Source organism: Erythrolamprus reginae, chromosome 7 (genome assembly GCF_031021105.1).
Source record: "Erythrolamprus reginae isolate rEryReg1 chromosome 7, rEryReg1.hap1, whole genome shotgun sequence".
NCBI classification, from domain to species: domain Eukaryota; kingdom Metazoa; phylum Chordata; class Lepidosauria; order Squamata; family Dipsadidae; genus Erythrolamprus; species Erythrolamprus reginae.
This window is the reverse complement of record NC_091956.1, coordinates 54,940,767-55,012,855: the sequence shown is the minus strand read 5'-3', so window position 1 is coordinate 55,012,855 and position 72,089 is coordinate 54,940,767.

Below are 72,089 nucleotides of genomic sequence, written 5' to 3'. Positions count from 1 at the left end.
TCAACCCGGATAAGACGGAGTGGCTGTGGGTTCTGCCTCCCAAGGACAATGCCATCTGTCCGTCCATAACCCTGGGGGGGAATTGCTGACCCCCTCAGAGAGGATCCGCAACTTGGGCGTCTTCCTCGATCCACACCTCACATTAGAGAAACACCTTTCAGCTGTGGCGAGGGGGGCATTTGCCCAGGTTTGCCTGGTGCACCAGTTGCGGCCCTATCTGGACCGGGACTCACTGCTCACAGTCACTCATGCCCTCATCACCTCGAGGCTCGACTACTGTAATGCTCTCTACATGGGGCTACCTTTGAAAAGGGTTCAGAAACTTCAGATCGTGCAGAATGCAGCTGCGAGAGCAATCATGGTCTTCCCAAGGTATGCCCATGTTACACAAACACTCCACAGTCTGCATTGGTTGCCGATCAATTTTCGGTCACAATTCAAAGTGTTGGTTATGACCTATAAAGCTCTTCATAGCATTGGACCAGAATATCTCCGGGACCGCCTTCTGCCGCACGAATCCCAGCGACCGGTTAGGTCCCACAGAGTTGGCCTTCTCCGGGTCCCGTCGACTAAACAATGTCATTTGGTGGGACCCAGGAGAAAAGCCTTCTCTGTGGCAGCCCTGACCCTCTGGAACCAGCTCCCCCCAGATATCAGAGTTGCCCCCACCCTCCTTGCCTTTCGCAAGCTCCTTAAAACCCACCTCTGTCGTCAGGCATGGGGGAATTGAAAAAAAAAATTCTCCCTTCCCCCTAGGCTTATAGAATTTATACATGTTATGCTTGTTGGTATGATTGGTCTCTTAAATTGGGGTTTTTTAGATTACTTTTTAATATTAGATTTGTTATATTGTTTTCTTCATTGTTGTTAGCCGCCCTGAGTCTTCGGAGAGGGGCGGCATACAAATCTAACTAAACTAACTAAACTAAACTGGTGTCAAGACCATGGCAGGCAACTTGTTGCCTACGCTGCCTAACCCAGCCCTTTCCACCCAGTCACCTGATCTGACAGTAGACAAATGGTCCTACCATCAGCAAAGAGAGGGGGGAATCCCTTAGAGCTCAACCTCTTAGATGAGCTTGAGGAAGGACAATTGGAAGAAGAACATAGGGAGAAGGGGCGAACTGACATTACATTGTCTGATGATGATGGCCTGGCCCCAGAACCATCCACGGAATGCATATATTCAGCAACCTGGAAGGTTTTCTGTAACTGGTGTTTTCAAATGGGATGCTTTCTCCTAGATCTGTCAAAAGTGGACATCCTCCAGTTCATATGGCAGGATCTGACCAAAGGTCTTTCACCCAGAACACTTCATTGCCAGGTGGCAGCATTATCAACAATGCTGTCCTGTGAGTCCTTGGATTACCTTTTGACATACCCATTGATTCATAGGTTTCTCAAAGGGGCAGCCAATTTATGCCCCCCCCCCCCTTTGTACATAGGTATCCGACTTTGGAGTTGCCCAAAGTGTTAGACAGTCCTTGGTGCCCTTACAGTTGGTCTCCCTATGTGACATGACGTATAAGGTTGTGTTCCTCATTGCTTTCACATCTGCACGTAGAATTTTTGAATTGGCTGCTCTCTCAGTGAGATCAATCTTTGTATCTTTCACCACAATAAGGGGGTACTGAGACTAGACCCTACCTTTCTGCCAAAGGTTAACTCTCTTTTCCATAGGACACAAGAGATAATTTTACCCATTTTTTATCCTTGTCCCACTAATTGAATAGCGGTGGCATCTTCTAGATGTGAGACGTACTCTGGATAGTTACCTACAATGGACATCGACCTTCCATAGAACAGAGGGGCTCTTTGTCTCATTCCAGCCAGCCTCTATGGGCCAAAAGGTATCCTCCTTCGTGGTGTGACATTGTATCCAGGTGGTTATTTCCAGAACCTATCATCAACTATCATTACCTTGACCCAGCAGAATAATTGCCCACTTGATGCATAATGCTGCTACCAGGTCTGTGGGGCAGCCACTTGGTTATCCCCGACATCATTTATCCGCCATTACAAACTGGACATTTTCACCTCAGAAGAGGCAGCATTTGAACAAAGGGTATTACAGCAGGTAGTACAGGATGGTGGGAGTGCCAGCCAACTTTAGGTAGCCCACCCAAGGGACTGATTGCTTTGGTATGTGTCATTCTCGGTGGCTAGCTCCACCTACTATGGAGAAGGAATATTGTACTTACCTGATACTCCCTTTCTCATAGGGTGAAGCTAGCCTCCAAGTCCCTCCCTCCAGGGACAAGGACTGCTGCATAATGTCTATTTAAGATATATCCCCAAGTATGTTGTGGATTAACTAAGTTCATAGTGACTAAGTAGTGCATATGTCTGATAAGAGTTTTTTTTCCTTTGTACACTAATAAGTTTCTATTCTTGTCAAGGAGTGCTCATAGAGTCTGATCTTAATTCCTTGTCTTGAAGGGATGGGGGTTGTAGCCTAGGGGGCGCTATTTTTACCTTTTCCAGACTCAGTCCCGATTGGCTAAAGGCGGTGTTTTCCCCATCCTTGGAGGTTAGCTCCAATCTATGAGAAAAGGAGTATCAGGTAAGTACAATGCCCCTTTTCTTCTTTTAAAAGGAAATATTCAAGGCTTATTTAACAGGATATAAAATAGTTTCCAACTGCAGCTTAGTGAGGAATCCACACTAAAAGGCAGCCACTTTGATTAATTTACAAATGAAAAGAGACATGTTTATTAATATATTATGCTATTGTGAAAACTTTAAAAGAAAAATTGTTGAATCAAACTTAGTACTTAGCACCTTCCATTTGCAAAAAGATGAAGGGGAAAAAAAACATTGACTTTGTCCTGAAGTGAGGAAAGCTGGATGTACTTCTTTATGAAGCTTTAATGCACACCATAAAGATTACATCATTTATTATATATGAAGTTCCCTTTCACTTTTGACTTTACAATGAGATAAAATGAAAACTCTGCTTAAATTCCTTTGTCAAAATGAGAAGTATTACATTAAAAAAAAGAAGAAGGAGGGCATAAAATTTGATTAAAAACTGGAATAGAACACTTTTATACTCCTTGGTTGTTTTAATATTGTACACGTTAAGAAACTAGTCTTATAGATTATCCAGTAGGAATATGCTATGAGGAGGAGATGTGAACAATTGTGGAGTTTCAAAGCTATATCTCAATCCTATTGAGCATAATGATTAGCTTTTCAACATCGTTTTCTATGGAAGAGACACTTATCTGTATTTAGACAGTGTGACAAATGTGCCTTCACCTGCTCATGCTATGATAACTTTAGCCCCATAAAGCTAAGACAAAAAATCCCCCAATAATTCTGCAGGAAGAATAGAATTATATTTTATTGAAATGGGGTATAATAACAGAATCTTAAAAATCTTCCCTTCCCTGCCCCTTATATCACAGAGAATAGCTGGGGAGTAGTGGGGAACAAATGCTATTCAGAATCTCTTTATAACATCGTACAACACTTCTGGACTTCACACATGTTTCTACTTCACCTGGAGTTTGTCTAATGGCCAATGGGTTCTTTATTCCAGGTCATCTCCCTAGCTGTCTGCAATGACTCACAGTTATGTGCTCATAAACATCCGATATAGGCAACCCATTGAGCCAACTTAAAGATATCTCATTAGTATGTCACAAGTGCCTGCCATAGAGGATATAATTATTTCCCAGAAAGCAAATGATGATATTATCTCCTTCATATTTTGAAGTTCCTCAGAATAGTCCTTTATGTTTTTGATAGTTTTTGAATAGTTTTTGATGTAAAAACTCATTGTGAGCAATCCTATAATGCAACCAAAGTATTGGATTTCAGAAAAACAAATTTTAATGCAATGGGGGAATATTTAGATAATGAATTAAAGGGGAGGGATAAAATGGCAGGAGCGAGCACCCAGTGGACTGTATTTAAAAAGGCCATCTTAAAAGCCACTGGACTGTATGTAAGACAAATAACTAAAGGTAAAAGGAAGAAGAAACCGCTATGGTTTAGCAATGATGTAAGGACTATAGTCAATGAAAAAAAGGCTGCCTATAGGAGGTATAAAGAGTCTGGAAGTATAGCTGATAGGGAGGTGTATAAAATGAGACAGAAGGAGGCGAAACAGATAATATATGCTGCTAAAGCCTCAAAAGAGGAAGAAATTGCCAAATCTCTAAAGAAGGGGGATAAAACCTTCTTCAGATATATTAGTGATAAGAAGAAGAAAAACTGCGGCATCACGAAGCTTAGTACCGGGAAAAATACATGCATTAATGGGACTAAGGAGATCGCTGACCATTTCAATAGCTACTTCTGTTCAGTTTTCTCAAAAGACACCTTACAAAATAATACTATAGAGGGATATAGCATTGCCTCCAACTGTACGGATTCAGCTCCAGTGATCTTAGAAGCCGATGTCTTAGAAGAACTTGAACGATTAAAGATAAATAAGGCAATGGGTCCAGATGGCATCCACCCCAGAGTTCTTAAAGAACTCAGATCTGTCATTGCTACCCCCCTGACTGATTTGTTTAACCAATCCTTGTTAACAGGAGATGTTCCTGAGGATTGGAGAATGGCAAGTGTTGTGCCTATCCACAAGAAGGGCAGTAGAGAAGAAGCTGGTAACTACAGGCCAGTTAGCTTGACATCAGTTGTCGTTAAAATGATGGAGACTCTACTGAAAAAGAGGATAAATCAGCACCTAAAAAACAATAAATTATTGGACCCAAATCAGCATGGCTTTACTGAAGGCAAATCATGTCAGATTCATTGATTTCTTTGACTATGTCACAAAGGTGTTGGATCAAGGTGGTGCCGTGGATATTGCCTACCTGGACTTCAGCAAAGCCTTTGATACGGTTCCACATAAAGAGCTGATAGATAAATTAGTGAAGATTGGACTTAATCCCTGGATAGTTCAATGGATTTGCAGCTGGCTGAAGCATAGACACCAGAGGGTTGTTGTGAATGGCGAGTATTCTGAGCAGAGTCAGGTTACAAGCGGTGTGCCACAAGGGTCTGTTCTGGGTCCTATTCTTTTTAATATGTTTGTGAGTGACATAGGGGAAGGTCTGGTAGGGAAGGTTTGCCTATTTGCCGATGACTCTAAAGTGTGCAATAGGGTTGATATTCCTGGAGGCGTCGGCAATATGGTAAATGATTTAGCTTTACTAGATAAATGGTCAAAGCAATGGAAACTGCAGTTTAATGTTTCCAAATGTAAAATAATGCACTTGGGGAAAAGGAATCCTCAATCTGACTATTGTATTGGCAGTTCTGTGTTAGCAAATACTTCAAAAGAAAAGGATTTAGGCGTAGTGATTTCTGACAGTCTCAAAATGGGTGAACAGTGCAGTCAGGCAGTAGGGAAAGCAAGTAGGATGCTTGGCTGCATAGCTAGAGGTATAACAAGCAGGAAGAGGGAGATTATGATCCCGCTATATAGAATGCTGGTGAGACCACATTTGGAATACTGTGTTCAGTTCTGGAGACCTCACCTACAAAAAGATATTGACAAAATTGAACGGGTCCAAAGACGGGCTACAAGAATGGTGGAAGGTCTTAAGTATAAAACGTATCAGGAAAGACTTAATGAACTCAATCTGTATAGTCTGGAGGACAGAAGGAAAATGGGGGACATGATCGAAACATTTAAATATATTAAAGGGTTAAATAAGGTCCAGGAGGGAAGTGTTTTTAATAGGAAAGTGAACACAAGAACAAGGGGACACAATCTGAGGTTAGTTGGGGGAAAGATCAAAAGCAACATGAGAAAATATTATTTTACTGAAAGAGTAGTAGATCCTTGGAACAAACTTCCAGCAGACGTGGTAGATAAATCCATAGTAACTGAATTTAAACATGCCTGGGATAAACATATATCCATCCTAAGATAAAATACAGAAAATAGTATAAGGGCAGACTAGATGGACCATGGGGTCTTTTTCTGCCGTCAGACTTCTATGTTTCTATGTTATAACTCAGCCTTACTGTTCTGCAATGGAAAAGCAACAATCTCCAAAACATAGCAATAAATGACAGCTGTCACTATTTTATTTTGATACTGAAGCATTTTTATAAAGAAAAGGTAAGATGATATGTGGAATTCTTTCTTAGTTATATTAAATAATTTATTATCTTAATGATATTAAAATAAATTAATAATTAAATGAATATGTAAATGTTAGAGGTAGGTAAAGAACCCAATAGATACTTTGTGAATATATGGGACCCTGAGCATTATGTTCCTTATCTGGATGCAGTTAACTACACAGTATATACAGAATCCTCTCTATGGTAACCAAATTTTCTAAGACTTTAGTAATAGAGTTGTCGAAGCATGCAACTCATTACCGGACTCTGTAGTATCATCCACTAACCCCCAACATTTTATCCTTAGACTACCCATGGTTGATTTCTCCAGATTCCTAAGAGGTCAGTAAGGGGCATACATAAGTGCACTAGAGTGCCTTCTGTCCCCTGTCCTATAGTCTCTCCTATATCTCATATTTCTTCTCTACTATATCCTCTATAACCTTCATTGTGTATTATTGTGTATTGGAGTAAATAAATGAATGAATGAATGAATGAATGAATGAATGAATGAATGAATGAATGAATGAATGAATGTCTTTCTTTTATAGACTACAATGTATAGAAACCTGGCTGAGGTATATCTAGAGACTAGAGACCTTACTAGATTCCTTCATCTTTTCATCATTGTTTGACATATGGGACAGTTTCAGATCAATCTACTTACTGACACTACACAAATAGCTGCTAAGGATAGCCCAGTAAACTACTTTAATTAATAAACAAGACAAATGTCCAGCTATATTACGCAGCAAATAGCTCAAAAACATTTGCATTGTTTCAAATACAAATGAACAGTATTTTAGAGTTCAATTAATGCTATCTTCATAAAACAATGCAGAATTTAAATGGTGTCAAGTTATAAAAACAGCATTAAAATTAATTTACTGCAATGGTTCTTTTAGCAACTTCACAATTTTAGAAAAAGAAACTTAAAATTTTGTAATGACACCTGTTCCTATAATAATATTTATTCCATTTTGTTTCTGCTGTAAATAATTACTCACACGCCTGTGTTAGAAGGGTAATTTTGAATGAGGTAATTTTTCCACAATGTAGTAGTCTCTTGATTAAATGAGCCAAAAAAATGTCAAGGCATATATTATTTTTATAATATTGGATTTAGAATATTCTTTTATACAAGTTATCTTTCAACAACTGGAATTTTGATAATAATCTAGAATGAGCAGATTATATCTTTGAAAATATTTCTCAAGGGGAACCAGTTTAGTAGCTCAATTTTTCCACACGGTCAAGTCTAAATAATTTTTTAAAGAAAGCATCCTAATTTAAATTAACAACAGTAAAGACACTTATATCAATTTTCTTAGATAAATGTATTATTAAAGTAGGCAGACATTGTTCTCAAAATTATTTGCTAATAGCTACTAATTAAACATGAAGATTCAGCTATAGAGACAAGTAGAAATTAATGAGTGTTCTCTTTGAAATAAATTTATCATGGCACACAATTGCTTGACTTAACATTGCCCTAGGTCTCACATATTAATTAATTTTCTGGACATCTTATTTGACTGACAGGAAAAACATAATTGCTCAGGTTCTCCAACAACTGCAAAGAAAAAAAAATACACACTTATATACTCAATATGTACTAATAAGTAATTTTGGACATTATTAATGCAAATGTCATGCCTATTATGAGAATCACAGTTGAGAATCATGATGGATTCAGCAGGAAGTAACATTTAGGTTAAGCAAAACCTGTAGATATATCTGTTGACTGTTTATTTATTTTATTTTTATTTATTTGTTTTGTCATGTACGTATTGGTGGTATACAAAGGTATAATATTTATATACATGATACTAGTACAAGAGAAACATTAGGATAGGGGACGGTACTGACCTCTTAGGAATTAGGAGAGGTCAACAGTGGATAATCTAAGGGTTTGGGGAGTTAGGTGATGATACTACAGAGTCTGGTAGTGAGTTCCATGCATCAACTATTTGGTTATTTCCTGCAGTCAAGTTTAGACCCGTTTACTTTAAGTTTGCATCTGTTGTGTGCTCATGTGTTACTTCTATTACCTCTCAGGAAGCTTTCAATATAATGTAAGATCTATCTGAACACAATGTCTACATTGATAGAGGGAAAACATCATATGAAGAAATTTTACCCAAAGGGAAACTTTGACATTCTTCCATCTGTCTCATTGTTCACTGATATTGCAACAATATATGCATATCACTGATCTGACCACTACATTTTAAGTTATTCAGTGCATTATGCAATGCAGAAAATAAAGCAATTAAAAAACTAAGACCAAAACAAATCATCCAATTAAATATAGGGCATTCTTAACCAGAATAAATATTTAGCAAGCCATATAGAGCTGTGGGTCATAGTGTCTTGAAATTATTCAGTATATTTATATTTGGAGAAGACAGTTTCATTGCATTTCTTCAGAAAGAGAAAACTGCCAGTTTTTTTTAAGTACTGGCATCACACTCTGTTCTCTCATTCTTCCCACTTTTCAGGTTAATTTTATTGCTGAAACTTTATTCATTTATCTTTCTGGTGTGTGTGCCCTTTTTCCTCTGAGATCAAGATGGTTTACGTTAGGATATGCCAGATATAACAAATTGTGAGTTAAGTTAGGCTGAATGGAAATGATTAGCTCAAAGTCACCAAGTGAATTTCCAGTAGATCTGGGAACTAGCAACTATGTTGATCTTTTGCATCTTTCATAATGTCCTAGATCTACCATCATTAAAAAATACCTTAGAAATGGCGCCTATGGCAAAACAGTGATAGAGAATGTGTATGTCACAAGTTAAATGTTTTTATTTTTGTTGCAAGAAGATAGAAGAAAAGCAAAGTTAAAACTCAGACATTTTCTTATAAAATTATATTCTAAGAAATTCAATGGCCCTTCAATGACTTTTGCCAAATCAAAACTACTAAAAATTGAGCCTTAGAAAATTAGAACTGGAGCTTGAATTTAAGATTTGCCTCTTGTGAATCAGAAGTTTAAAAATGTTTGGGCAAGTTGCCTACTAAAAATGTCATACACAAAGATAGCGGCATTAAACAGTATGTATTAATTAAATTTCAACACATTTTGAGGGCGCCAGTTTCTGAATTAATGAGCTTCACTCCCCCCAAAGCCGAAAAGGTGGCAGTCAGCAGGCGGCAGCCTTTCTCAGCTGGAAATCCCAGGCTACACTGAATGTTGCATGGCATGGGGGGAGTTGGGTGGCGGTTAGCAGCGGCAGTGGCAGCCTTTCTTGGCTGGAGGCCAGCAGCTCGCTGCTGACTGCCGCCCAAATCCCCCCATCCAATGCAACATTTGGTGTAGCCTGGGATTTCTAGCTGAGAAAGGCTGCTGCTTTTGGCTTCGCAGGGATGGGAGTTCATGAATTCTGAAGCTGAGCCTGTTCACCGCTGCCCAACTTCCCCCACCCCATGCAACGTTCGGTGTATAAGACGCACCCAGTTTTTGACACACTTTTTTGCATCGAAAAAGTGCGTCTTATACACTGAAAAATATGCTAATGCTAAAATTAATTCCCAATTAAAAGCTTCTCAAAGAGATGTATCTTCATAGATATTTCTGTACGCTGAAATGAGAGGAGGAACTTCTAAGGTATACTGCTCAAAAAAATAAAGGGAACACACAAATAACACATCCTAGATCTGAATGAATGAAATATTCTCATTGAACACTGTACAAAACAAAGTTGAATGTGCACAACAGCAGAAGTTTGATTTACTTGGAGTTATATTGTGTTGTTTAAGTGTTCCCTTTATTTTTTTGAGCAGTATATATTCCATAAATGGGCCTCTGGTAGCAGCAACTACTTCAAAATGTTCACTCCTACAGATTTATAACATATATGAAAGATTTGAAGGTGGAAATTAAGAAGAACAAATGCTTCATTTATCTCCAGGAAGGAGGGGAAAAATCAAAGTCTCTAGTTTGCTTTTTAAAGACTGAGGCCATTCACTGCAAAAGCTATAATAGAGTTGAAAGGAGGAAATTAAAAACAAATTCAAAAGATGTGGGGTCACAGGAAAGTGGGAGCTGTCACTAGCTGAATGCCAGGTTTATAGCTCTTTATGGCAGGTATTCAAGAAGATTCTTTTGAGAGAAATCTCAGCTTGCAAGCAGAGTTTATGTAAAGCAATTCATTAGATAGCTTGGTACCAATAGTAGCCACTACTGTATATGGAATGACTAACATAAGTGGCAGAACATTTCCTTGGCCTAATGCTTTGCAAATTATAGCTTCTAAGTATAAATCAGCTTTCAGAGAATTGAATGCACCTTCATTGAAACGATATCTGCTAAAGTAGCACCAGGGAGTTATATACAAATATATATTGTTTGATGTAACTTTGCTCAGTGTAAATGTAAGCTTTTTCATTTAAAATGTATTATATCAAGCGAATAAGTATGTTTTAAAAAATTAAAAGATCACCACTACTCTAAGAGTGCTCATGGGTATAAATTAAATGCAAATTAAGAAATTTTGTACAGAAAATATTCATTAAGATGGCACATGTCTATAATCATTTCACAGCTTCATGTCATTATGGAATATACTCTATTACAGTAGATATAATGATCATTATTTTTATGGCAATTGATAGTCCCTTTTTAAATGAATATTATGGAATAATGTTAATGTTAGCAGCAGTCCTAAAATACAAACAAACAAGACCTAGCCCTTTTCCAAGATTCCCTCTGCTGTTAACAGAGTTGTTCCAAGCCATCATTTACCAAATTGATCACAATTGTATCTAACAATTTCATCAACCTTACAATTGTTTGGCTTTGTTTTTGGAAATGATGTCAAGGAGGAAAAGTCTTGTGGTTCCTTCTCCTTCCTGTCTTTGTTTAGATGAAATGAACAACTAAGCCACAGTATTTGTTGTTTGGGAGGGGGGGGGGAGAGAGATTCAGCAGGCCTGTTGAAGATTCATCCATCACTAACATAATCCACCTTTTGGAAAAAAACAAAATTGAACTTTTCTCCAGGGCGGAAAAACTGGAAATTCAAAAATAAGAAAATACTATTGTATCATGTCTTGATCACATAGTAGATAACTTCAATCTGTGGCATAAGGAATTCATTTTTAGTTAAATTGAGTTCTCATGTTAGATTTAATCAGGGGCATTTGCAGGTACAGACCCTGGCTTCAAAATGGCAGCTAGGACCAAAAACTTAAAGCCTTCTGTCTCTGAAAATGTTTTACAAATTGTTTTTAAAGTTTTAGTTGTACTTTTAAAAACATTTTGAAAACATTCTCTAAGCTCCAAAGCAGAACATTTGCATTTTTTTATTTATGAAATTTGTGTGGCACCACAAATATGGGATATCCAGAAGAGCACAAGAAAAGAACTATAATACAACAAACAGCATAAAAATAAGAAAAATAAAGCTCAAATGCAATAGATTGCATCAACTAGAAACATTCAATTATTCCTCCCTGGGGAAAAGCTCAATTTTGCTTTTCCAAAAGGTGGATTATGTTGGTGATGGATGAATCTTCAACAGGCCTGCCAAATCTCTCTCTCCTTTTATCCCCTTCTCTCCCTCTCATTCTTTATAATACTTGCCTGAGGAAAAGTTCTTTATGTCTATGGAGTTTCTCAATCATCCATGTTAGGGTTGTCTCAAAGATTCTTTTTCTTTATTTTTTAAAAACATTTTGCTTCTTCAGAAGCTTCTTGGATGATAAAGTTTTGTTTTTTTTAAAAGAAGAATATGCCTCCCCCTCAAAAAAAGCCCATTTGTCTTTTGGAATAATGACCTTTAGGACAACCATGACTCTATGTTTGACAAGGGAAATAGTTTACTTTTGCTTTCACTATGATTCATATGCAATATACATTTGTGTTTCAACATCCATGCAGTAAATTACAAGTTATGGCGAGGGACAATTTGAGGTATCAGATGAGATAAAACACATTCTTATAGGGTATTTGTTGAAGACATCAGTAGGCAGGTCTGCAACAAACACAGGCAATTTATAATATTCAAATATTGCTGAATTACGATTCTCAATAGCTCAATAAAGAATGCTTAATAGTATTGAATGTTGGGAGCTGTCATTCAGTAACATGAATCATTGAAATCTAGCACGTCCAGTGATTTTTCTTGTCTGACTTCTTATTCTTTTAATTTCACGCCCTCCCACTCCACCTGTAGCCTGGCCCTTTGAATGAATCATTCAATCCAGCTACTTCTTAGATATTCCAAATGCTTTCATCGAAAAACATCACTAGATGGCACCAGGTCCAGTCCAAAGACTGGAATTAAATTGCTGTCCATGTACAGGAAGCCATCTGTCTGCTCAGACTTGAAGATGCTTTTGCATGAGTTATGGATTATATGTATATATGGCTGAACATACTTTACATTCAGGTCTAGTCTGCTTTTTATGCCTGCTCTGAGATTGGACCTGGAGCATTATTTATTAACTGTGAAGCTCCTAGCCCATGAAACAAACAAACAGAAGATGTGGCAAAAATACAGTCTCCATGACAGATGAAACGCCTCCATTTTGGGGCAAAAAGGAATTGATGGATCTGATCTAAGCACATCCATTAAGTTCAAAGAGGGAGATGCATACTGGATGCATGCTCATTACTCTTGTTCTTGCCAGATTGAGCAGTTAATATAGTTTTCAGCTGTGTTAAGTTGATTTTCCATGTGATTGGATGTCTGGATAAAAAATGATTCTCAATAATTCATACTAAGTGTGATGCATGCCTAAGGAAATATGTATAAATCCCACTTCTTCATATCTTACTAGTTAAACTGGCAAGGATAGAGAAAGTGGAGCCCAGTCAATGCACATAGATATATTGGGGGATAGATATAATTGGTATCTCTTTGACTTCAGTTGTCTTAACATTTAAACTAGCTTAGCATTAGTTTATCAGTGGAGTGGAGCAAAGTTTTGGGGATCTTGAAACTCCATTTTTAAATATTTAGGTGTCCTATGACATGGCTTCAAAGGATTCATTCTTTGAAACCTCCTTTATAATGTTTTATTCTTAACTGTGCTTACTATATCTAGATTGATGCGGATTAATGGTTATTCCTTTTTATAGAATCATAGAATCTCATAGGGCTAGAAGAGACTTTGGAGGTTTTCTAGTTCAACCTTCATGCCATTCTGGTCAAATGTTTTTCTAGTCCTCATGCCATCCAGGACAAATGGTTTTCCAATCTTCTCTTGAAAATATCCAGTGATGGAGCATCCAAAAATTTGAGAGATAGATTGTTCCACTGATTAATTATTCTCAGGAAAAATTTCCTTAGTTCAAAGTTGGATCTCTCTTTAATGAGCTTCCACCCATTGCTTCTTGTACTGCTGTCAAATGCTTTGGAGAATGTTTCAACCACTGGTGGATTTCTGCCAGTTCACCTTGGTTCTAGCGTACCAGTAGCAGTGGCAGTGGAAGGCTCCACCCACCCATTTGGACATCATCATGGACATTCTACACATGTGCAGAAGTGGCGCACACATGCGCATCTCTGAACCAGTAACAAAGATAAGTGAAACCCATTACTGAGTTATAGTGACAACCCTTTCTTCTCCGCGACAGCCTGTTAAGTACTGGAAGTCAGCTCTCATGTCATCGCTAATCCTTTTCTCCATTAAGCTAGATAGACCTAGTTCCCTTCATCATATGTGTTAGATACTAGGACTGAAGCACATAGGTTTCAGCCAGGTCCTTCATTTAGGTGGGACCCAGTGATGGGCCACCATACCAGTGCCACTGGAACAAGGACACATGATTTCCAGCTTTTTGTTTCTGCGAAGGTGCAGAAACAAAAAGCCAAAAATAGTGAAAAGCAGGTAAGTAATCCCCCGCCGCCTGCCCTGCCTGTTTGCCCACCGACTGCCTGCCCTGCCATGAGAAAGCGGCTCTGCCTCTTGCGGCCCGAGCGCTTCCCTGCCCGCTGCCTGCCTTACTTTTCTCTCTGGTGCTTGCATGCAGCATGGGGAGGAAGATGGCATGGAGCACAGGGAGGAAACTGTGCGGCTCTGAGCTCCAGCCATGTGGCTTGTTCTTTTCTCTCCACACCAGAGGCATCTGCCTGTGGCCTGGGAGAGCAAAAAGCAAGGCACGCGGCTGGAGCTCGGGCAGACGACTATTGTTGATGGCCCCAGCTGCTGCTTTAGGTACTGCAGCGAGATTTGGCTGCTGCACATGTGCGGCAGCTGAAATCTCTAGTGGACGTCCTATCGGCAATGAGATTTGGGGGAAAAAATCCCATTTTTTTTTCTTCTGCACATGCACAGAAGCAAAAAAAACCCTGGTAATTTTTACTGGAATCAATTTTTACTGAAAAACAATTATTTGACCAACTAAGAACAGTACTTAATCAGAGGCAAGGTTTTGAAATTAAAAAGAAAAAAGAAAAGTGCCAAATTGGGGTGCCCAAGATTGAATTCTTAGGGTACATGGTTGAAGGCTCTGGGATCCCCCCCACAAATTCAAAAATCAAGGCAATTCAAGACAGCACCACTTCCCTGGAACAAGATTGAACTGCAGGCATTCCTCAGACTCCTTAATTTCTACAGTATTTTTCTTAAGCAGAAAGCAACTGTAGCTGAGCCTCTACTTTAACTCCCCAGTTTGATTAATGGCAATTAATGTCGTTTTGAAGCCACTTCTGTCTGCCTTGTCTTTTTATGGTTTAACCCCAAGACCTTTTATTAGTTTTGTTGCTCTTCTTAGCACTCTTTTTAAGGTTTCAGTATCTTTTTGGTATTGTGGCAACTAGAACTGGATGCAATATTCCAAGTATGGCTTCACTAGAGCATTATAAAGCAGAACAGATAGTCCTTGACCTATAACCATAATTGAGTCCAAAGTTTCTATTGCTAAGTGAGATATTTGCTAAATTAGAATTTGCCCATTTTACAACCTATATTGCCACAGTTGCTAAGTGAATCACTGAAATTGTTAAGTTAGTAACACAGTTGTTAAGTGAATACGGCTTCCCCATTGACTTTGAAGGTTGCAAAAGATGATCACGTGACCCTGGGACAGTGAAACCATCATAAATAGGAGTCAGTTGCTAAGCATCTAAATTTTAATCAAATGACCACAGGGAAGCTACAACTGTCGTAAGCATGGAAAAATGGATATCTTTTTCAGTGCTGTTGTCACTTTGAACAGTCACTAAATGAACTCTTATAAATTAAGGACTATCTGTACTATCACTTCTTAGCATTGAAGAATATTGGATGCAAAAGCAATGCTTGAAATATATGGGGTGGCAATAGTTATTCATTACTATCAGAGAGCTTCCTAAATCAGGTTGTATAAAATGCAGATTTCACATGGTCAACCAGGCTCAATTTTAAGGTCCTCACAATTCCTCAGTGACAATATATGTTGTTGTTCCTGTTGTTTTGCTCACAATGGTTTGAATTTTTTTCTGAGGTGCATCTCTACCCCTGTGAAACAAAAAAGAAAAAAAAACTGACTTATTTGCAATATAGCAAAGCCTGTTCCAGCTCTCAAGCTAATAGAGGTTTTGCATTTCAGTGCAATCATTTGTAGTTCAGAACTGATTTCACACACTGTGGACGGCCAAATATTGCTGAACAACAACTCTTATAGTGGAACCTGAATGGCTAGTGGTGATTAAGGCTAAGAACAAGTAAATATAGAGGAGCACAGATTGACTCAATAATGTCAGCACATTTATTTGATCAGTTAACTGGTGAATAAGTTTTACAAAAGGAGGAAGAATTTCCTATACTGTACTTTACAGTTTCATGGCATCTAATATCCTTGGAAAATCTAATATTAGAGTTATGAAAGGAAAAATCATGTAGAACTGTCTTGTTTGGCTATTGGCAGTGCTTTCTGAAAGAAACCAAAGATAATTGATTTATCTTTCAGCCAACCACACAATATTAAAATGCAGCAATGCTGACTATGCTAAATTTAATGTAATATACACTACACAATGTTTTTTTCAAGTGGGCAAACAAATAGAATTGTGGATGCCATATCTTTATGACATGAACTCATGCAAAGTTTGAAATCTGTTTTAGAAAACCTTTTAAGGCAGTCTTGAACTGATATATTGATATTTTTCTCATTCCCAGAGTGGGTAAAAGAGGGCAAAGTAGAGACGGTTTAGACTTATTCACAGGGAATTTTTTATTTTTGTCAAGGATGCTAAAATATAATCAGTCCAGTATCAATAATCTTCTTAGCAAAGACCTACTGATCTGAAATGGTTTATAATTGGTTAATTACCAAGATTTGTGGAGCTAAAACTGCATAGTTCAAGAAAAAGGGAGAGATTGGGAAGTACAAAATATGTTATAACAATTGTTCTTATATTAATATTGCAACTAGAAGATTTATAAAGATTATATCCCCATGGTTCTTAATAAGCATTTATCCAGTCGCCAAGTATATTTGAGTAATGAGCAACTATCTTTAATATTGTTCAATATGCCTGAGAGTCAAGAGCAAGAGGGAAAACTGTCTGTTTTTCATCTGTGTTACTTCGTGTTTTGATCCATAGATTTGTTCTCCATTCATTTTTGATTTTAAAAATCTGTGTATCACAGATTTTATTAAGACACAAATAGAAACTCCAATGAAAAATTATTTTGAATAATGAAGACAGGTGAATTTCTATAATTATGTGCAAATATCTGACTATGCAAACATACTTGAGGTGGTTCATAACATCAGTAGCTGTATATTGTCATAAGGCATAAGACACCAAGTAATAAAACCAGTTATCACTATAAATAGCAAGCATGTATATGCTATGTGTTGCTATGTATTGCTGCTGATTTTATCCTTCCCTTCCCTTCCCCATTTCCTTTCCTTCCCCATTTCCTTTCCTTCTTTCTTTTCCTCCCCTCCCCATCCCCACTTCTTCTCCCCTCCTCACCTTTCCCTGTAGATTTGGTTCCATAGAAGTAACTGAGGACCTGTAAAATATACACTTCTCAAAAAAATTAAAGGGAACACTTAAACAACACAATATAACTCCAAGTAAATCAAACTTCTGTGAAATCAAACTGTCCACTTAGAAAGCAACACTGATTGGCAATCAATTTAACATGCTGTTGTGCACATTCAACTTTGTACAGAACAAAGCATTCAATGAGAATATTTCATTCATTCAGATCTAGGATGTGTTATTTGAGTGTCCCCCCCCTTTTTTTTTTTGCAGTATACGTAACATTTCTCCATAATATGCTATATACTTTTCAAATTTTCCCAATTGAGTACTGCTGAACAAGTTAGAAGGAGGAGGGGCTTGAGGACCACGTTTTGGTGGCTTTGACGGCTTATGTTTTGTTCCAGTATTTATGCACATCCCAAAACAACTAGCTGCCCACATTCAACACAAATATACCCACTATTTGTTAATGTTCATAACAGACCTGATCTTTTGATTACTGCATTTAGGAAATATATCAGTAGATGGGAAGCTGAAACACTTCAATCTTCCCTTAATTATTTTCTATTGCCAATAATCAAGCATTTGTTAAGAGCATCATTCCACTCTTCTTAAATGGACAGGTGTTGTCTTCCTGTCTGAATAATGTTATTTAGAAGAGTGCAAAATTACTCCTTTCAGAATTATAAAGTGTTTCTCCTCCTTTCACATCCACCCACTAAATTTACATAATACAAGATAAACATATTGCAAATTAGCAAACGTGCTTCCTGGTGCTTGTTTGAAGTGTTGTCTTAAAGTGTTGCTACAAATGTTACTGAAACAGTTACAGCACAACACTCTTTCCCCTGGACCAAAGTAGTTTATTTTCACCTGGCAAGTGTGAATGTGACAATGTCACTTACTGATGGCAATGCAATAAATTATGTTTGTCCCTTTTATAATGTTAGTGCCAAGAGCTTAATTATTTATTTTTGCTTTAAACATCCTAATTCTTTTATGTTTAATTTCTGCAGTGGGAGAATTGGTCTTTCCTTCCTTCCCTTTTGCCAAAGCATGACTTTCTATTTTTGACTATCATTCTATAATTTTCTCTATATTCTTTTATGCTGTGCAATATGTTTTTGCAGCAAAGTGGGATAATTTTTGTTGCTGTTAAATAGAAAGAAAAATTAGTTATTAAAATTTTTTGCCTTTTAATTTTGTTGTATTGGAAAGTTAGAATTGGAAAATTTTCTATTAAAAATTAACAGGCTATAAGCTTACGTAGCTCCAGGGCAAGGCTTTCAAAAATAGTGCTATCATGTAGTCCAGAGGTCTTCAAACTTGGCAACTTTAAGACTTGTGGAATCCTGGGAGTTGAAGTTCACAAATCTTGAAGTTGCCAGGTGTGTGGATCCCTGATGTAGGTCTTGTTTTACTTCATGCAGAAAAGATTCTCAGCAGACCCTCCCTAAATAATTAGATGAAATATTGATTCTTGCAAATTTTTCTATGAGTTGTGTCATAAATAGCATCTTGGTGCAGGTAATATTGTAATTAGCATACTGTTGAAGCTGGCCAAGACTCTGTTCTTCTTGGCTTCCATGGTCTGAGCAGCACCTATGGCTTCAGCAGAAGAACTCATAAGGGACAAACCCAAGGATAGGTTCCACTTACCTTCGTCACTGGTTCACAATGCAATATTTCCCATGTGCATGCCAGTTCTGCTCATGTGCATGTACCCGCATCCCCTCATTTAATTTTGTTTCCATGCATTCTCAGTAGCAGGATTCAGCCTGAAACACACCTGAGGAGTTGATCAGCTGTGCTTCAGGCAAAGAAATAAGAGTCAGTATTAACTGGGGGCGGGCAGCGGAAGAGGAGATGCCATCCAAACAGGGAAAAAATTGCTAAAAAATTCAAAAAAAGAGATAGTAGTGCCCATGAAATGGCATCACCAGTGGGTCGCTATCATTTTGGGTGATCCGATTCGAACTGGGAGGAACCCACCCCAGGACAAACCCCTTCAGAGTCGCTACAATACATAGCAGGGATTGTGTTATTAGATTGCCAGATATAATTCCAATTCTGATATCAAACATTGGAGACATGTAAAATGTTTATCATGTAAAATGTTTCATGATAAGCCTGGTTTATTTAACACAGCCCTCAAATAAAAAACAATGGGCTGCCTTCACATGTTATGTTGTTTTGACTCTAGCAGCTTATACATTAAGCATATAAAAACAAAATAAAATCTAGACACCATTGTCAGACTCAATGGTCAACATGAAAAGCCCCTAGGATATCACATACCCATGGTCTGTTACAATGGAGGATATTCTATGGAAAAACAGCTTTCTTTTATGAGATATCTGTATGAAGTTGGGTCATTACTAATTTCAGCATGGGAGTTGCTGACTACCAATCCTAACGTATGTTCAGGAAATGTAATAGGTTTTAAAGAAATGAAAACTTTTAAAACTTAACAAAAAGAATAAAAATTAATGTAAAATATTGTGATAGCCCAAAGAGACTTTAATGTCACTTTTGTATGTGCATGGAGTCAATTTTGAATCTGGCAGGTCCATGGTCAATTCCCCTATAGTTTTCTTGGCAACATTCTTAGAAGAGAATTTCTATTGGCTTTTTCCTAAGGCTGAGCAAAATGACTGGTCCAAGGCCACTTTGTGTGAGCCACTGAGCCATGGTGGCACAGTGATTAGAGTGCAGAACTGCAGGCTACGTCTGCTGAGTGCCAGCTGACTGCAATTTGCAGTTCAAATCTCACAGGCTCAAGGTTGACTCAGCCTTCCGTCCTTCCAAGGTGGGTAAAATGAGGACCAAGATTGTTGGGGGCGATATGCTGACTCTGTAAACCATTTAGAGAATGCTGTAAAGCGGTATATAAGTCTAAGTGCTATTGCTATTTGGTGTTGAGCCATGACTCCTAATTTCCTGCCTGGTGCCTTAAAGTTTTAAATGTAATGTCACCTGTACATCTCATACCAATAAATAGTACATGTAGGTCCAAATGAATACAGCTAAGGAGCTTTAGAGGAAACAACGGTTACAATTTGCACATGCCTCTTTCTGGATTGTTCTGGATTAAAATGTGTGATTAGGATGTTTGCAGAGATTGACAGAGTAAGACACTGATGGCAAACCTATGGCACGGGTGCCACAGGTGGTATGTGGAGTCATAACTGCTGGCACATGAGCTGTTGCCCTAGTTCAGCTCCAATGTGCATGTGTATGCCAGTCAGCTGATTTTTGGCTTGCACAGAGGCTCTGGGAGAGTGCTTTTGGCTTCCAGAGAGCCTCTGGGGAGATGGAGGAAGGCGTTTTACCCTTACCCAGCTCTAGGAAAGCCTTTGGAGCCTGGGGAGGGTGAAACACAAGCCAGACATTGAATTAGGTGCTCACGCATGCACAATAGCATATGCCCATGCTATTTCGGCACCCAAGGAAAAAAAGATTTGCCATCACTGGAATAAGACATCTACTTGTAGGATTATCCCTAATCTCTCCAGAGTCAGGCATGTTTTCCTTCTAACACTGAGAGACAGGTACCAGCTCTAGACTGTGAAGATGCCTGTTTTTCCCCTCCCATCCCAAGAAAAAGTGACATATCAGCTCCACTGATGGAACCAAGTTGTCTTACTAGTTATTCTTTTGGTGTGTTTTGCATCTGATACAACCAGAAAGGTTTGGATGAATTGTCTCTCCCCACCCCCTAATTTGTATCCTGACATTGTAAAATTTACATTCTTCCAATATGGTAAGTCTAAACTAAGCATTATTCATTAGTATGATGCACAAACCAAGTTTAAGTTATCTTTGTCAGACCTTTAAGAAGTTTAGGCAGAGTAAGAGAAAGGTCAGCAACCAATTAGTTTCTCTTATTCATTGTCTGAGTAAATGCTTATCCTAATATATTCCCCTCAAAATAAAAATATTATTAAAACAACAGACAATCTTGAGCTTTGCCCATAGCATAATTTGGGATATAACTTGTTGAACTGATTTAAAGGAAAAAAATCAGTAGGAAATGTAATTCATATGCACTGCAAGAGGAAAATTCCCACCATAAGATATCTGAAATTTAAAGGAAAATCAGTAGTTTTATTTACCTCAATTCTCAATAATAATTGGAATAATACATATTTTCAGAAATGTAAATGTAAACTGTAAAAAAATGTAATGTAAAAATGTACAGAAATGTAAAAAATGAAAGATATACACTTGGTATTTAATAAATTGTGTAATTATCTTCCACTCTTTAAATAGACACAGATAAAAATATATTTCAGAATGAAATATTTCTAAAAACAGTAAGGTGTAATTAAGCAGAGTTTTTTTCAATCATTAGTAAACATATAGAAGTTTGATATAGTATTGGATTTTTAGACTAGTTTCATTAATGGCTACCATAAAAGCAGTATTAGACTATTGGAGCATTTCAGATCAAAGTCCATTATGTCTGACTCTAGTTTTATGGCAGACATATCGTATGAAATTAATTTCTACTTTAAATGTCTTTGGTATCCTTTTGAATCATGAAAAGGGTAACTGTGTATTGATTACACAGTTACAACTGTATATTGATGAAATATATTTAATCTGAAACACTGTTGTTCAAATTAAGTTCTTTGATTCTACTTCTCTCAAAGGGATGAAGACAACATTGCAGATAATAAAAGGCATCTTTATTCTCCCCACCCCACACAAAAAAGATCATTGAAATTTCCACTTACCACCTTTGTAGCTTTCTGTACTATTAGGAAAGTTCCTTGCTTCAAAGGCAGTTCTATAGTTGGCAGTACTAATAGATCCTATCTTAACTCCACCATGAAACCATTGCTACGCCATTGTGTCCCATGAAAAGTGTTCACCAAAAGAAGCCAAGATAGGATTCATTTATATTTTCTAGTTAAAAGTAAATATGTTCTGCCACATTTGCAAGTGAAAATGAATTGTTTATACTATTCCTTTCAGTTATGGACTAGTTTGCATCTCAGATCAGTTCTTAGTTTGTGTGCCCCCCCTCCAACGTACAGCAAGAGTTCTACAGGTGTTAATTCAACCCCTCCAAACAGGTCTTCAGGAAGCACCCCCCATTGCATAGGTCCAGATTTTGAGCTAGATAAATAAATTGAACAGGCACACACAAAATTCAGGAAAGAAGTCCACAATTTGAATAAGTCAGGATACATGGCATGAGCACACAAGACATGGAATTGTGTATATGTCTTGTGAGCCTGGGTGGCACAGTGGTTAGAGTGCAGTACTGCAAGCTGCTTCTGCTGACTGCTGGCTATAGTTCACCAGTTCAAATGTCACCAGGCTCAAGATTAACTCAGCCTTCCATCCTTCCAAGGTGGGTAAAATGAGGACCCAGATTGTTGGGGGCGATATGCTGACTCTGTAAACCATTAGAGAGGGCTATAAAGCACTGTGAAGTGGTATATAAGTCTAAGTGCTATTGCTATTGCTACATTGCTTCAGCAAACTCAAGTCCTCAGTGCAGGATTAAGTAGGCAATACCAGTGCAGCTCTTCATGAGAGGTGAATGAAGAATCATGAATAGTGTTGGGCGAACCCAACGATGTTCGGGTTTGGTGAACTCACCCAAACTTTGCCATGAAGTTCGGGTGAGTTCGTCGAACCTGAACCCGAACCCGAACAGCAGCAGCGCTGCTGCAGTGTCCTTTTCTGTAAAACTAAACAAGGAGGTGGGGAATTCCCCACCTCCTTTTGCTTCCTTTTATTTCTACAGAAAAGGATGTCGCAGTGGCGCTGCAAGCAAAAGGAGGTGGGGAATCCCACAATCTTGTTCTTGGATCAAGAGGCGAGGCTGCTTTATGAAGCTAGCACTCTGAGCCCCGAGCCTGTGTTTTCCTCTGCAGACTCAGCTTTGTGTTTTTCTCTGACAACTCACTTTTGTCCCCTGAACTCGCATCTGGAGAGGGGTCCAAGAGCAGATCTATGACAGATTGTTAAACAATCTTCTTTTCCTCCTTGATGCAAGAATTTTTATAAGATTTGGTCTATCTTAATTGTTGTAGGATAACAATTGGCTTTATGTTCATTCATATTGTAGAGGAAACTGAGCTTTGAAGAAGTTGTCACTTGATATAATAATAAGAATAAGAATCCCAAAATGAATGGAGAACCTCTTGACCTCCATCAGCATTGACAAAAATCACCATCAATCAATTGAAAAACACAGCTTTATTTGGAACTGCTTACATCCTTTAACAATACCTTTAACATAAACCTCTGTGTATCTCAGGTCCTTCCAGTGGACTCTACAGGTGGATAAAAATGCCATATCTAAATTACACCATGATTATCATCACATCATCATAACATATGTATAATATGCAGAATTCAGATACTAATTTATTGGATCATGATGTATATAATAACAATATAATAAGTTATATTAGATATTTTCACGACTGATTCAATTGGAGCTTCCCTACTCATGAGAGCTGTTAATTGGATTTTTAAGAAGATTTTGATTTTTCCCCCCTGTGTTGTACTCATGTCTTCAAAGATAACGCCTATCCATTCAGGCACAAAATCAAATATCTATTAAAAGCTATTGCATGTATTTCAGCATTTCAGGGTTTAATTAACTGGAATTAAATACAGCTGCTAAATTTCCCTCCTCCTATGTACCATTATTAGCTGCTTGTTGTAGCATTTCCAAATTCAGTTTAAGAAAAATCTATCCGAAAGAACATCTTTTGTAATTTGGTTTTGCAATTTATATGTTATATTTAGAGCATTCCAAAGCATATTGGTAGTGAGGGGATAAAGACTCTGCAGTATGTGTGTATGTGGGCATATAAAATGTACATGTTAAAATTTCTGAAAATAAGACCAGAACACAAACAGATTTGGCATTAAGTATTTCTCAGTTTTCTCAGTATACACCTATGCAAAGGCTTAAATAATTTATGGCCAAGGTCAGTAATGTCTTCAAGCCCTGGATTGTCAACAAAGCAAAAAGCAAAGCAAAAAGTAAGGCAAGGCAAAAGGCATAGCAAGGCAAGGCAAGGCAAGGCAAAAGGCATAGCAAGGCAAGGCAAGGCAAGGCAAGGCAAGGCAAGGCAAGGCAAGGCAAGGCAAGGCAAGGCAAGGCAAGGCAAGGCAAGGCAAGGCAAGGCAAGGCAAGGCAAGGCAAGGCAAAAGGCATAGCAAGGCAAGGCAAGGCAAGGCAAGGCAAGGCAAGGCAAGGCAAGGCAAGGCAAAAGGCATAGCAAGGCAAGGCAAGGCAAGGCAAGGCAAGGCAAGGCAAGGCAAGGCAAGGCAAGGCAAGGCAAGGCAAGGCAAGGCAAAAGGCATAGCAAGGCAAGGCAAGGCAAGGCAAGGCAAAGCAAGGCAGGGCAGGGCAGGGCAGGGCAGGGCAGGGCAGGGCAGGGCAAAACAAAACAAGCCTTGCTCCTGGAACTGCACCAAATTTGGCTATTCTTCTCCAAAGTCTGACAAGAGTTTTATTTATTTATTTATTAATTAGATTTGTATGCCGCCCCTCTCTATAGACTCGGGGTGCCTAACAACAGTAAAAAGACAATATGAACAAATCTAATATTAAAAGTAATGTAAAAAACCCCAATTTAAGAAACCAATCATACATACAGACATACCATGCATAAATTTTATAAGCCTAGGGGGAAGGGAATATCTCAGTCCCCCCATGCCTGATGACAGAGGTGGGTTTTAAGGAGCTTACGAAAGGCAAGGAGGGTGGGGGCAACTCTGATATCTGGGGGGAGTTGGTTCCAGAGGGTTGGGGCCGCTACAGAGAAGGCTCTTCCCCTGGGTCCCGCCAAACAACATTGTTTAGTCGACGGGAGCCGGAGAAGGCCAACTCTGTGGGACCTAACTGGTCGCTGGGATTCGTGCGGCAGAAGACAGTCCCGGAGATATTCTGGTCCGATGCCATGAAGGGCTTTACCATTTTGACTTGGTCAGGGATGTCAAACTCATGGCCTGCAGGCCAGATGCATCACATGATGGCCACTCCCATTTTAGCAAAGGAAGAAAAGTTGCAATACATCACATGATGAGAGCGTGATGATGAGAATTTGATATCCTTGGACTAGATAATAAATCTTGTTAGATTTGGCAATCTAAGAAGGTTTCAGTTGTTTCACAGATACTATTTCTGAATTGGTTTGTACATGCTATTTTATTGGTCATTCATGTGTGCAAATATTGGATAAGAACCAAGAAATCAGAAAAAGACTGAAAAAACAATAGATCAACACAATAAAAGCAAAACAAAGGAATTTAAAATATTTTGAGGCAATTATTGCAAACCCTACTGTGATTATTGTCACTTAAATCAAAACAAGACAATTATATAAATCAAAACAAAACAAAACAAAACTATTATATTAACAGTGAATGCTGTGGAGCAGAACAATTGGCTTTGCTACTTTTTAAAATAGTTTTAAAATCTTGGCTGGTAAAGTTCACCTTTCTGGCTGATTCATGTTCTTTTGTGCACATTTAAATATTCAGTTTCTTAACCTGCTGAATGTTCCTAATGCAAGCTGGCTGCCTCATAAATTATCAAAATCAAATATAAAATATGTGAAGAAGACGGCAAACACTGAATCTTGGAAGTGAAGCTGTGATTATTTTTTTTTCTGAGCTTGAAAATTCTAGCTCTTCAGTCTGGTATATTTTGTGACCTCAAAACACCTTATTTGGAAGTCTGTATCACATTTTGTAAATATCAAGTCAAAACTTTATTACAGTCAAAAACCAGCATAGGTTTTGTGAAGAGATTTTTTTTCATTTTAATCAGTAGAAATGAATGCAAATGAGGAAATAAAAAACAAAGAAAAAAATTCAAGAGGGAAAGCTGAAATAGGATATGGGAATAGCTAATACAAAAAGAAATGATAGTTAAGACTGTATTACTTGGTACACAACAGGATCGATTCTAACTTACCTCATTTCTGGTTCTCTTCCTCTGATGCTCCTCCCCCCAAAAGCCAAAAACAAGATGGCGACGCTTTTGCAATGCTGGAAATTTGGCTTCTGCACATGCTCAGAAGAAAAAAAAACATTAAAAAGATGGCATCATCCATGGACCAACACCGACCAAACCAGTTCTGTGACGTCATCGTCACCAGTGGGTTTCTACTGGTTCAGGTGAACTGGTCCAAACCGGGAGGAACCCATCCCTGGTACATAGGCTTTACGCATTTAAAAAGGAAAGTTGATATAGAAATCAACTGGAGGTATGTATTTTCAACATTCTTCACTGTATAACCACATATATTGGAACATTTCACTGTCTTCCTCAAAGAAGATAAATCTATTACAAGATTTTGTAGGTAAATATGCCATTAATTATTATATCAATACATTTATATTTTAAACTGTCAAAGAAAAGATTAATTATAACAGCTTTCTTCTAACCATTATTCTTTATGCTTTCCTAGATATAGTGCCACAGGATTTTTACACATTAATTTATTAATATTGGGGGCAGAGGCGGTTTGCCTGGTAACTCAAGTTCTTTACATGCAGCTCAAACAGCTCTAATGGGTCATTTCTCTGCTCTATTTTAACAATTGAAGTCAAATGATCTTAACCTGTTTGAAATGTCTAGAATGAGATATTTATGAGCCTCTAGAAGATAAGTTTTTCTTTTTTCAAAGAGAGAAGAGACATCAATTGGAAAAATCTTTCTTACCAGATAGTGATTAGCCCCTAGCATGCTCTTATAAAATCAAAAGTCAGTTATTTGCATACTAGTGTAGTAACCTTAACCTTAGCAAAATTATCAGGATCCTCCAAAATTCATGGGATATGTAAGTAAATACACTGCTCAAAAAAATAAAGAGAACACTCAAATAACACATCCTAGATCTGAATGAATGAAATAGTCTCGTTGAATACTTTGTTCTTTACAAAGCTCAATGTGCTGACAACAAAATGAAATTGATTTGTCAATCAGTGTAGCTTCCTAAGTGGGCAGTTTGATTTCAAGAAGTTTGATTTACTTGGAGGTATATTCTGTTTCCATTTATTTTTTTGAGCAGTATATATTTCAGTTATAGCTATTGAATACTAGATTTCCCTTTAAGAGATAATGGAAAGAATATAATTCATTCTATCTATCTATCTATCTATCTATCTATCTATCTATCTATCTATCTATCTATCTATCTATCTCTCCCTCTCTCTCTTCTTCCCTCTCCTTTACTTTAGGGAGTATCTAAAGTCTTACATTAGTTTAATGCAATTATTTTTTTACTCTAAACCTTCAATATCCAAAGAATGAACTGAAAATAATGGCCCTGTCTACTCTGGGCTTCTGTGGAAGCCATAAGAGAAGATCTATACTCTATAATCCATAATGTGGTGAAGCAACTATGTATTTTTAAACAACTTATAAAGTCCCTTCAAGTTAGCAGATTACTTTTCTAAAGAAAATCTATTCCACCAGCAGCCTCAAAGGTTGTTTCATTCTCAACATTCTGCCGCCGGCGACTTACCAGCCGGCGCGGGGTTGCGGCGTGGGACCGGGGAAGGAGGCCGCCATTTTGGGGCGGAGCCTGCGGCCCCTCGTCATCCCAAGGGGCCGCAGTGACGAAGTTTGGTGGCGCGGGCCACCCATTGGCTGGGCGAGGGTGAGGCAGCCCTATAAAAGGGGCTGCCTCGTGGCGCAGTTACCCTCGCCCGGCAGTTTGGAGACAGCCCTGCTGCTCCCTGGACGTCTCTGAAGGCCCGAAAGCGGCGAAGCGCGTGGGCGGCGAACGGAGGCTCGGGCCGACAGCCAGCTGGCGAAGGGAGCCCGACAAGCCTCTGAGGCCGCCGCGATCGTCGGAAGGCAATCCGGAGGCGTAGGCCGGCGGCGCACGGCGGAGAGGGCGCGGCAAGGCCCGGAGGCCTAAGCGGTCGCGTGGGCGGCATTAGGAGGCCCGGGCCGACAGCGTCAGAGGCATCGGCTGTTTGTCGGGCCTCCTCTGGTTTGGAGGGGGGGGAATTATGGCGAGGGGCAGCAGGGCAAGACCGGGGACCCGGCGGCGGGCAGCGGGGGGGCAGGCCGGCGCTCAGGGCAACCCCCCCATTGAGCCCCGCCATACGGGAAGGAGAAGGGCCCCCAAGAGGACTTGGGGGGAGGCCCCTGGGGCTGAGCTGGAAAGGCCAGGCAGGGAGGGCAGCTTCAGGGGGGAGGAGACCACTAGGGGGCGGGCCCCAGGGCGCCAGGAGGTGACCCCTGGGGCAGCAGGCCGCCGCCAGGGGAGGGCCCCAGCCAGGGGGCCACGTGGCAACAGGAGGGGGGTTACCGATCCCGGGGAGGGTGACCCCAGCCCATTTGAAACTAGTGGGTCTGATGAGGGGTTCCCCCCAGCACGGGCGGTTGAGAATGAGGGTACATGGGAGGAGTCAGTCACTGTATCTTCACACCTTCTTTCTGCTTTACTTGAAAAATTGGATGAGGGGCCGAGGAAGAGGGGCCGGTCCCGGCACGAGGACGCCAGGGGTGCCATGAGCGCAGAGGGGACCCGAAGCTCATCGGAATCCGAAGAAAGGTCTCAGAGGGTGCGCTCCGACCGGCGCGCCAAGAAAAGGCGCAAGAGGAGGCGTGGAAGCAGGGCCGCCTCTGCCTCGGAGGAGGCTGATGACGACTCTTCACATTGGGGTGAGTGCCCGGTGCCCGGGCATCGTTGGTCCCGGCCACGGGGACCACGAGGCAGGGTACGGGCGGTCAAACGCAAGTCACATAAATCACATAGCACATGGCGTTCGCGCACGGCGGCCCAGGTATGGGGGAGGGGCCGAAAACACGGGAGGACAAAGAGGGGCAGGAAAAGGAGGGACCCCTCAAGGGATAGCTCTGAGTCCACAACCACAGAGTCCACTGATACCTCCACTGTCGACAGCGACAACCCTTTTGCCCCTGGCCTCCCTGACACTCCTCTTAGCATGCACATGTCACAGGCCCTTAAGCGAAAGATTTGGCGCGGGGCTTATGTCGATATATTTAAGATTCTGTTGCCGGAAAAATCTAAGAAGGACAAGGACAAGGAAGGTAAGAAGGGGGCTGTGGAGTCAAAGGATGTCAAGATGGATAAAGGAATTTTATCATGGGCATACGCATTTCTGGCATATCATTCAGTGGTTGTCGAAGACGATGTACACAAGACACATGAGCTTATCCTATATATGAATATGATACTACGGGCTTATCAGGAGTTTGGTGGGGAGGCGTGGAAGCAATACGATGAGGATTTTAGGAGGTTTGCCGCACACAATAGGCACTGGCCGTGGGACATGCGGCACAACGATTTGTGGCTTCAAGCCACGCAGCAACCCGCCACCCCGGCTAGCGGGCGGACGCCTACAGGCCACCTGTTGCTGACCCAGGGAAAAGAGGCTACCCTCCCCCGCCCGGGGGCGGTCTCAGGGACCCAGGGCTCGGCGCAGCGGGGTGCTACGAGTTCGCCCTTTCGGACCCCGCCGTACTGTTACGAGTACGGCGCCAGAGGAGCCTGCGCCAGGCCAGCTTGTCGCTTTCGCCATGCCTGCGCGTTGTGTAATGGCAGACACCCGATATCAGCCTGCTATAGGGGCAGGGGGGGAGGCGGCAACAAGCCAGCAGTTGGCCAGGCTAAGGCCCAAGTGCCTGGAGCTCAGGGCAAGGGGGCCAACCCCCATTAAATTGGATAGGTTGAGAGACAGGCTTGGGGGTTTTCGCCCTAAGAAGGAGGCTGAGTTCTTGGTTACAGGTTTTTCGGAAGGTTTTAGAATTCCGTATAGGGGGCCCAGGATTGCTTGCCTGGCTAAGAACCTTAGGTCAGTTTCCGGAATGGAACACGTGGTTCGGGAGAAAATTATGAAGGAGGTGCGGGAGGGCCGGGTGCTGGGCCCCTTTAAGGAGCCGCCCCTGCCTTCTCTGCAAATATCCCCCCTGGGAGTAGTGCCCAAGCGTGCAGCGGGGGAGTTCCGGCTTATTCACCATCTGTCTTTTCCTCCGGGTAACTCAGTTAACGATCATATTCCTGATGACCTGTGTTCGGTGCGCTATACCTCCTTTGATACGGCGGTCTCGGTGGTTCGAGAGTGCGGTCCGGGGGCCCTGATGGGTAAGTGCGATATCAAGTCGGCCTTCCGGCTCTTGCCGATTCACCCCGAGGATTTCGACCTCTTAGGTTTTCAGTTCGAGGGAGGGTTTTTTGTTGATAGGGCCCTCCCGATGGGTTGTTCAGTTTCTTGTTCATTGTTCGAGAAGTTTAGTTCCTTCCTAGAATGGGCCCACGTTAGGAGTTCTGGGATTCGGTCAGTGGTCCATTACCTAGACGATTTTCTTTTCGCGGGGCCGGCGGGCTCTGACGAATGCCAGCGGGGAATGGCAGGTTTTCAGGGGTTGTGCGGGGACCTCGGCGTGCCTCTGGCGCATGAGAAGACCGAGGGGCCCACCACTAGGCTTACATTCCTGGGCATTGAGGTGGACTCGGTTGCCCAGACCTGCCGGCTTCCGGATGACAAACTAGCGAAGCTGCGGGACACGGTTGGGGTTGTTAGGGCCGCCAGAAGGGTGACCCTTAGGCAGGTACAGGAACTGGCGGGTATGTTGAACTTCGCTTGTAGGGTAATAGCGCCAGGTAGGGCGTTTATGTTTCGGCTTTACCAGGCAACGGCCGGCCTCTCCAAGCCTCACCATAGAATCCGCTTGACAGCTAGCGTGAGGAAGGACCTGGGGGTGTGGCAGGAATTTTTGCAGATGTATAATGGGGTCTCCTTCTGGAGACAGGACATGCTGTTGAAAGGCGACTTCCAGGTGAAATCCGACGCAGCCGGAGCAGTTGGTTTTGGGGTGGTCTGGAAGGATAGGTGGTTTAGGGCAGACTGGCCTCAAGAGTGGCAGGGCACCGCAGTGTGCAGAGACTTGACGTTCCTGGAGTTGTTTCCAATTGTCGTGGCTATCGAGCTATGGTCCCCTAGCTTCACCGATAGGACAATACATTTTTGGTGCGACAACATGGCGGTTGTACATGTTGTCAACACACTTTCTTCCAAGAACGAGAGAGTGATGGGTTTGGTGCGGCACATGGTGGTTAGGTGCTTGGCCCGGAACATGCTTTTCCGGGCACACCATGTCCCGGGGATCAGGAATGGGGTAGCAGACGCTTTGTCCAGGGGGCAGTTGGCTAGGTTCCGGCTGCTTGCCCCACAGGCCGCGGAACAACCGGAGGCACCCCCCCCGCTCCTGTGGCAGATTGGAGGGCCGACGTGAACAGGGCAATCGACCTGTCCATAGCAGCAAGCACCAGGAGGTCCTACCAGCGGGCAGGTAGGGAATTTTGGGTTTTTCGTCACGATAAGCGGTACGACCAGCTTTGGCCGGCCCCGGTGGAGCACTTGCTGGAGTTCTGTTCTCTTAGTAAGCGCCGAGGTTTGTCAGCCCGCACAATTAGAGGCAAACTGGCCGGCCTGGCTTTCATAGCCAAGTCCAGGGGTTTCTTGGATAACACGGGTGACTTCAGGATTAAAAAGGCACTGGAGGGGTGGGTCAGGGAGAGGGGCCCGCCCCGGGGTGATAGGAGACGCCCCCTCAAGTTGGCCCATTTACGGGTTTTGGGTGACTTGTGGGACAAGCTGTGTCGCTCCCAGTATGAGGCAGCCCTTTACCGCGCGGTTGCGGTTACGTTGTTTTTTGGTGCGTTTCGTATAAGCGAGGTTTTGGCGGCATCCAAGTTCGATCACTCTGGCCGCGCCTTTACAGCTAGGGACATTCGATTTCGGCGGGGCTCAGTTTTCCTTCGTCTGCGCTGCTCCAAAACAGATCAGAGGGGCCGGGGCGTGACGGTCCAGCTTTCCAAGACCAGCCAGAGGAAGGTGTGCCCGGTGGGGGCAATCTCATCGTATTGGGGCATCCGGGGAAGCTACCCCGGCCTGCTTTTCTGCCATGCCTCCGGGGACCCTCTCACTAGGTACCAGTTCTGGGCTGTGGCAACCAAGGCCCTGGCCCAGATGGGCCTGGACCCCAGGCGTTACGGGACGCACTCTTTCAGGATTGGCGCAGCCTCTTTTGCAGCCGAAGTTGGTTTCAGCACGCCAGACATACGCGCGGTGGGCCGTTGGCGTTCTACGGCTTTCCGGGCCTACATCCGTCCTTAGGTGAGTAGGGGCGGGACAGGGCGCGGCCCTGGTGGCCGATTCTAATGCTACTTTGTTTTGTCTCTCCCCCCCCCTTTTTTAGATGACGTGCAGGGGGACTGTAGAGTCCTGATCTGTGGCCACAGCATGGTATACTGGGCCGAGCGGCGGGCCCAGGAGACAACGCCAGGCACGCAGTTGCAGCTGGACCGGCACGTTAGGGTGCAATGGCTGGGTCGTAGAGGCCTACGTTGGTTGGAGTTACTTCCCTTGCTGTTCAACAGCGGGAAGGTGCAGGGGGTGCCGGGATGGTTGGTCTTGCATGTGGGAGGCAATGACCTGGGAGCCATTACGGGCGTTGACTTGCTGTGGCACATTTGGGATGGTTTGCAGGTTATTTGGAAGCGGTGGCCGGACACCCGCATCCTCTGGTCCAACATTTTGCCCCGTAGGGTTTGGAGACATGCTAGAAATCCCAGGGCTGTTGACGGGGCTAGGAAGAGGGTCAATCGAGCAGTTAGGAAATGGTTACTCCGTGAAGGGGGTGGGGTGATAGACCACCCCGACATTAGGGCATCCCTCAGGGACTTATATAGGCAGGACGGAGTTCATTTGTCAGAAAGGGGTAATGACAAATTTCTAGCGGACCTGCAGAGGTGCCTGCACATTCATGTGCAGGGGGGGGGAGCAGGGGGAATAAATTAAAATTTCACCCCCTGCTGTGGCCGATAGGGGGCGGAAATGGGCGTAAGCAGCAACGGTGATCTCCTTTAGGGGGCACCTCTACTGAGGTGAAGGGGGGATCTTCCTCTCGGATTACAGGGCTCGACCGGCCTGGGTTCGTTGAGGGGGGTTTCTCCTGTGGCTCGCTGCATGGATATTATCAGTGACCAGTGGCGAGCCATCCCACACGCCAAGGGGGCGTAGCCAGGGGCAGGGCACAGGTGTAATTTTACCATGACCCTGCACCCAGGCATGGAGCTTTCGCCCAGAGTTGCTCAGTTGAGTTTGTGTTGAAGTTAACTCCGCCCCCATTTGAGTTTATGCACCACTGCAGGTCACGTGGGCTTATTTGGTTAATTCAGTTAATTAAGTTGAGTTAATAAAAGTGACCCTATTTATACCCATTACTGTTGTCCGACTGTTACTCCGCCTGCGCCGCAATGCCGCCGGCGACTTACCAGCCGGCGCGGGGTTGCGGCGTGGGACCGGGGAAGGAGGCCGCCATTTTGGGGCGGAGCCTGCGGCCCCTCGTCATCCCAAGGGGCCGCAGTGACGAAGTTTGGTGGCGCGGGCCACCCATTGGCTGGGCGAGGGTGAGGCAGCCCTATAAAAGGGGCTGCCTCGTGGCGCAGTTACCCTCGCCCGGCAGTTTGGAGACACCCGCCCACCCTCCCTCTGCTACAGGGTACATATGATGGGTCGCCCACGGTGGGGCCGAGTAGGAATTTTTTGCAACCACAGCAAATTGGCCCAGCTCTGGTTGTTTTTTCGCCTACTCTACTCTGTACGTTGGAGTTGTGGTTAGGGGGTGGTCTCACCGACTAGTGCCCCCCCCCCTCAAGGTCACTGGGGGGGGGGGTTGGCCGATAGGGGGCGGAAATGGGCGTAAGCAGCAACGGTGATCTCCTTTAGGGGGCACCTCTACTGAGGTGAAGGGGGGATCTTCCTCTCGGATTACAGGGCTCGACCGGCCTGGGTTCGTTGAGGGGGGTTTCTCCTGTGGCTCGCTGCATGGATATTATCAGTGACCAGTGGCGAGCCATCCCACACGCCAAGGGGGCGTAGCCAGGGGCAGGGCACAGGTGTAATTTTACCATGACCCTGCACCCAGGCACACCACCTCCACCCCCACATATACAAAACTTCCAAACATACCACGGAAAACCTTTTAAATCTGCTGTGAACAAAACATATTTGGATTTTTGCAAGACAGTCTTATTTATTTCTTATTGTCATTAACAAATGGGCAATTAAGGCAATCCATTTTTATGAATTGGAACAACTTCATTTCATACCAGCTTGAACAAACAATCACAGAAATATAACCAGGGATTTGGCTTCAGATGAATCTGTCTTAAATCACAATATTACCAAGGTTTAAGCACAACTACTGTACTGTATCCAATGAAAATATGGAAAAATATAAACTGAAGATAACTCATTTAGAACATAGTGCCATGTATCAATTAAAACTTTTTGTATATAATAATGCTTAAAGTATGTTGGTATTTTGTTTATATAGGCCATCAAGAAAGTGAGCCAACCTGATTGGAGGTCATAGCCCTCAAGAGTTAATATTCTAGGTTTTTTTAATGTTATCCATTCTCTCAGTAAGTTTATGATTGAGGCATGGTAGTATAGTTCCATGTTAGAATTATATTGTAAGTATACAAGTTTAATATCAAACATGTATGACTTTATATAATGTAACTAATGAATTTTCCTAAGTCTGTGTAAACTTTGAATCAGTAATTTCATTTAAAGGGCATTCACTGAATCATCATTTTAAAACCATCATTTGAACTTAATCTTCAGATTGATTCAAGTATTTAATTAAATCAGGGATTTGCAAATCACTTTGAACCAGTCTGAAAACAAAGTTTCAATGCATTTTGCAGTTTTGAACACTGGTGCATATGCCTTCCATAAATCTGATCAAACTAGTGAGTTTATTGATACTGACATGATAATTGTCCAATAATTTTATCAGTCAGGAAATCATGTCTATCAGAGCATTTCAGAGACAGCAGTTAGCTTGGTTGTGTTACTTTTTGCTTGGAAAAGAACAGAAGGACAAAAAGAGATGTGATTGTATGGAATAGATATGAGGTGACATTATCACTATTACTTCTGTATATGGCACAATAATTCATTCTTAGTATATTATATATGAATAATAGTGAGGCATCTCTTCTTAGACTTTTTAAATGGATCACAATTATAACATTTCATTACTAGAATAGATCAGTCTTGCCAATAAAGCCCACAGGTCTGCCAGTTTAAAACTATATGTCATAAATTGATCGATCCTTCAATCTTTATTAAAAGCTTGGTCAGTAAAACCATTTGCAAAAGGCTTTTGTTTTAAATTTTGAGTAGGTAATTTGATTCAACAATTTGCTAGACCATTTGTAAAGTATTACTGGATATTCTCTTCTTTTATCTCCAGCATTCTCTTTACTCCCCCATCTAATTATCCACTGGTAGTCTTTCTATATTAATGTTCTTTAACAGATGTCCCCTTCTCACTATTTTCATGTCATTCAGCCAAAAACTGAATGTTCCACATATTTTGATGCTTCTCCATAAAGCCTATGATCACAGCTCTCATTGAGTTTAATTTCAAATTGGTTTAAATTATATTTTGTTGCCTTTGAATCTCAGATAAAACTTCCAAGTTAAAGCAGATACTTGCCACAAATCTAGGAGGAGAGACTTTGGAGCTCTGCAATGATGGTGTTATCTACTTTTGTAATGTCCAATTCCTGGCAATTTTATGGGGCAGATTTTTCCAAGTCTTCCAATCTTGTACTGTTTCTTTGAGTTGTTCTATGCTTTGGCTGGTATCAGTTTTGATGGTGTTAAAAAAAATTGAATACAGCAGTTAAACAAAAAAAGGTGGTTTCTCCCCACTCTGAATGAGTAGATGATCTAAATGAGAGGAAAAGAAGAATAGAAAACAAAGCAAATGTAAAAACAACAACAAGAAGAGCTTTCCATGTTGGCTATTAATAAAAAATGAAGGAGAAATCTGTGTGAGAGAGGTAGGGTTAAAAACAGAACATACTTATTTTAAAATATTAATACATCATTAATAGTATTGATCATGGTACATAGTTGTATTAGAATAATAGGTAATACATATAGAGCAGTGATGGTGAACCTTTTTTCCCTCGGGTGCCAAAAGAGCATGCATGCATTTTATCATGCATGTGCGAGTGCCCACACCCATAATTAAGACCAAAAACAGCATCCCCCACTCCCTGGAGGCCCTCTGGAGGCTAGAAACAGCCTGTTTCTCAAATTCTGGTGGGCCCAGTAGGCTTGTGTTTTGCCCTCCCCAGGCTCCAGAGGCTTCCCTGGAGCTGGTGTAGGGTAAAAATGCCCTCCCCTATCCCCCTGGAGGCTCTCTGGAAGCCAAAAACATCCTCCCAGAGCCTCTGTGCAAGCCAAGTATCAATTGCCCGGCACACACATGCACATTTGGGCTGACCTAGGGCAACGGTTCATGTGCCAGCAGATATGGCTCCGTGTGCTACCACTAGTATAGAGTATAGAGAATATAATAGGACAGGACAGAACAGAACATTATAGAATAGGACAGAACAGAACAGAATAGAATTCTTTATTTGGCCAAGTGTAATTTGACACAAGGAATCTGTCTCCTGTGCAGAAGTTCTCAGTATATATGCAATGCAACAGAGTAATAATTATAATAATATCAAGAAGAGTGGGTAGTGGAGAAAATGATGATGATGATGATGATGATGATGATGATGATGATGATGATGATACAGCCATATAACATGGGTGAATATACTTTGATATAAGACAGCATTTTGAGGATTAGATATTCAGCAGTGATGGCACAAGGTAAAAATTGTCCCTGTGTCTAGTTGTTTGTGCATGTAATGGCCCATAGCAATGACAAAGGGGAGGAGTTTAAACGGTTTAGGTCCAGGATATGAAGGGTTATCTGTAGTTATTTTCTCACCTCTCCTTTTGACCCACACAATATGCACATCTTTTGTTGAAGACAGGCTGATTGTAATTGTTTTTTTATGCAACCCTAACTATCTGTACCTGTCCTGTTTAGTTGCTGTATCAAACCAGATAGTTATAGAAGGACAAATGACAGGTTCAATAATTCCTCTGTAGAACTGTATCAAGAAGCTCCTGAGGCAATCTGAACTTCCTAAGTTGACACAATTGTTCAACATTCCATCTACATGAAGATTCATCACTGTCTCAAATGTGACCAATGACTGCTGCATCATTTGCAAACTTCAGTACCTTAACAAAAGGTAGTCATAGCAGTCATTGGTATATATAGAGAAGATCAATGGAGAGAGAGCATACAGCCCTGTGTGATGCCAGTGCTAATTGTCTGGATAGTCAATGTGACTTTTTCTAGCTTCACTTGTTGCTTCCTGTCTGTCTTCCTGCACACCACCTCCACCCCCACATATACAAAACTTCCAAACATACCACGGAAAACCTTTTAAATCTGCTGTGAACAAAACATATTTGGATTTTTGCAAGACAGTCTTATTTATTTCTTATTGTCATTAACAAATGGGCAATTAAGGCAATCCATTTTTATGAATTGGAACAACTTCATTTCATACCAGCTTGAACAAACAATCACAGAAATATAACCAGGGATTTGGCTTCAGATGAATCTGTCTTAAATCACAATATTACCAAGGTTTAAGCACAACTACTGTACTGTATCCAATGAAAATATGGAAAAATATAAACTGAAGATAACTCATTTAGAACTAAGATTAGGATAGTTCAATCTGGCAGAAAAAGCACTAGGGATTGTATTTTTTATAATGAAGGGCAATTCTGTGACTGATATATTATGTAATCAAGTTTACAGGCATATTTTAAAATTATTTACTAATAACATTTGTATATATAACAGTTTTCAATCCTATAGATCCTGAAATTGGAAGCATGAGATTAATATGCAATCAAATTGGATCACAATAAATAAAAATAAAACAATAATCTTTCAAATCAGCTACTTAAAATTGAATAGTCATTAAAGCAAGACATATCCATAGCTAGAAAAAGGCAGCATCAGAAAAAAAAGAGTTTTCAGAAATACCAAAAAAGCAAATCCAATTTCAGTGAATTCAACAAGCCTGATTCCACTCTAGAAATATATGGTTCTATTTTTATGACTATAAAACATTTATATTCCAGTATTTGCTGTTGCTTATACTCACAAGACATTAATCATTTTAAAAAATTGTGATCAAAGGAAAATAAAGGAAAGATATTGAAATGGCTAATACATATTATTACTTGATCATTTCTCCTATTAATTTTATTGCACAATCATATGGTTTTAAATGAAAAATATTTAGAGACAAAAATCCTATAATTTAAATTAAATAATTGGATAAGGAGTCATCAAATTATTTCTCACCCAAAAAAGAGTTTCATAGAAAACAAGCATAAGAAAATTAATCATTCAGGTAAGACTCCTTATTTAGCTATTACCACAAAACTCTTTTAAGATTTAAATTTAAAAACTACATTTGTGAGCATGGATATATTTGCTTTAAGAAACTTGAATACCTACTAATTCCTCCAAATAGAAGCTATCTACATTAAATTATAAATGAGGATGGGGGATCATGAGTCTTTGTTTTTAAATGTTTTATAAGATGGTAAAGGAGTTTCCTTTTTTAGATAGAAATACCACATTATTAAAATATTCTGATTGCTCTGGCTCTGGTTGTCTCCCATCTCCTGTTACTTTCATAATTTTGATTTGCTGTGATCCTCGGGCCCTTTTAGACCCTAAACGATATTTGAGACCCTGTAAAAATAATTTCCCTGCATATCTGAAACTTGAAATTACATGACTTTGTCTCATTTGAAGAGTTCTTTCTAAGGGTGGGTTTGGGGGGACGGCACGTTGTTTAGTTTTTGCTGGGCAAAATTACTTACACTTGTGGTCCTCCAGGTTCTTTTAGACCCAGGGTAAAAAAAGGTTGGTTTTAGCTACTGGAAGTGGTTTTTTGAATACTTTTTTCACTAGTATACTAATTTGAACATTTCTGAACACAATGAAATGAAAAATAGAATGAAAAAATTAATGCTTATTTGTTTATTTTACTCAGAAAAGCCCGTCACCCTGGCTGTGTGCAATTTTTTAAATTTATAAATAGATTAGCCTGCAAAATCCAAATTTTCTGACTATCTTTGATATTGGCATACTAATTTGAACATTTCTGAACATAATGAAATGAAAAATGAAATGAAAAAAATAATGTTTATTTTTTAATTTTGCTTAGAAAAGCCTCCCCCCCCCCCGGCTGTGTGCAATTATTTCAATTTATATATAGATTAGCCTGTAAGTTCCAAATTGTTTGACTATCGTTGCCATTGGCATACTAATTTGAACATTTCTGAACACAATGAAATGAAAAAATTAATGCTTTTAAAAATATTTTGCTCAGAAAAGCCCCCTCTAAAAGGACCCGGAGGACCACAAGTGTATAGTAAATGCTAGGACAATATAGAGGTTAAACTATAAACTTACGTATTTGGTTGGAGGCCATTCAAATATTTCCATTTAAAAATTGGACTGTAAGGTTTTATTATAAATAAACCTTTAGCTAAATACATTTATAAACATGATTAGCTCTTCATATACAATAAGCATCCTGTTATCTTGATATATTGCAAATAGTTCTGGATGAACTATTTAGACAGAGCTCTGTGCACTCCTTATTCTTTTCGGCAACTCTCAGGTGGCATTGGAAAACCTAATGGCTGCCTCAGCTGAATAATAATAAAATAAAGAAAATCATATTGCCTCGGGAATGTCCTTGTTCTATGTTTTCATAGAAGTAGAAGACATTCTGAGCAGAAGATTCTGTCCTCAATAGAAGCGGACAACATACAGAACATGAAATTTCATCCTCAGGATTGACAATCTTATTTGTAGGTATGCTGCAGACCTTCTTAAAAAAATAAATATTACAGCCTGATTAGCAATCCTAAAGATTGACTCAGCGGGTGCTGATTTCCAACAGCATTTATAGTGTCTCATTGCTTTGTCACATTTTTGGATATGCATACGATGTTGTCGTGCAAGCAAAAAGGGAAGGGAGCATACAATACAAGACTGTGGCATCATTTGTGGCTTTCAAAATGACTTTGATTCTTCCCCTGCCACCCCAGAGATGCTGTTGTATCTTTGTTTTCATTGTTAGATGATACTGCTGATTTCTCCTAGGAGTTTTTAACTAAGGTTGTAAGATGAAAGTGGTAAAGATTCACAATGGACCAAAGTTGAAAAGTTATCCCATTATCTCCAATTGTTTCTGCTTAGTGATATGTTCTGGCAAATTAGATAAGCTCCAGGTCCCCACTAATAAATGTTGCCTTCTTATAGGACTGGGGAAGCATACCTTCTTTTATGTGGCCCACTCTGGAACAGTATCCCTCCAGAGAGAAGGAGGCACCCTTTCTCTTAGGGTTCATGAAAATTCTTAAATCTGGCTTTGGTCCCAAGAATTAATGTATTTTTATATTAGGGGATATCTGTTTTCTTTTGTTTTATTAGCTTTATGCTGCTTGCCTGAATCATCTGTATGACTTTATGTTTTACCAGTTTTATGGATTTTGTTTTGTTTTATTTTGTATGCCAGCCAGTGTCTATTGGAGTTGGGTATCTATAATACATTTAAACAAATAAATACTTAAAAATTTCTGTACTGATATTTATATCTTGTAACATATTTCTATTTTTTTCAACATCGCCATATATCAATATAATCAAATGCAATACTCTTACATCACCATTGTATATCTAGGACATACAACCAAGTATTTGAATGTACATATCAAAATAATATTTAAGCTATTGTACAATTGTTTTCTGCTATATGTATTGTGCTTTGCTTTTGCTATGCTTTTCAGTTCATAATGGAAAAAAGCTAAGGAAAATTGTATAGATTGGTATAAAAGATGATAAGGAGTTAACGTACAAGATAGTAGTATTCAAATGTCTGTCTTGGTATTGCTGAAAGGGTAAAGCAATCAATATAAAAACAAAAGGGACATTTGCTTTCCTTCTTAAATAAATAACATTATTCATTTTAAAAATCAAAAGTAAGCACTTGATACTAAAGCTACTACAAGCATGTATGAAATTGTATGGATTTTCTGTCTTCATCCATGGATATAAGCCCCAATTGTCTACCATTAAATTTTGCTGAACTCTAATTTATCAATAAAATATTAGACTACTTATCTACTTTATCATAAACAAATCCTCTTTCTCCTCTTTTTAAATATATGCATGCATGCACATGTATGTTATTTTTACAGTACTTAGTCTTACTTTACAAAAAATGAAAACAAAAATAAACAAAAAAACATACTGTAGAGAGGATGAAATTAAGTAAAATGAAAATTCATGATCAATTTCTTAGAATAGAAAGTTTGTTTCTTTTTTAAAAAAACTATATAGTTTGCAAGATAAAAAAGGAGATACAAGCAACGTTGAAAATTACAGACCTATCTCCTTGTGTTCTGTCACCTGCAAAGTTCTGGAATCAATCATAAACCAATCCATTACACTCCACCTTGAAGCTAATAACCTACTTTCCAATAAACAATATGGTTTCAGAAAAAAATTATCCTGTAATCTACAACTCTTACACTGTAAAAACATTTGGACCACTCAACTTGACCAAGGTAATCTAATTGATGCGATCTATATCGACTTTTGCAAAGCCTTTGACTCAGTTGTCCATGACAAACTTCTTCTGAAACTCAAAAACTATGGCATCTCTGGACTACTACACAATTGGTTAACACCATTCCTATCTAGCAGACAACAAGTGGTCAAAATAGGAAAATAGGAAGTGCCACTTCTCTTCCTGCTCCTGTTAACAGTGATGTCCCTCAAGGTAGTGTTTTAGGACCCACACTATTCATACTATATATAAACGATCTTTGTGATTGCATCACTAGCAATTGCGTTCTCTTTGCAGATGATGTCAAACTATTTAATACCATCAACAATGCTGCTACCCTTCAAAAAGACCTTGACCATATAGCAGAATGGTCTAAAACCTGGCAACTTCAAATCTCCACCACTAAATGCTCTGTCTTACACATTGGTAAAAAGAATCAGAATACTAAATATAAACTTGGAGGAATTGAACTTATTGATAACCCTCAATCTGTCAAAGACCTTGGAGTACTCATATCCGATGACCTAAGTCCTAGAGCCCACTGCAACAACATTGCCAAAAAGGCCTTAAGAGTTGTTAACCTAATCCTTCGCAGCTTCTTCTCTAGTAATTTTGAACTGCTAACAAGAGCTTACAAAACATTTGTCAGACCAATCCTAGAATACAGCTCACCTGAATGGAACCCACGTTGCATATCTGACATCACCACAATTGAGAGAGTCCAGAAATATTTCACAGGAAGAGTCCTTCATTCCTGTTCTCACAACAAAATATCTTACTCCGCCAGACTTGAAATTCTTGGTTTAGACAACTTACAACTCCATTGTCTCCATTCCAACTTAATTATAGTTCATAAAATCATATACCAAAATGTCCTACCTGTTAATGGCTACTTCATCTTCAACCACAACAACACATGAGCATGAAATCAATTTAAACTAAATGTCAACCGCTCCAAACTTGACTGCAAAAAATACGATTTCAGCAACAGAGTAATCAATGCCTGGAATGCACTACCCGATTCTGTGGTTTCTACTCCTAACCCCAAAACCTTTAACCTTAGACTATCTATAATTGACCTCTCCCCCTTTCTAAGAGGTCTGTAAGGGGCTTGCATAAGTGCACCACTGTGCCTACCATCCCTGTCCTTTTGTCTTCTTTTGTTACTTTTTATCATTACTTATCTAATGTTTAATTTTTACAAATTATCACCCTATAATTGTTTGACAAAATAAATAAATTACAAATTACAAATAATTAATACAGGTCAGTGGTGGCCTACGAGCTGGAACACTAAATTGCGCTTGCTGATGTGGCTCATAAGTGCTTCCGGGGCCAGCGTGATTTTGCTCCTGCACCTGTGGAAATCACGCACGGAGCCGCAGGTGTGCCCGTGTTTCGGCGAGGTTTTACCTGTGATTCTGTGCGCAATTTTTCTACCTCCACAGGTGCAGAAGCAAAATCACACTGGCCCCGCAAGTACTTACGAGCCATGGCGGCGAGCACAATTTAGCATTCTGGCTTGTAGCCCATACAGGTGTAGATCTATTACTAATGTTTTGAGAAATAATAAGAAAAATATGGAAAAATAGATCTCTAATAATATTTCCAAATGCATAGCTTTTCTCTTCTCAACACCTTCAGATTTCAGAGTAGAATTGATTCAGGCTGCTTTGACTGTTTGCAGATACGTTCCCTGTTTTGCTTCCTTAACATTCCTTCTGGCATATGCAGTATATAAAGGTAAATAAACTGGGGTGAAATTGATCAGAGTCAATTAGTTAAAAGACCTGGAACTGTCTAAGTAAGGCAATTTTGAGAGAGAAAAGCCACCCCACCGGCTTTGCTGTATCAGACAAGCCAGCATGCAAACTTCAGGCTGTTTCTTCTCTCTGTGACTTGTGTGGGCTGGAAATTTTGGGGGGGGAAAGCTTTAGCATAACCTATTCAGAAAAATAGTGAAGGTATATGGGGATCTTTGTAAATGTAAGTATTTGGTCTTGAGATGAATTAACCTCCGGAGCAGCAATCCCCAATCTTTCAAGCTTGGTGGCCCAGTCTGGCATAGAGGGGATGTTTGAGTGGCAGGGGCATTTGTGCAAATAGACCTTCAAGTGTGGGAAGAGGGTGCTTGCATGTGGCAGGCATTTGTGCATGTGCACAAAACTCCACTTGGGCAAGTGGAAGGCACTCGTGCACAACTCCTTTTGTGCAAATGAAATTTCATGTGTGAGCACAAAGTATCCTTTGCTCATACAAGTGGAGCTTCAGATGGAAGTGCAAGTCCCTCCACTTGTATGAGTAGAATGACGCACATGGGTGCATACTTGCCCACTGCTTACACAAGTAGAACAGTGTGCATGCTTGCCCATCTCTCCCATGGCCAAGTTTTGAGCAGGCCATAGTCCAATAGGGGGCCACAGCCTGGAAGTTGTGGATCCTTGCTCCAGAGGGCATATCTAATATCCAACCTGAAATTATATCCTAGATGATATGTACAGATCTAGTTATTACTTATCCAGTGATGTTTCGTGTGATTCTAAACTCGTATTTCAGAAAATATTTGCATTCGTGCTCCTATTATTTTCATAATAGATGTTGAAATTCACACACACACACACACATTTTTCTTAAATAATTTTGGAGAAATTTATTATATGTTTTGTTTTACACTACATTTTATTTTAAAATAACTAATTATATGGCTCTGTAGCAACCAGAATAATATAGTCTATTCTTTGTCATCTTTCCTATTTCAAGATATTCTCATTCAAAATAAAACGTTTAAAAAATCTAATAGGTGCAATCCTTACTGAGAACTATTCAAATTAATACTTGGTAAGATAAAAGAAAAAGAAAATAGCAATTTGCATTGTCAGAGAAGAAAAGCCAAAAGTTTCAAGCCATATTTGCAGATTAAGAAAAATCTACAAACCTGGCTTGATAACATGATCTATTAAGATGCTCATGTGAAAGTTCTTTAGAAACAAAATTCATTGTTGGATCAATTTATCACCCTGATGGAATTTATACCCTGATGAAAGAACAGAACTAAGCTTGCTATAAAATAGTTCTTAAGTGAAGAAGTTACAAGTCTTTGTATTTATCCTCTACAGAAAGCTGTGATGTCTGCTTATTACATTTTTACAAGATTAGATTATTTATTTACAAGGTTAGGTATGAGTAAGTAGCCAGACCTTCCCTCAACTGAACAAGACCTTGATAGGTTGCTGATTTATCTGCCTATCTCCTACATAAGTCCTATTTAATATGTTGTTAAGGCAAAAGCATGATGGATAATTCAAAGTGAAAAAATAGGAGACATGATGAAAATTTATGTAAACTAAAAGAGGTGTCCAGTTTCATCCAGGTTTGCAAGAGAGCTCCATTTAAACCCTTTAATACTCAGAAGATGGACTTTCAAAAGTCATATTTGAGATATGGTAATGCATTGTGTGTGGGGTTCTATTCAAAATATCATCTTATTAAATATAATTTACTATTTAACCAATGTTAAATGTCAGTTGACAATTCAAATAGCTCTGAAGAAAAAGTTGTCACTGAATATAACAGAATTCTGTATTACAGGAGCAGGGTTTTTTTTAAACTTCCTCAGAGGTCACAAAAGATTATGCTAGCGATCTTTTTACCTTTCAGCTTATAACTGTACAGACAATTTCTTTTTCATACAAGAAACTTCCTTTCATATCTGAAATACTTCATTGGTCTTTTAGAGTTATGAACAATTCTTGATGGAAAAATTCATTCTGTTGCTCACTCTCAGTTGAAATAGTTCTTACTGTTCTTACATAGTTCTTGTGTTCTTACACACAAGCGCCCAGTCAAAATATCTTTGATCATGGAAAATGTTTGTTTCTTTGTTTGTTAGATTGATTGATTTCTATCTCAGCAAATGATTCCAGGTGACTCACAATTCAAGTTTTAAGTTGTGTTCTCTTGGTCCAACCTATATACAGCTGTTCTTATTAGAATCTAATAAAAAGAGGATTCTCTGAGACAAATGTGCTGTAAATGTGACATGTAAATGTAAACTGGAGTTTTATTCTAAAAAATGTAAAATATAGTTTTCTTATATGAATGTAAAAAGTCAAAAAAAGAATGTGTTACAAAATACTACAAAATTATTTGGGGAAAATAATTCTGCAAACCTACTTTTTCTAATCAACAAAAGGTTAGCAACATGTTATGCTAATATTTTATTATTCCAGAATATTATGAAAATATTCCAATTTTTTGATTAATAGATTTTATTCTAATTATGCTGATGAAATGAATAATCTGTATCATGCTTTACCCCTTACATAGTCAATCAGTATTTCAATCACTTGGAAAGCACTAGTGCCTTTTTTGTCTTGTTTCTATTGGTAGTTAGGTAATACAGTTTGGATTCAGCCTAATTCAGATACCTCCTTCTATCATAATTCCTGAAGTTAAATATTCCTTTACAAATTCTTAAATTAAATTTGGACTGCCTACTTGATAACATCACTGTCAAAATAAAACCATTGCACCAGTGGTGGGATTAAAAAAAATTACTACCAGTTTTTTGGGCATGGCCTGGTGGGCATGGCATGGCATGGCCTGGTGGGCATGGCTTAGTCTGTCAGTCTCAGATCAAAAACATTAATTATCAACATCCAATATATTAATAAATGTATTTAATTATAAGTCAAAAAAGTCTGGCTCACCTTAGAGTTTCTCACGTCTGTCTCTCACATTGATGATGATCATTCCATCTTTGTCTTTGTCCATTCCACCTTTGTCTTTGTCCACTCCATCTTTGCCAAGATCAATCTATCTCTCCCCCTCTTCTCTCTCTCTCTCTCTCCCTCCCTTTCCCTCTTTCCTTTCTATCTCTCGCCCTATCTTTTTTCTCTCCCTCTCTTTCTCTCCCTCTTTCTCTCTCGTTCCTTTCTATCTCTGCCCCTATCTTTTTCTCTCTTCCTCTCTTTCTCTCTCCCTCTTTCTCTCTCTCTCCCTCTCTTTCTTTCTCTCCCTCTTTCTCTCTCTTTCCTTTCTAACTTTCTCCCTATCTTTTTCTCTCTCCCTCTCTTTCTCTCTCTCTCCCTGGGCGGTGGGTCAACGACGGGAGAACTGTGACAGGCCGGCAGCTGGGCCTGGGTGGCGGGTAGGCCATGGCAGGCTGACAGCTGGGCCTGGGCGGTGAGGTGGCGGTGGGAGAACTGTGACAGGCCGGCAGCTGGGGCTGGGTGGTGGGCGGGCGGCAACAGGCCGGCAGCTGGGCCTGGATGGTGGGCAGGCTACAGCAAGCCAGTAGCTGGGCCTGGATGGTGGGCCGATGACAGGAGAACCGTGGCAGGTTGGCGGCTGGGCCTGGGTGGTGGGGCGGCAGTGCGGCAGTGGGAGAACTGTGGCAGGCTAGCAGCTGGGCCTGGGCAGCAGACCTGCAGCTGGGCCTGGGCAGTGGGCGACTGATGGGAAGGCCACAGCAGGAGGGCTTACTTACCTCCTTAGCAAGCTGAATAACCTCTGCCACAGTTAAAGTGGCGGGAAGGAAAATGGGCCTGCAATTGGCTCATTTCTTTCCCGTTTCAATTGCCAATTGGTCAGAGCTCTGCATGGGAGTTACAAATTCCTGCACTGAGCTCTGAAAGGAGACAGTTCTTAAAGGAGACAGTTCTTGGGAGACAGAGAATAGATGGGGGTGGGGCCAGTCAGAGGTGCTATTTACTGGTTCTCCAAACTAAACAAAATTTCCACTACCGATTCTCCAGAACTGGTCAGAACCCGCTGAATCCCATCTCTGCATTGCATGCTTCCAAGTTGGCCTTTTCCTATGTAATCATTCTATCTAAATTATAGACTTCAGATGGGTAACGGGGATAACATGGGAGAAACTAGATAACGTTTCCCATTCCCACTTTTCTTGTTGTTTTATTGAAGCACAGAAACAAGTATTGTTAAAGAAAGAAATAAGGAATAACTGTAAATCTCTCTCGATGGATAGTTGGAACCATCAATTTGGGAGAATCATTTTTTTAAAAAAATTACCTAGTAATTTTAATACATAATCATAATACTTTAGGCCTGGGATACCTCAGGCAGATGATGTTGTTTGATGGTGTTAAAATTAACACCACATTACATTGTCTTCTATAATTGACTGGCAGTGATTTTGTCAATGGTGATTGTATCATTATTGCTGTTGTTTGTCACACAGTTGGCCAAATGGATTTGGCCTTTTGATCAATCTATGGAGTCCTTGCCAAAGACTTAGGATAGACATAAGTTGTTATTATTCTTTCTCGAAACAAAAGGAGTTATCCCACTTCAGTGTATATATCCATGCAATAGATAAGCAGAAGCAATTGCCAAGTTATATTTGGAAAGACAGACATCTACCCGAATCAGTGAAAAGCTGGCAGAGCCTGTGTAAGGCGGCTGCCAAAGAACAGTAAGTCTCATTGCTAGGCCAATGATAAAAAAGATGCACTGATCACAAAGCATATTTCAAAACTTTATTGCAAAAATATAGCCCTCTGACGTCTTCCTGCTTGCTTCAGTTGATTTCAAGCTTTAAATAGTTTGGTGACGGATTCACTATCCATTCCATTTTTTTTCATGTAGTTCTGTTACAATATTTAGCGGGATGCTCTGCCTCAACAGTTTAAAAAACAACAGTTTCATCAAAATTGAGAGGAAAGTTTTATGAAGCAAAATTGAATGTCACTGTGTCTTTTGGGTGCCACTGTGTCTTCTATAATTACACACACATCAATAGAATTGTTTATTTCATGCTCTGTATAGTTCAAGTTAGCTACTTATATTATTAAGACATATCTGGATTCCATTTTAATAAGCAACATTTTATATATAGCTCTAGTCCAATTGTTAATGGTTATATTATGTTCTTGTTTTCAGTAATGAGTTAAATTTCATCAGACAAACTGGGAAAGATAGTGGATGTTTAGTAGATTGTTCATTTGAAAAAAAATGTCACTGGAACACTTTGGGGGACTACCAAATAAATAAAAAATATTGCAATAGGTGAATATTACCTGTTTCATATTTTTAGAAATATTTCCATCCACCTGAAATATTTGCATACAATTGAGAGGCCGGGCGATTTCACCGGGCTGACATTTGTGGTGGCTGGGAGGGGCAAGAACACCGCCTCCCAGCTGGGCGTGCTCGCACGGAGCACGGTCACGCCCACCTTTGGCCAGGCAGCAGGCAGGCTCCCACGTTGTGCTGGGAGGGGAGGGAAACACCTCCGGACTGTGGGGAGGGGTGCGAGCACTGCTCCCACCTTGCTGGGTGCGCCTGCGTGAGCGCGAGACGCGCCTCTTTGCTGCCTGGCAGCAAATCAGTGGTTTGGCCGGGCCGGGGGAAAAACGCCGCCAGCCCGACATTCCTTCCTGCCGGAAGTGGCGGGGCCCCACCTCCCAGCTGATCAGGGGTTGGCCTAGCACGAGCGCGCCCTTGAGCCATAACCGGCTCCGCAAGGGCTGCCAGGAGAGGGGAGGGGTATGCAGGCCTATTTCAGGGCCTGCACTTCCCATCCTCTCTCCTTTTTCTCCCTGCTCGCTTCCTGATCGGTCACCCGCCCACCCTCCGCTCTATCCAGGGTGTCTTTTGGAGGTCGCCCTTTGGGGCCGAGAAATAATTTTTTGCAATCTGGTAGTTTTATCACAGATTGTTTTTTCGCCTTCTCCATCCTGGTCAGGTGCAAGGTTTAAAGCGTTAGAGGGTGTATCTGTGGTAAATAGATTGTTTTGGCTTTAATTTATTATAGGTCACTATTGGCAGAAACGGGGCGGAAAGGGTGTCAGTTGCAACTGGTGTTCTCCCTTGGGCATCTTTTAAAGGTGATGGGCTCCTTCGTCACACAACTCATGCTTCCTCCCTGGACAGAGCGGTGGGAAGAAGGAGTGCTTGGGGCTCATCTACGTCACTTCCGGTTCCGGGTCATGGAGGTGAGCCCTCCCACACACTGGGCGTGGCTGTCACTTTGGGGTGAAGGCGTGGCACGCTTCACCCTTAACAAGCAAGGAGTTCGCCCATTACGTTGCCCAGGTATGTTCACCCATTACGTTGCCCCATTTAGTTCCCTCTGCAGGTCTCTTACTGTAATCAATAAAGTGACCCATTTTCATCCAGCTACTGTGTTCGAGTCTTCATTCCCTGTCCAACGCAATAGCAAATTTCTTAATAAATATTCCTTACTTTTGACAAAATGTCTCTATGGACAACATGATATTTCTTTTGTTGCCAAAAAATCCCTTCAAAATATCAAAATAATTTAGGGCAAATTACCTCAATTTGCCCTAAATCTCTCTTTAAAAATAAGTAGGGAGTTTTCTCCCTACTCCCAAATATTTAAATGCTGTATTTGTATAAAATACCTCAACCTGCTTGTCTGAAACACACTAAGGTTTGCTCCTGATGTAAAGACAGGATATGTTGTCCAAAATCAGTATTAAAAGTAAAGAGGACCTAGCTTTAAAACCTTCGCAACTACTTTACAACTGAAATCAAGCACTCTGGAGCCTTTCACAGTTGTCTACAATTTGATCCCATGTGGAAAAAATGAAGACATGGATCCTATCTCATACTGAGCCCTTAACATGTGTGTGTGTGTGTGTGTGTGTGCGTGTGTGTGTGTGTGTGAATGTATATGTGTATATTTACAAATGAAGATACCATTTCACTCAAATACTCTGTATATATTATTATTTCAATTAGATATAAGAGATCCACAGCGCACTTTGAAAGAAGCTTGAAGTACTGATCTTGGTAATCTCATGCAGAAAATAAAGTGACAGAAATTATGGAAATTAATTTGAAGTAAGTACTGTGATGGAAGATTATATACTGCTGGCACTAGACTTCAGTTACTTTGGCACATATAAAAGTTAAAGTGGCTGTAAAAAGAGGGTCATTTTTAAAAAATTGTGATGAATATGCGATACAGTTTTATCCTTTGGGCATTAAATTTTAGGGGCAATAAGTCCCATCAGTAAATATGAAATTGAATGGTCTCCAGAATTAGATTTTTTGCATTTGTTTACTGTACCAAACCTGATGCTTAAAAATTAAGAACTTATTATTATTTAATAATTCTAGCTGAAATAATACTTGCCTAGCACTGAAAAATCTAGTGTTGGCAAGTAATTCACAGTTGAAATGTGGATTAACAAGGCCTCTTCAATTGACACATTAGAAAGAAACCACAAAGTTCAAATAGTGAGACATCAGAGGGAAATACCACAATTTTGTCAAATTTGGATGAATTTTATAAGCACCATTTCATTTTTCCTAATAATTAAGATATACTTACACAAGTAGCTTTAATATAAAACAAGAGGATAATTTATCAGAAAAAGTAAACTTCACATTAAAATTGCCATGATTTATCTGACCTTCAAAATTTAGAGTCTTCAATAGAGGCCAGCAAAGAAATAAAGAACACTTTATCTGCTTTCTTCCATCTAGTGGCTATTAGAGTTTTTACAGTCTAAATATGACATGCCTAATTAAAATTGCAATTTAAAAAGAAACTAGTCAGAAGTAAGATCGCTTTAGTTTCTTATAGATTATGCCAGGTATAGTGGAAATAACTGGGTGAAACTAAATTAGATAGGTTTCCAAAAGATTCCCTTCTAAGGAGAAATTCATAGAAGTAGATGGGAAGATTATTACCCTATACGTGTTTACCCAAGAGTAAATGAGAAAGCACTGATTGGATTTTGTTGAAAAATATATCTTAGTAGTTTGTAACTTGGCATTGAAATCATGCGTTGAAACTGCAATCATAGCATAGAAGAAAAATGGAATTTTAGAATATTTTAATCCAGAAAGCTAATACCGCAGAAAAAAATATTTCCCTCTGTTAAAAATATCGAGAATAATATCTGAAACTAATGTTTGATTCATTAAAGCTGTTGTACGCAGTATTTCCTGCAAATACAGTTTTCCTTGAAGCTTTATACTTCATTTTAAATTCTTCTTCCTAACTATCCACGATAACAGAAGTAGCTACTGAAAGAAAATCAAAGACCAGTCTCTCAATCTGTTTCTCTGCATTACAGACATACAGCTGAAAGTGTTGATGTAATCATGTAATGCCACATGTAATATGTAACATGACCTTTAAGCCACCCCTGGTCAAATGATTGTCAAGCCACTCCCACCTGGTCACATAGCCAGCAAGCCACTCCTACCCCGGTCACATGACCATCAAGCCACACCCACATAATAAGCCATGCCTACAGTGTGGTAGTAAATTTGTTTGCAACCCTTCACTGGCTAGGTCTCATTGCCATCACCGAGTCCAGTACAGTCGCTTGTCCACTAGCTTCAGAAAAGCTGGTCAGCATGTCAGGTATTGATGGAGATGATGACTTTCATTTATCATGTTAATTTATCAATGTGATCCTTTCCTCTTTATAAATGTGCGTGCCTGTCCCAAGGAGACAGACCATTAAGTGTCATTCTGTCATGATTCAGATCTAGGCATCAGATAGAAACATTGATTATTGGAGTGGATTATCTAAATTAGGATGTCCCCTGCATGACCAGATCTGTCACTTGGGAGATTTTTCTGACTTTAATTGCTGCTTTTCAAACAACAGGATATTATTGCTAGAAGCACATTTGCCCAACCTCGCTTGTTGACTCTGACTCAAATTACAACCAAACAATTGTAATGGGAAACTCATAGTTGTAGAATTCTACATACATTTTGAACTGGCTACCAGTTGACATCTGAGCCCAATTTGAAATATTAACATAAAGATCAACAAAGGGGGACTGGGAAATATCTTACTAAGCATGAATCTGTTCATTCTGTCTAAACATTTAGGCATAATTTTGTTCAAATCTCACCCTCATGTGAGACAAAATAGTATAAAAGTATAAATATGCTGATAGTATTAATTTACTTATTTATTCAATTTTTATGTCGCCCTTCTCCTTTGACTCAGGGTGGCTTACAACATGTTAGCAATAGCACTTTTAAACAGAGCCAGCATATTGCCCCCACAATCCAGTTCTCATTTTACCACCTCGGAAGGATGGAAGGCTGAGTCAACCTTGAGCCGGTGATGAGATTTGAACCACTGATCTTCAGATCTATAGTCAGCTTCAGTGGCCTGCAGTACAGCACTCTACCTGCTGCGCCACCCCGGCTCACTATGTATCCAGCAGAACCCAACTCCTATTAAAAACTATGAGACAGACATTTTCTCAAAGTTCCATTTATTAGAATGGGTATACTGGCACATCTGGGAAAACCAGAATCCGAGAGTTCCAGGTTTTCCTCAGTAAATCAAAGCACCAAATCCCTCCCCTGCACCCATCAATCATATCACATGGTCCAATCACCATCTGTCCCAACTGGAGCGATTCCTTCAACCACTCTTCTTCCAGGTGCAGGAATATCATGACCTCCTCGCAGGCCAGGAGTTTGACAGCCCTGAACTAGAAGGTTTCAATGAATCATGTCCTCAAACTGAATACTGTATTGTAATTAATTTAATTGATACAAGGTGACAGTTAGGTCAAACTGGTTGCCTTTGATTTGATTCATAGATACTTGAAAGTTATTTTGAAACTTGACATAGACTGAAACATTGCAAATTTATTCTGTATATACTGTAGAAAAAGCTGAAGGAGGCAAGAATACAATAATGGGCTTTCTGATTTTGTAATAAGTATTTGGTGAGTTTTACCAACTCTTAAACCCCTGCTATCCGAATGCCTACAGGGTTGCTGCTAGACTGACTGTGACTTATTCTTCTCTTAGAATTGCTTTATTTAGGCGTTTAAAGAAAAGGAAATGGGAAATCGGATTTATTCTGCTGTGTTTTTAAGGTAAAAACTGTTCTTTCTTGTGTTGCTGTAAGGTCTCTTCATATATCTTATCATTTTTTACCTGAGTGTATTTGCTGACCATTTAATCTTTGCATGCAGCTGTTCTTCAACATTTTCAAGGCCATTCCTCCATATCCCACATTTAGGAATAAGGAAAAAAGTAATTCCTCTTTACTTCCTGCTATTTATTCTAGTTTTTTTTTCACTTCATAGATGGTCTTGAGATAGTGTTCTGATTATTAGACTATAGCCTACGAATAGAGCTTATGACATAGTGTATACCACACTGACTAGTTTATGTAGTAGTGAAAACATACTGATAGTTATTTCTTCAAAAACAAAAATCTGCAGAAGCCACTAACACAAGATCCTCAGAAGAATTAATTTTGCCAAAGAGCGATGGCAATAAATTTGGAAATCATTGGTCAAAGAATAGTGGGATTGTAGATGTTTTCAGCAAAAGCCTATGCACTACTCTTTTAAAAACCCTTTATAAAAAATTGGAGCCAAATATTTTCTGCATTTGTTGTACAATCTTTCTATAGCTTTTTGTTGAACAATTTTCTCTTCATTCTAATTGTATCTTGCTAAACAACATGAACAACAACAAGCTTTTCACACAATGTATTCACTGCCCTTCCTTATGATAGCTGAAGATAAAATATATACTCAGAGATGGAAGAACCATCAACAATTATACATTTTTTGGAAACAATGAAAACTATTTATACAGAAATAAGCAGTCTCTTGCAATTAAAATACAACTCTCATCAGACCTAATTCTTATAATCAAGATATTGTGGAAATCATAGCCTATAATTAGTGTTGGGCGAACCGAACTTGCAAAGTTTGGGATCCTGCCGAACCCGAACTTTTTAAAAAGTTTGGGTAAAGTTCAGGTTCAGCCAAACACCGCAAAAACGCAGCCGCCTGGGAGGAGAGTGGGGAATCCCATCGTGGGATTTCCCACCTCCTTTTGCTTGCAGTGCCACTGCGGCATCCTTTTCTCTAAAAATAAAAGGAGGCAAAAGGAAGTGGGGAATTCCCCACCTTCTTGTTTATTTTTACAGAAAAGGACGCTGCAGCGACGCTGCTGCTGTTCAGGTTCGGGTTTGGCTAAAGTTTGGGTTTGGGTTCGGCGAACTCACCCGAACTTCACGGCAAAGTTCGAGTGAGTTCGCCGAACCCAAACTTCATGAAGTTCGCCCAACACTACCTATAATATCTGCAGGACTTCAGTTTTCTGGTTCTTATACTTCTTAAAGATTTTTCTTCAACTTTGCAGGATAACTGCTATTCCTAAATAAGAAAATAGAACAATTCTAAATATTTTCAGTGTCTGTTTAATGTAGCTGTCCATTGAAGAGGAAATAAGGAATGAAAAGAGTTTATGATCTGCAATGAGAATGATACAATATATGCTCTAATAAAAGAATCAGTTGCGATATTAACTGCTCATTTGTTTGTGGACATGACATTTGCAATGCTACATCGCTAAGGAGAGCAAATTATTTCTCAACTTAAGAAATTTAATTACACTTCAAACCTTTAAGTCAGTGAATGTCAGAGTTCTTTGACATTTAAATAATTTTAAATGACTTCTAAATACCCATATAATTTCCTCTTGTGATTATTAGCATTAAGTCACAAATTAAAACAAATATTTCAAAAGTAAATATTTCAAAAATATAAGACTATTATGACGTTGGAGAACTGGATCAGTTGAAGCAGTTCAATTCAGCCTGTTAGAATACAGATTTTGTTACAATGAATAACATCTTGTGGAAACACATATCAAAAAGAAATTGAAGTTACATGATGTATTCATCCATATATGGTTGGTTATAATCAATAATTTATGTTTAAACAAAACTTAATATTATGTCACAGCCTGGTAACAAAGTATATAAGGAATGGGTAGAGGAAGCTAATATAGCAACACAAGCTTGTCATTCATGATTATGTGTAGGAGAAGTAATAGCAGAACTTGAGGGAGGAATTAAAAGATGGATCAGCCTTAGATAGAGAATTAAGTTCATTCCCCCTTAAGTGCCATTGACCCTTATCTAACCAGGTGCTGGTTGTTAGTTGAGAAGATCCTTGCGCATAGTTCTTAGCAATAAATCAGCTTAATTGAAACTTCTCATGTGGATTTGGTTTTTTTGTGCCTGACATATTTTTAAGATAGACTTCAGAACAGGAGTGCCAAATTCATGACCCTTGGCAGATGCGTCACATTCTGGCCATGCCCACACCAGTTTGGCAATATGTCATGTGACAACAATATGATGCCACCAGTTTGACACCCCTGCTTTAGAATGAACCCATGCTAGACCAAACCAAAACCTAGCTTTTCGAGCATTCTGTTTACTTGCTAGGAAAAGAAGAAAACAAGATCTGCAAACTCATCCATTATTTATTTGTTTGTTTGTTTGTTTGTTTGTTTGTTTGTTTATTCATTCATTCATTCATTCATTCATTCATTCAATTTTTATGCCGCCCTTCTCCTTAGACTCAGGGCGGCTTACAACATGTTAGCAATAACACTTTTTAAAACAGAGCTAGGCTATTGCCCCCACAATCCGGGTCCCCATTTTACCCACCTCGGAAGGATGGAAGGCTGAGTCAACCTTGAGCTGGTGATGAGATTTGAACCGCTGACTTTCAGATCTGCAAGTCAGCTTCAGTGGCCTGCAGTACAGCACTCTACCTGCTGCACCACCCCGGCTCATATTTATGCCTTCTAACAGTTAGCACAGAGAGGCTGGTTTCTTGTTACATTATACAGGATAAATCATTATCCTAATGTGACCTTTTCCTAATGAAAGCCAGTGTTTTGAGACCATTGAAGCTGATTTTGACCTTTTTGGTTTGGGGCAGGGAGGGAAAGAGATGCAGAGGGGAAAGGATAGGAAGGATGCTTTGATCATAATATATTTAGAATTAACCTGCATATCTTCATATCATTATTATTATTATTATTTATTAGATTTGTATGCCACCCCTCTCCGAAGATTGCAAATATTATTATAGAAACGATCTTGTTTAACAAGATTTTTAAAATGTAAATTGTAGCCTGCATAATGTAAAATAAAAGGTATTTTAATAACAAATAATAGAGGAAGATGCAAGTCAATGTTTGCTTTGGCTGTCATAGAAATGGGAGTGGGGGTAAGGTTAGATATTTGGGTGTGGGATTGGGAAGTATGCTGAAGATGTCTCTACTTGTGTTTGCTCAAGGTCAACGCTTTGATGGACAAGATTTGGAAGCCCAAATGGCCAGTGCATCCACCTGACATTTTGGGACATGGGGATTGGATGAATTGCCCAGGAAGCTTTGAGGGAAGGTTTTGGGATTCTTTGTATATGTATACTTGCCTATTGTCCTAGAACTTGCTTTCCTTTTTTCGCTAGCAGTTTTTGTCCAGTAAAAGTACTGTACTCATCTCTATCAACATGGAGTTGGAGTTTTTGTTTCCTGGATTTTGAATGGAAGAACTCCTGATATGAATAGAGGAATAGGAGAAGAAAAACATGGATGACTGACAAGTGAAACTAATTACTTCTTCCAAATAAAAAGGATATGGCAAACTTCTCCTAGTTTGAAGTCCAGTCATTATTTAAATCAGTTTTGAATTTGTTTTAAGACAAAAGTGAAAAGGTTTTGTTTTAAATGATAATATTAAATGTTTGTAAAGGGTGAGGCCTAAGCATAAATTATACATATATATTTTATGAGGTAAAAATTTAGTGGTAAAAACTGTTTTAACAGATGTAGCCTTCAAGTGTGTGATGGAATTTAACACTTGCTGTTTTGTACTCTTTCACATTAAGTGTCTCCTTGAAGTCTTTTTTGATGAGATAGCATTCAAATGGGATATTAAGGTTGTGGTTGATCTCTTTTGGATATATATTATTATCTGATGGTGCCCTCAATGGAAAACAAACTGATCTATTCATAAATAGGATATAAAAGCATTCAAATTTTCAAATATGTAGGCTTTCCTATTATAGGCTATATACGTATATAAAGTATAATACACGAAGCTGCCCAATTTGTGTAAAAATAAAGCAAATGGGATGAATGACAAGGAAGAAAAATAGAAAAGCTAATTCTGCTGCCATGTCAAATGAAGATATTTAATAAGTAGATAAACTTCAAAAATCAATTCTGAAAGAAAAGGACACAAATATGCAATTATACTTTATATAATTGTAAAAAAAGGTTTTTGAGATAGAAGATAATATGGTTTGTGCAGTTAAAAAACTTCCTAATTATGGGAGAGAGCAGAGGACTTCTGTTTTATTTACTTTTTTATTACAACTTTTTAAAATTGCTATGCAGTTTTGATGCAATATTTTTTCTTCAGCTCATAATGCAGTCAAATCTCATTTTCATGCTCAGCAAAAGAATATCATGAATGTCAAAGAAACAGTGATGGATTATGATGATTGTTTTCCATTTGTAAGAACAATGAAAGTATGGTTAATTGAAGTCATTTCTGCAAAGTCAAGGACTATAGCACTGAACCAATGATTAGATTGGTTATTTGGAATCGCTCTAGATCAGGGGTAGGCAAAGTTGGCTCTTCTATGACTTGTGGACTTCAACTCTCAGAATTCCTGTGCCAATCATGCTAGCTCAGGAATTCTGGGAGTTGAAGTCTACATGTCATAGAAGAGCCAACTTTGCCTATCCCTGCTCTAGATAATCAGAGGATAGGAGATCATCCATATGTGCTCTGGACAGAGATATCCATATGTGCTCTGGACAGAGGCTTTTTGAGCAACAGGAAATGAAGGAATTAGCCATCTTGTTCAAAACCACATTATAAGTGGCACTATGATTGCTAAATTATTATTAAATTATTAAAACATCTTAAAAATATTAGAGACCTTCAGAATGACAAATTTGAAAAATTGCCCAGTGGTTATATTGTGGTTAGCTCTGGCTCAGCTCCTGCCCCAAGGAATGTGCCGATGGATGTGGGGGAAACATCCACATGCTGCAGGCCTGTTTTGCTCCCGATGGAATCTGCCGACGAAGCCTCCTCTGACCAAGGAAGCATGAGTGACAGGGAAGAGGGGAGCTTGACAGACAGCCCAGGAGGAGATAAATCATCTGTATCATCCTTGGATTCTGAATAAGAATTAATGACACATCCACGCATGTGTAGAGTGATGCATAGGAGACAACAACTGAAGGATTATTACAAGAGAAAATGAGGCCACCTGTGGTTGGGAGGGGCTGCTGTACTTAGTGCTACAGATAAAAAGAACAGTGTGCTGGTTTAGCCTTGTGGCAATTTATCTGATTCATTGTTTCATCAGGATCGTGGTTTGTGTGCTGTTCAAGATTGTGTGTGGACTCTCTGAACTTTAGAATTGGACTCAATTTCCCAGTTACTGGGTGAACAATTGGATTGCATTTAACCTGTGCCTTGTGTGTACCAGAAAATCCCTTTGACATTTAAAAAGGGAGCTGTTTCTGTTTTTCTATTTATAAAAACTTTTGGGTTTTCCTTTTATCGTGTGGTGTGTGTCTTCCTGGATTAATTACCCTGTAATTACAGGCAGTTGAAACATGCTGGCAGAACAGGTTATAGCTTCAGATCTGAAAAAAAGTGAAAAATATAAGCTTAAGAACCAATGAGAAGTTGAAAAGCAAAACACTAATCACTAAATAAGGTTTTAATCTAAGAAAGGTACAAATGGATTAAGGGTCCACTTATATTTTGAATATTGACTTTTACTCAAAGTTTTGAAAATTAACTATTTTTTTAAAAAAGATTATTGTGGGAATCAATAATAATTTACCTTATTTTTCAGAGTACAAGACACACTTTTTCCCTTCTTAAAAGAGACTGGAAATTTGGGTGTGTCTTATATTCTAAATCTACCCCCACCCACTCATCACCCCTTGTTGACTTCTTTGCCACTCCAGATAACACTCACCTTCCTCAATTTTTCACCAGGTTCATGACTCTGGGGGCAGTGGGAGTAGATTCTCTCTGCAGTCCACGGCAGTGGGGTTGTTATATGCCTTCTCTCCTCTCCTGCTGATACAAAGAGTCATTCCGAAACTACTGGCTAAAAAAGCCAAGCTACTACTTCTGGCCCCATTTTGGACCAGGAAGCCTTGGTTTGTAGACCCGATGAGTCTTTCAATGACTCGGCCCTAGAGGATTCCGCAATATGGGACCACACTCTCCCAGAGGCTGCCAGACCACCTAGACCCCCAGTGGTTCCAGCTGGCCACCTTAGATTGAGTGGAGTAGCCTAAGCCAGGACAAATACTTCTCTAGGTTCATCTGGACTATCCAGGCTTCATAGCGGGCTTCCACCACACATACATATGATTGCATCTGGGGATCCTTTTGTTCTTGGTGCTCCAAGAAATGGATCTCTCCAACAGGTGTCTCCCTCCTACAGATGCTAGACTTCCTCCAAGAGGGCTTGGATCAGGGTTTGTCCCCCAATACCATCAACAGACAAGTTGCCCTATCATTGGTGCTGCTCATTAGGCCATTGACTCCCTAGCCCAGCATCTGGTAGTCAGAAAGTTCATTGGGTGAGTAATTAACATCAAACCTCCAGTAGTACAAGATACCTGACATGGGACTTGTCAAAGGTACTAAATACAGGGGGTTGGCCCCGATGACCCTGGAGGTCCCTTCCAACTGTATGATTCTATGATTCTATAAATATGCCTATTGAAGCCCCCTTTGAACCCTTGCAGTTGGCCTGCCTCAGGCATCTGTAAAGTGACCTGTTTGGTAGCAGTCATATTGCCAGGAGAGTATCTGAACTGGTGGTCTTATCCATTTGTCAGGACCTCTGCGTTTTCCACCATGGCCAAGTGGTCCTCAGGCTAGACCACTCATATGTACCAAAAATCAATACCTTGTTCCACAGAGCCCAGGAATTAGTGTTACCCAATTTTTGTCCACACCCTGTTCTGGTGTTTCGAATTGGATCCTTTTGAATTGGCCAAGGTAGCATTTGGTCAACATATCTTTCAGACGGTGTACACAATGGACATGGCCCAGGACCAGGCAACTGCCCACCCATGAGGACTGCCAAGCTTTGGTATGTCCCATTCTTGAATGCTATCTCCACTCACCAAGGAGAAAGGGCATCGGTCTGACCTGAAATGCCTTTTTTCTGGGTGGTGGAAATAGCATCCAGCCCCACCCGGATTTTGGTTTTGAGTGCCAGAAAGCACATAAAAATGTTATTCACTGAGGTCAAAGTCAATAAAACAGTCTGGGACTATCAGGCATTGTGAATAACAATCAAATTCAAAAAGTGGTGGCAGAAAACAGCTGTGGAACTGAGAGCTGAGTGTGCCATAAGGAATTCAACTTTTCAGTTAAATGAATGTTTGTAGTGACTAAGGAATATTCTTTTGTCAATCCAATAGAATTAGTAAAGATCATGTTATTCTTTGTTTCAACAACCACAATGTTAGGATTCCATATACAATTGGGTCTTACATCCAAATCTATCTCATTAATCTGCATATTTAATAATGTTTATTACATCTATAGACCACATATATTGCATTCCCTCCTCACAGCATCCTCAAAAGAAATACCCATTGTGATAGATGACAAGAATTTCATCTTGTCAACATACTGGCAGCTGCAGGATCCCCAGTGATTATAATTGCTTTTTAAAATCTCCTGTTTATGAGCTTAATTCCTTTCAATTATAAACTCTCTAGGATTGATGGCAAAGCTATGTGCTTCCTCCTAGATCTGGATTATCCATGAGATGGTCTCTTCAGGATAGAAGATAGTCAAGCATAGATAAAAACAAATTGATGTCATAGTCTTTTAATTTCTCCTTTTTAGAGCATGCCATGAGTGTCAAATCCAGTACCTTGTCTTTATTTTACAGTGAAATATGTGTATATTTGCTACATAGGTTTATGTAACATTAGACAAATAAATTGAAAACTGTATTCTTATCTTGTCTTTACACAAATCTTTATATAAAGATTGTCTGTGAAACAAGGAGAATCGATACAATGATATAGCAGCCTGGGACTCAACTTGAAAGCAATAATAAATTGATGAGTTCAGAATAGATCAAAGAACAATAATGTTTAGAAATACCGGTAATCATGAATCACTACTGTGAGAAAATATACTAATGAAACAGGCAATTTTAAGTAAACATGCAAGTAAAGTGTTTGTGTATCTGTGCATCTGTGTGCACGTGTTTCTTTATTCATAAAATTTTATAATTTTAGCTTTTGAAAAATTTAGATTAACAAAACTATTATCTTTGATAACCTTGAAGGATGTTTTCTGATATTGGAAATGAAATAATGACACTTTCTGGATAGGTTTATAGATAAGAGATAGGATATGAGAAGAAGACACCATTTGTTATATTTTAAGGGGTGGTAGTATATTAGTAAAATTATTTAGTAAGAGGGAAGTCATTTCTTCATATATTTACCGGTATTTTATTTTTCTTTACCATATTTTTAGTTTTGCTTTCTTTGCTATTTCTATTTTTTCAGTAACTTTGATTCCCCCTTTTATCTGTCTTAGTTTGTGTTAATTTTGTAATTGTAACCTATAATAAAAGAAAAGTGAGACAAGAAAAAAAATCTATAATATAATACTTTAATACAGAAATTATTGCAAGACCAGCAGTCCTTGTTTGCATTGGGTCTTGCTAAGTTAGACTTTCTAGATGCTTCAATATTTAAAATGGTCAAAGGTAACTGATCCTTTTGCCATTATTTTCCAGAATCAGCATACCTTACAGATGCTTTTTGCATGCACAATAATCATCCTTACAGCTTCTCTAACCTCAATAAATGATTTGGTGCTACATGCAACCCAAACAATATTAATCAAAGTGACAGATAAACTTCCCCAATATTCAGAATTCATTTTTAAAAGGAATGTCATTTCTGCGGTGGTTGGTTTTTTTTTTAAGAAGGCAATTTTATAAGTTGGAGAGTTGTATATACAGGTAAAACTTATAAAGTAGGATGATCTACTTAGAAACAATGCTAGTTAATAAGAAGTATTTATATTTCTCTCTCTCTCTCTCTCTCTCTCTCTCTCACACACACACACACACACAAAGAAAGAGAGAGATTCTACAACAAAGAAGAAAGGGAACATGTGTCTTGTAAAGGTACTTCAAAATCTAATAGGTGAAAACAGGCATTGGTACTCACCTGATACACCCATTCTCATATAATGGAGCTAGCATCCAAGGATGGGTTGACCTTGTCCATTAGCCAATCAGGACTGAGTCTGACAACATATAAATTTTGCCCTCCATCTTAGATTTCCCCCTCTTAAGATAAAGGACAGAATACAGACTCTGTGTGCAGTTTCCAACGCAGAAAAAAACTTTAGATAACAAGAACAGTAACAAACACCTAGCAGAAAAACAGCACAATATATACACACAATAAATATGCACAATAATTATAGGCAGCCAGACCCCAAGAAGGGCTAGTTGCACCATATGAGAATGAGCGTATCAGGTGATGCCAATTCCCATTCTCCATAGTTGGTGGAGCTAACCTCCAAGGATGGGACATGCCAAAACTAAAGAGGGTAATTCAACTCTGTCTGGGACCATCGTGGCACATTGCTGCCTATTGTAAGACCCAGTGACCAAAGTCCGCTTCACCTACAGTGAACGAGCCAAGTGTATAATGGCAGACAACTGGAATTGGAGAGGCCCAGGTGGCTGCCCGGCAGACCTTTTTGATCAACGCTCGAGCAGTCCAAGCAGCCAAAGTTGTTGCTCTGCACATTGAATGGGCAGAGCTAAAGGAAGAAGATCATAACATAAGGAAATGGTTGCATGAATCCAGTGCCCCACCATTGGGGAAGACACCTTTTTCTCCAGAGAGGCAGACTGAAAGGAAATGAAAAGTGCCTCAGTCCGGCAAAATTCTGAGTTGGGCTTAATTTATATGTCCAGTGTTTGTCCCATGTCAAGTGTGTGCCATTGTCTCTCCAAGTTAGTAGATGGGTAGGGGAAATAGCAAGGGAGAATGACCTCCTGTGCCCACTCAAAGTATGAGTTCACCTTTGGTGTGAAGGTGGGGTCTAGTCTCAATATAACCCTATCAGGATGGAAGACACAAGGCCAGTTGGCACTGAAAGTGCTGCCAATTCGGAGATCTGATTGGCTGAAGTCACTGCAATGAGAAAAACCACCTTGTAAGTGAGGTTACAAAGGGAAGTGGAGTCCAAAAGCTCAAATGGCCCCCTTGTCAATGAGTCAAGGACCTTTGGCAGATCCCATGTGGGAATCTGTGAACAACTGGGGGCACAGGTTGGTTCCCTCTGAGGAACCTCTGAATCAGAGGGTGTACAGCAAGAGAGTAGCGACTGGCTTGACAATACAGTGGACAGAGCTGCCAGTTCTCAGTGAAAGGTATTAGGGGAAAGACCCTTAACGAGACCCTGCCAGAAAAATTTCTGCTCTGCATCTTTGGAGCGAGTCCTGGATCCCATTATTGTGGTGACAAACAATAATCATAAAGTGCTGGCTTCATCTTTCCAGAATCCTACTTTCCAACCCTTCTCCAGGCAAAGCACTCCAGGCAAGGCCTCCTGGTCAATCCTCAGGGTGGACTTATGAGCAATATCAGGGGGCATCCAGTGATAGAGACCTGGACGGACTGAAATTCGTCTCAGCTGTTTGACAGTAACATTGGCCATGGCGAGCAGCGGTGGAAGGCTTCAATCGCATATTTTGCAATGCACACAGAAGCCTCCCCATTTTTGATTTGATTTGATTTGATTTGATTTGATTTGATTTGATTTGATTTGATTTGATTCGATTCGATTCGATTCGATTCGATTCGATTCGATTCGATTCGATTCGATTCGATTCGATTCGATTCGATTCGATTTGATTTGATTTGATTTGATTGCTGCCCCTCTCCGCAGATTTGCCTCAAGCAGCCTGCTCTAGCCAGACTGAACATAACTGCAAACCAATGCCAATTGAGGCTTTACCCTTTCCCCAACCTCTGATAGCTGGCATGCAGGTAAGCATTTTTAATAATTGATAACAAACCTTTGGCTGGAGATACAAATGAAGGGCTGAATGAATGAATGAATGAATGAATGAATGAATGAATGAATGAATGAATGAATGAATGAATGAACGAACGAACAAACAAACAAACAAACAAACAAACAAATAACAACAACAACTATAGATTTTATTTCCTCCAGTTGCTAAAAAGCCTGATCAGAAGGATATAAGTGAACCTGCTTTGAAGTGAACATTGGGCTATAAAATAGAGATCATAATTAGACATCCATATTGCATCTGTATTATATGTTACTTTATATGTCATGTTATGCATAATTAGTAGCAAAATTCTAAGCCTGGACTATATGTTCAGTGATAGATTATCACTTAGAGCTGTTGTCCTGTTTGATATTTCTAAATGTAAGCTTCATCAAATGCTACATCAAACTTACTGAGTTGATTTGGATAGAATTTGATTCTATTCAACAAATGTTATATATATATAAATCCACATAAGCAGAGATTCCATTTCAGTTAATTGTCCATTTATTTCCATTTTAGTTAACTGTCAGTATCAGATTGTCCTAAAGCAAATAAAGAACAGGCTTCATTATCCGCAGACATGATTAATAGCTTACAGCCCATGAAAAAGTGACTAAAGTAACATGCTATGATGACATGTTGTTTTCGCCTTCCTTGTTTCTTTTCTGCATAATAAAGAGGGCATATGTGTATCCTTGGTGAAGGTCCACATGGTCACTTACAGTAGAAAGCAAACGTGAAGTTTTGAAAATATTGATTTGATTGGTGCTTGGTTACTTTTATTTTACTGACCTATTTTTCTAAACCAAGTAATCTGGGCACCATGGCATTTAGGGGAATAGATTAAGTACATACAATATAGTTATGGTAATTTTCATTTTAAAATACACTGTAGTTTCTTATTGTTTTATTTTTATAAATTTGTGCCTGACATCTCTCTCTCTCTCTCCTCTTCCTTTCTCCCCAACCCTGCCTCTCAATTTGTTCTTGGTTTTTGAATGTATTGAATGTATTGTTATATATATATAAATCCACATACACAGAGATTCCATTTGTGATTGTTTTTAACAAAGAAATCCAGGCAGCTTCCAATCTATTATTTTCATTGCAAATGAAAAAGCATTTTAAAAGTTTGATTAAGCTTTGTATTAAAATTTATGAAGTATTGTAACAGGTACCCTTAGAAAATATCCCTCCTGCATTTCCCAAAGATTGAACTTTTGAGTTCCACCTTACTTGGTAAGCTTATAATAATGGGTCCTTTCTAACAGTTTGGAAGACACCTGAAATATTTTTTGTTTGGACAAGTTGACAAGGCCTTATAGGAGATTTCCGAAAAACATTGTATTTCTTGGCTGAAATTATTTTTTTCTCGGTAAAATGGCCCTTACCAATTTTCACCATTTATTTGTGATGATTCTTTACTTTCAAAAAAAGTTACATGACTTTTTGTATTATAAGCACTTAAACATTGTTTATATAACAGTCATATAAAATGATTGACAAATGGTTTTAATCTCTTCCTTTCACTTTTACCCTTGTTAAAATAAATTGCATCCCTCAACTCTTACTCATGTATTTTATTTCTTCCCTATGGTTTATTACTATAGTGGTCCAGAAAGCTCATCATTGTTGCTTTCTCTCCAACATCTCCTTACTTAGTGTCTTTTTAGGCTCACTTAAGCTGTCAAGACTTCTAGTAAGGCTATTATCAATGAAAGCTTTAAGAGTGGCTCTGTTACTTTTTTTAAAAAAAATGATTGATTCTTTTCCAGGCATAATATTTTTACTTTAGAAATATGTACAGATCTTAACTCTATGAACAGGTAATATTTTTCCCTAGCTTTGTCTAAAAATGAAACAAATTCAATTAAATGATCTGGTGTAAAATAATAGAATAATGTGCATTTGTAGGAGATGGTAAGCAATAAGGCCTTGGCTGAGAAATCATGGCAATTTTGAAGAATTATCAGGCCTACAGAAGGTTAGAATGAAGGGAACTTTTACAATCTTTGGCTTTGGTATGCTGCTCTCAAGCACTGGCCTTACTGGTTGCTTGATGAAGGACAAAATTCCTGTTACCAAATCAGGCTATGAAATTGAGTGGAAGGGGACAACCCAGGGATGAAATCTAGCACTTTCTGACAGGTTCTGGAGAACCAATAGCAGAAATTTTGAATAGTTCAGAGAATTGGTAGTGGAAATGTTGAGTATAGTTTCCAGTAAATACCACCTCTGAGTAGGGTGGGAATGGAGATTTTGCAATATCCTTCCTCTGGAAGTGGGAGGGAATGGACATTTTGTAGTATCCTTCCCCTGCCACGCTCACCAAGCCACACCACGCCTGCCAAGTCACGCTCACAGAACCATTAGTTTTAAAAAATGGATTTCACCACTGGGACAATCTCTAATTATTCCCATTTCTCTTCTCATGAGGAATAAGACAGCAGAAATTGTGTCCCAAATGCCTGAAAGTCAAGGACTTTCAGCGGGGTGGGTAGATTTCCTAAATGATCAATAATCTTGGTAGAGTGGTTCCCTTATAAAAAAAAAGATATTTCCAATCTGACCAATTTTCTGGGTTACTTTTATTACAAATCTCTAAAAAATAAAGACAGGGTTCACTTATAAGATTTACATAATGACTTAATGCATGGTAATTCATAAAAGAAGAGGGAAAAAGTGTCCTTCAAACCACTTATAAACTCAACAAGATTTTAAAATGTAATAGTTCTAATAATAATAGGTTGAATTTTTCAGCCACATTACAAAATGTCTAAATGGCAATCCTCATCTACTTTCTTCAAGCAAACCTCTTCCTCAAAATACACGTTTTCATTTCTATCAGCTTGTGCCATTTATTTAATATTTTTGTTCATTATTTTTTCCTATGTGTCCGCATATGTGAAAGTAGTATAAATTAGAGTCATTTACCTTCTGACTATAAACCATTTACAGCTAAGATGGAGATAAAACTCACTTCATGATATTTCTTCAACATGACTAGGAAGAAACAAAAGTTACAAACACATGAAAATTATTTTGTCAAGCTAAGACTACAAACACCACTTGAGATCATTCTTGGATTGTATCCCTTCAAAATGCCTCATTTTAGTACTCTTCTACTCTTCTAGCCTCCAGGAATATCAACCCTATTGCACACTTTAGAGTCATCGGCAAATAGGCAAACCTTCCCTACCAAACCTTCCCCTATGTCACTCACAAAGATATTAAAGGAGAAAGAAGGAGAAAGGAGATTATTTAAAGGAGAAAGAAGAGATGTAGAGAAATAATGTGATGTTAATAAAAGTTCATTAGACTTCAGTTCTAATAATGTCTACTCCCAATAATAAAAAGCAGGAGACTCTCCAGTTGTGAACTTTATATTTTTTTTAAAAAGCATATATTTTCATGAGCTGCACCTGGCTTCATTAGATTCCACTAATGAAGTAAGCTACAGGTTGTGCTTATACCAAACCAAAACGTGTAAAATGATGGAATGCTAGCATAAATTTAAAAACTATAAAAAAATTACTCTGCTTAAAATGAGCTTCCTTACCTGACTTTTTAAAGCTTCTGTATTGAAAATATATCTCAGTTAAAATAAATAAAATTGTCAAGTTTTATTGGAACTGAGCTTTTCATAATAATGAATAATATTCAAGTCTTTTATGTCTTATGATAATAATAAAAGCTGTTCTTACAATTTGGAAGATTCTTAAAAGACTGAAGAAAAGTTGATCTTTAGAAAATGTGTTTTTGTAAGAGAAGTCAATCTTCAGAATAATCACTTTGATAAATCAAGATATACTATCCTTAAATATTTAATTAATCTCTTAAAACATGCTAAGGCAGAATAATCAAGGTTAACATCTCTATATGGTTTCAAATTGTTTCAAATTGTTACATCACAATTGTTTCAAGTTATCACCTTTGAATTATATGAGTTGAAGTGAGTTATATATTCAGTTTTTCTTTGAGCGTTTGCAGATGTTTTAAAGTCAATTGACATACGATAGAGGATTTTTGTTATCCACCATTAATCTTTGTCAATGTTTCTTTTTTGTCTTGGGTTTTCCATTACCATGTAAATCTAAATGATGAATTCTATAAATAATAAAGGCTGCGTAAATTAAATAGATAGGTGGGTAGATAGATAGATAGATAGATAGATAAATAGATAGATAGATAGATAGATAGATAGATAGATAGATAGATAGATAGATAGATAGATAGATAGATAGATAGGCAGGCAGGCAGGCAGGCAGGCAGGCAGGCAGGCAGGCAGGCAGGCAGGCAGGCAGGCAGGCAGGCAGGCAGGCAGGCAGGCAGGCAGGCAGGCAGGCAGGCAGGCAGATGTCGAATCACCCTTTTATACCCAAATATGGGAGGAACACACTGCTTCCTTTTTTTTTTGCCTTTTGGCCCCTATCATGCAGTCTGCTCCTCCCATATTTGGGTATACCAGGTTGATTTGAAAGAAAAATATATATAACTCTTCCCTGGTTCAAGCTGAGAAAGGGAAAGCCTGTGGTCTAGAGGTTAAAGCGACTGCCTTACAAAAGCAGATTTTGCAGGTTCAAATCCCAGTAAGGGTATGGCTAGCTGATGAGACCATAATAATCTCAAAATAGATCTGTACTAGTCCCCCTTCCTTTTCATTATCTGCAAAAATATGTTACATAGATAGATAGATTGATAGATGAAACAACCCAATACTCCAAAGAACATATTCCTCTGTAATTAATTTTGAATGATCATTCTTAACAATAGATAAGTCTTCTTAGGAATTCTTCCCCATTTCTGATCATTTTAATGTTCTTCTCTTATAAGCCTTTCAAGGGTCCCTATCTGGTTACTTGTTATTTTATCTTTCCTTGCTTCTTACCCTCTAGCTTAACTGGCATATGAACTAATTCAAATACATTAGGATTTAGTAGAAAATATGTGATTTATTACAGTGCATCAGTAACTGTCAGTCTAAAAACCAACTAAGTGAAAGGCGGCTGCACTTTAAGAATTGTGTGGGTCATTGCTCAGGAACTCTGAACTCATCACATCAACCCAAATCACCATAAGATAAATTTAGTCACAGGAATATGAGGAGATGGTGACAGAGGATAAACTAATCTCCCCAAATAGGTGTCACCTATGATATCCTCTCCATGCTATCTTGTTTAGACAGAGATACATGTATTTTAAAAATTCATTGACTTATCTGTTGATGGAAAGGTTAAGAGGAATTGAAATAATATTGCATGTGCACAGTGATTCAAATTGTTTTGCCTTCATAGAATGATAGAGTAGAATGTAAGGAAAAAGTCTTGGACATTATTGGAGACTATCTGTATATCTGATTCAATCTGTATAGTCTAGAGGACAGAAGGAAAAGGGGGGGGGACATGATTGAAACATTTAAATATGTTAAAGGGTTAAATAAGGTCCAGGAGGGAAGTGTTTTTAATAGGAAAGTGAACACAAGAACAAAGGGACACAATCTGAAGTTAGTTGTGGGAAAGATCAAAAGCAACATGAGAAAATATTATTTTACTGAAAGAGTAGTAGATCCTTGGAACAAATGTCCAGCAGACGTGGTAGATAAATCCACAGCAACTGAATTTAAACATGCCTGGGATAAACATATATCCATCCTAAGATAAAATACAGAAAATAGTATAAGGGCAGACTAGATGGACCATGAGGTCTTTTTCTGCAGTCAGACTTCTATGTTTCCATGTTTCCATCTTGTCTGATTTTTTCTCAATACAGAAATGCATCTCTGACAGATGCCCATCCACTTTCTGTTAAATGCATTCAAATGAAGGAGAATCCACCACTTGGAAAAATTTCCTGAGGCCCAATTGAAATATTTTTTCTTTTAATTTAAACTAAATTAAACATTAAGCGATTCCAAACTTCTAAAAATTCTAAACAAAAAAAGCCATTTTAGTGTGGTTATTAAGGCACTAGTATAGAGACTAGAAAATTGCGAGTTCCAACTCAACCCAACTTACATGTCATGGGGAAACGGGGAAAAGGAAGGTGTATTATATATGTTCAATTACCTTGAATTACCGGTACTTACAGTATAATGTAATAAAAGTGGCATAAAAATCTTATAGAGAAATTCTGTGTCATTTTTCCATAAAATAGTTCTTCATGTGTTTGAAAACTCTACTGTAATGTTTCCACATGTTTTTTCTTTTCCAGTATGAATCTTTCCAATACCTTCAATTGATCCACATAAGTTTTTCCTTCCATGCTTTCTCAGTTTTGTAACTCTCATCTGGTCATGCTCCAGTTCAACAATTTTCTTTCTAAAATATAGTGCTTAAACTGGATATAATATTCTAAATGAATAAATTTCTTTCCAAAGGATCAGATTAGCACACTGCTCTTCTACAACAAATCAGGGATTGATGTAGTTATATATAAAAAGTTTATATATATTAATATAGATTTCCTGCAAATTCTGAAGGTTTTTCTCTTTACTGAGTTTTATTTCTTTTCTGATAGTTCTTATTTAGTTTCAGGTTGGTTTTCACTCCTTCTTGTTCTTCATATTTTTTTTTTAAAAGCATATTTTCAGCGTATAGATTTGAATTATGTGTATGTGGGTAATTTGCTTGGTTATTTACAAATATATTCATGTACAAAAGCAATGAGTGTGGAATATATTTGCAAAATCACTATTCTGCATTCCTGAGGCTTTTAAGGTAGCTTGGACAAGATCTTATGGATTAACAATGGTCTACAGCTCAGGGAAATAAATTCATTATAGCAGCATTGGTTTTCTGCTGGATCAGCTAAGTCAGTCAGTTAGTAAGTAAATATTTGAATATCCCAGCATTTTTTTCTGCTGAAAATGAGAAAAGAAAACTTTTCTGACATGAAGAAATATTTTTAATGACAAATAGAACTGCTTCTGTATTAATAGGATAAAAATTATGAGTTGGGCTTTATCATTTTCAATTTGTAAGTCTAGGAGTTATCTTTCTCCCGATGTAGCTAATATAATCACAATGGATGTGGGATGTGAATCAAGGCAAATACAAAGATGTTGGCTTGATAGCAATTCTATTTCAGCTGGAGCCTATTCAAGCTGGTGAAAACCTTGCAAACCATCTCAGTTCAAAATTTTGCAAACATTTACTTGTCTTCATATATCAATGATATATGACTGGGAGGTGACACTGAGCTGGGTCCAGGAGATTGTCAATGCTTCTTTGGGGAGGTGGTCCTTCCCAGCTCCCTACAAGGAGGCACTTGTGCACCCCCTCCTCAAGAAGCCTTCCCTGGACCCAGCTTACTCAATAACTATCATCCAGTCTCCAACCTTCCCTTTATGGGGAATGCTTTTGAGAAGGTGGTGGCATTCCAGCTCCAGTGGTCCTTGGAAGAAGCCGATTATCTAGGCCCTCAACAGTCAGGTTTCAGGCAAAGTTATAGCATGGAAACTGCTTTGGTTGCATTGATGGATGATCTCTGGCGGGCCCAGGATAGGGGTTTATCCTCTGTCCTAGTGCTTCTTGACCTCTCAGCGGCTTTCGATACCATCGACCATGGT